Here is a 71,347-nt window from a genome sequence, read left to right as displayed (position 1 = left end):
TTGCAAGTTTTCTGTCCTTTTATGAATAAATGAATGACAAAAAGGAATAAAAAAACACAATAAAGAGAGAGTTTGGTCTTTATTTTACTCTGACAGTTGAAACTAAGATGTAAAGGAGAAAACAGGCTGAAAATCTCAACATTAACCACTGTTTTCTCGTGCGGAGTCTCGCCTTGAGCCACTGTCTGCTCCAGAGTCTCCTCCAGCGTCTGCTCTAGTGTCTACTTAAGGGCGTCTGCGGCGGCCTGCTCCTCTGACTGCTCCAGAGTCTGCTCCAGAGTCTGCTCCAGAGTCTGCTCCGGCGTCTGCCCCAGAGTCTGCCCCAGAGTCTGCCCCAGAGTCTGCCCCAGAGTCTGCGCCAGTGTCTACTTAAGGGCGTCTGCGGTGGCCTGCTCCGGCGTCTGCTCCAGAGTCTGCTCTACTGTCTGCTCCAGTGTCTGCTCTGGCGTCTGCTCTAGTGTCTGCTCCAGTGTCTACTTAAGGGCGTCTGCGGCGGCTTGCTCCTCTGACTGCTCCGACGTCTGCTCCAGAGTCTGCTCCAGAGTCTGCTCCAGAGTCTGCTCTAGTGTCTGCTCTAGTGTCTGCTCTAGTGTCTGCTCCAGTGTCTGCTCCAGAGTCTGGTCTACTGTCTGCTCCAGTGTCTGCTCTGGCGTCTGCTCTAGTGTCTGCTCCAGTGTCTAGTCTACTCTAGTGTCTACTTAAGGGTGTCTGCGGCAGCTTGCTCCTGTGCCTGCTCCTCTGCCTGCTCTTCCATCTGCTCTTCTGCCTGCTCTTCCATCTGCTCTTCTGCCTGCTCTTCCATCTGCTCTTCTGCCTGCTCTTCCATCTGCTCCTCTGCCTGCTCTTCCATCTGCTCTTCTGCCTGCTCTTCCATCTGCTCTTCTGCCTGCTCTTCCATCTGCTCTTCTGCCTGCTCTTCTGCCTTCTCCTCTACTTGCTCCTCTGCCTGCTCCTCCGCCTCCTCCTCCGCCTGCTCTTCCACCTCCTCCTCCTTCTGCTCCTCCACCTGCTCCTCCACCTCCTTCTGCTCCTCCTTCTGCTCCTCCTTCTGCTCCTCCGTGCCGTGGCTCTTCACGTGCGTCCTCAGACAGTGCTGCTGAGTGAAGCCCTTGTCGCAGCGCGAGCACCCGTAGGGCCGGTTCCCCGTGTGGGTGTTCATGTGGTCGTCCAGGCGGCTGCTCCGCTCGACTCCCAGGTGGAGGCTCACGTGGCAGCTCGTGGACGGCCGGGCCCCGTGGATCCGCTGGTGTCGTCTCAGCAGGACCTTCGATTGAAAGGCTTTGCTGCACATGTCACACAGAAACCTCTTCTCTGTGAGTTTGTGGATCCTCTCGTGGTTCCTCAGCCCTTTGACGTAGTAAAACCTCTTCCCGCAGTGCCGGCAGCTGTGCTTCTTGGGGCCGGAGTGGGTGAGTTGGTGCTTCTTGGGACCGGAGTGGGTGAGTTTGTGCTTCTTGGGACCGGAGTGGGTGAGTTGGTGCTTCTTGGGGCCGGAGTGGGTGAGTTTGTGGTTCTTGGGGCCGGAGTGGGTGAGTTTGTGCTGGAGGAAGCTGGCGTAGAACTTCTGTTTTTTGCCGCAGGGCTCCTCGTCCGTGTGTTTGCTGGGGTGGATCAGCAGCTGCGCCTTAAACCTGCAGGTGAGGAACATTACTGAGAGAGAAGATCTAAGGTGGATCTACACTGCGTTCCAAATTATTATGCAAATTGTATTTTTGTGTCAAAAAAAAGAAATACATGAGACTCATTTTCAAACAGTCTTGTTCCCTGATGAGGCCGTGTGACCCTGGATGGTCAGATGGATGGAGTAGTGGATGTTGGTGAATGACCACCATGTCCCAACAAGGCTGTGACGTCAGTAAGGAGGGGGCGGAGTCAGAGTCATGAGGAGAGAGCTGGTCAGTCCCTTTAGGATCCCTGAAGGTGTGAAAATGACCTCTTTCTGACTGACCACTGTCTTCTATGCTACAAAAAGAACAAGATCATCTTCATCATGATAACTAGGGCGGCAACGATTATTTTGTAATCGATTAATCTATCGATCATTTTTACGATTCATCGATTAATCGCTTCGCTGTGAATGGTGTAGTAAAATTGTATTTTTTCAATTTTTTCACCACATTATAGCTGTTTAAGGAAGTGCTGATGAAGTTAACTAAAGGGAAATGTTTTCTGAAGGCTCTATTTATGAAATTTACATTGTACAAAACACTACAGACCCTAAATATAAAATCAAAGTAGGTTTTCATCCAAAAAAACTACATTTTTTTTGGTCATTTTTGCTCCATTTTAGTCTGTGTGAGCCAGAAAACGATTAATCGATTACTAAAATAGTTGTCGACTCTTTCAATAATCGATTAGTCGTCGATTAATCGATTAGTTGTTTCAGCCCTAATGACGACGCCCCATGTCCTGCTGTAAAGAAAACCTCTGCATCACTGGCTGCTATGGGCATAAAAGGAGAGAAACTCATGATGTGGACCCCCTCCTCCCCTGACCTCAGCCCTATTGAGAACCTTTGGAGCCTCAACAAAAAACACTTCTATGAGTTTTCATCCAAACAGCAGCTCTGGGAGGTTATTCTCACATCCTGCAAACAAATCCAAGCAGAAACTGTCCTGTTACGGCCCGAGGCCACCAGCTCCTCCATTTTGGCCATATCTCTTTTGTGGTGTCATCTTGTGTGCTGAACCCTTTGTTTGTATTTAAAATTGACTGTGGAAGTCCTCGACAGTCATTGGTGGACTGTCTCTGAGCCTGGTTCCTGACTGGATGATGGTCCTCCTGTGATTGGTGCGCCGCCCCAGAGTCAGGCCAACCCTGGGCTCCCACCTGAACGGCCACACCCTTAAAGGACCTGCCAACCCACCATTCGGGGCTGCTGGGATTTGATGTGAACAGCAGCCACTTTGCTCTGTGTCTTTTGAATGTGTTGTAAAGACACTCATAGTCCTTGTGACTTAGTAAGAGACTGGTTTTGCTTTTTGTATTTTCGTTTGGTTATTAGTTTGAACTTTGTTTTGGAACCCCTTTTGAAACCTTTGTTCAATTTACCTTTGCATTCCTTTTTAAATAAATCATAACTTTAGTTTTACCATTTCACATCTTGGTTTTGTTACTTCCCCTTCACCCTAGCTGAGCTGGGTCGTAACATGTCCAAACACTCACAAGTTTAATGGATTTAAGAATTTTGAAGCTGCTATCACACAAGGGCTGCTTTGGTAAAATATAACTTGACCTGTTAAGATTTTTTGATTGAAATAGCTTTTGATATGACCTCCTAATGCTACAAATTCAACAAATCACCATTTTCAGTTAATTACAAGCTTTAAAATGTATTGAAACGATGAGTTGCATAATAATTTGGAACAGTAGATTTTGAGTTTTTTTTACTATATTTATTTTTTAAATTAATACTGTTTTCACTGGGTGATTTTTTCCACCACATTTAAATGATCCTCGACCAGTTAAAGACTTGAAAATGACGCTGAATCTCATTTGAGTCGACAATTTAGAAAATCTTAGAACAAAGTCATTTGCATAATAATTAGGAGCGCGGTGTAAAGACGGGCAGTCGTACCTGAAGGCCTGAGCGCAGACGCCGCACTGGTACGGCCCCCCCTCGGGCGCCGCCCTCGTCCACGCCGCGTCCTCGTCCCGGGCGTCGCTCTGGAACTGGCAGCTCGCGGCGTGTTTGTGGAACGTGACGAACGTGAGGAAGTATCGGCCGCACGTGTCGCACTGATGCAGCTTCGCGTGAGTTTCCAGGTGGGACTTGAGCTCCGCGGGCGCCGCCAGCCGCCGCCCGCACACGCCGCACCTGCACGCGGGGTCGTCCAGGTGACTCAGGGCGTGTTTGGTCAGGATCTTCACGGAGCGGAAGGAAACGCCACACAGTTTACAGGAGTCTCTGGTTCTCTCTGGAGCAGCGGGTTCTTCATCTCCGTGGTTCTGCTCTGGAGCTTCAGCCTGTCGGTCTTCACTCTCCCTGGAGGACGTGTTCTGCTCTGGAGCTTCAGCCTCTCGGTCTTCACTCTCCCTGGAGGACGTGTTCTGCTCTGGAGCTTCAGCCTGTCGGTCTTCACTCTCCCTGGAGGACGTGATCTGCTCTGGAGCTTCAGCCTGTCGGTCTTCACTCTCCCTGGAGGACGTGTTCTGCTCTGGAGCTTCAGCCTCTCGGTCTTCACTCTCCCTGGAGGACGTGTTCTGCTCTGGAGCTTCAGCCTGTCGGTCTTCACTCTCCCTGGAGGACGTGTTCTGCTCTGGAGCTTCAGCCTGTCGGTCTTCACTCTCCCTGGAGGACGTGTTCTGCTCTGGAGCTTCAGCCTCTCGGTCTTCACTCTCCCTGGAGGACGTGTTCTGCTCTGGAGCTTCAGCCTGTCGGTCTTCACTCTCCCTGGAGGACGTGTTCTGCTCTGGAGCTTCAGCCTGTCGGTCTTCACTCTCCCTGGAGGACGTGATCTGCTCTGGAGCTTCAGCCTGTCGGTCTTCACTCTCCCTGGAGGACGTGATCTGCTCTGGAGCTTCAGCCTGTCGGTCTTCACTCTCCCTGGAGGACGTGTTCTGCTCTGGAGCTTCAGCCTGTCGGTCTTCACTCTCCCTGGAGGACGTGTTCTGCTCTGGAGCTTCAGCCTGTCGGTCTTCACTCTCCCTGGAGGCCGTGATCTGCTCTCCCGTTTGTGATGGAGCGTCTTCATCTAGACTGAGGGAACAAACAGGGATCACACTAGAGCAGGGGTGGCCGACTAGTCAGAGACCAAGAGCTGAAATGTTCAACCTTGATCCCGTGAAGAGCCACAAAGGCACCGACCATGAGCGAGATCCAGGGGCGGTGCTTTATTGTGATTAAATAAAATGTGACCGTTATATTTAATCACAATAAACTATAACATTATGCCTGGCCTTTCTCTTTCAATAATTGTATTAGATGTATAGGTTTTACTCCTCACCATCATCGAAACAAAACTGACATTTTGTTCTGCTCTGACTGAGACAGAATTAGATATATATATTTTTTTAATGCTGGGGTGTGTTTGTATGTGGGGCCCTGCCCACTGAGCCCCCTCCTCTGACCCGCCCCTGGCCTGTGGCTCAGTGCAGCTTCATCCTGACTGGACTGTGCAGAGAACGCACTCTCGGCTGCATAAAGTTCATAAACTTTAACCAGGAGCCTCTGGACGACTGAGAGTCTGTTTTAAGTTGTATTTGTTACAGTTTCTGTCACATGTGGAAGAAAAGTCATGACTTTGTGTATTTCCACGTTACGATGTCGCGCTTCGCATCATATGCTTCATAAGAGCTCCGCTTCTTTCCATTTCCTAATTTTGATCTTTTTCTGTGAATATGAGGCCAAATTACATCAAATAAAGAGCAGCTGATCAGGAACCTGAAGAGCAGAAGCTGATCCTAGAGCCACGATCTGCCTGATGTTCAACCTACATCCCGCACAGGCTCCTTTTCACTCCGCCTCGAAAACGAGGGTGATCCGGGCTCTCATTCATGTAGAGATGGAAACAGGGTCTGTAGGAGCATGTTTGGCTTTTTGGTCAAGATTCATAAGACTGTTTTACAGTTTATGGGAAATATGTACCAATACTCTTGTAAAGAGCAGCATTGTATTATCCAGTCATGCAAAGAGCCGCACTCTGATTGGCCCAGAGCCGCGTGTTCACCACCCCTGGTCTACTTGATCATATCGAAACGACTGTTTGGAAGAGATGCAACTTTACAACATCCAGTTTATCTCTGAGAACTTCCACCATATCGCTGAGCTCTTCAGGCGGCTGAATGATCCTGGAGCTCTGTTGTCCCTGTAGAGTCTCCCAGGGCAAACAGGTCCGAGGTGACGGGCCAGACTAAGAGCAGCTCAGAAACCCTCGATGGAGAGAGCATCAATCAGGCCCCGCCCTGGAGCCTGGGGTCGGGCCTCTGAGCGCCTGGTGGTCGGGCCTCTGAGCGCCTGGTGGTCGGGCCTCTGCCCACGGGGCACGGTTAGGCTCAGCCTGAAGGGACTACGTAAGGGTCGGCTGCAGAGAGGACTGGGTGGCGGTCGAAGGCTGGTGGCCCCTGGTCCACATACGCGGGACACCAGTGGGGGGAGGAGCCTGAGCCTGTGTGGGAGGTCGAGAGGAACTGGACAGATACAGTCGGGCTTCACCTCCACACACAGCTCGGGTTCTGGAACCCAACTCCTGGAGAGAGGCCGGATGTGGCTCAGAGACTTTCGGTCGCCTCCCTCTGGAGGTGTTTCAGGCATGTCCTACTGGGAGGAGGCCCAGGAGGAACATGTCTCTGAGCTGGCCTGGTGTGGCCTCGGGGTGAGAACATCTGGAGGAAGTGTCTGGGGAGAGGGAAGTCTGGGCATCTCTGCTCAGGTGCTGCCACCACGACCCGCCCCCGGATAAAGCGGAGGAAAACGGATGGATCTGTTTGAGTGAATATCGTCCCGCTGTGGTTTCACTTTGACCGTCTTCAATAGTTTGTGTGAAGCGTTTTACCTTTCCGTCTGAGCGTTTGTCAGAGGGTCTCGCGTTTCTTCATCCTCCTTTAAAAAACAGAGACATTTTAACACACAGGGGCCTCACAAAGTCATTCACAGATTAAAAACACTCCCTCCCACCCCCAGGAACCTCTGCTGCAGATCACTGACTGAAACTAATGTGTTGCTTTAAAACAATTGACTTGTTGCACAATGTGGCTACGCTAGTTCCTCTGAGCTGAAGCTGTGGGCGCGAGTACTTCCTGTTTGTATTAATTTCCATAAAGATTAGCTTAGACCAGTGAGTTCCTGGTAGAAATATTTCCATAGAGGAGACGTTTATGTTTATAAGGATCAGTGAGTTTGTCTTGAAGCTAAAGGCTAATTTAAACTCTGTAACTCCCGCCTGAACCGAGAGGATCTTTTTCCTCACGTCATCACATTTTTTTTCCATAATTTTTTTGTTGGGTATTCAACTCATTTTTGTCATTTTTTTGTCACATTTGTTTTTATTTTTTTGTAAAATTTTTTTTATCAAATTTGTGTCTTTTTTAGTCACATTTTTGCCATTTTTTTGGTCACATTTTTGCCTCTTTTTCATCAATTTTTCGTCACTTTTTGTCAATGTTTTCTCACTTTTTTGTCCCATTTCCATCATTGTTTTCGTCTCAGTTTTGTTGCTATTTTCACAGCTTTTTCCCAGAAGCTTTTGGATTGGGGTAAAGCCAAACTGGAGAAAATGTGCATTACACAATTTGAAATAATGCCTTTTTATGTATATTTTTTGATAGCATGTTAGCCTTTAGCTTCAAAACAAACTATCAATCCTTTATGATCACAGGCGTCTCCCCTGAACTCGTTACATCATGATTTGAACACACAGTAAATGATCGTCTACCGGGAACTCACCGCCCACAACATAATCTTTAGAAAATATGATTATTATTCCAGGAAAAGAATATAGACAGGAAGTACTGGCGCTCACACCTTCAGGTCAGAGGAACTAGCATAGTCGTACCGTGCAACAAGCCAATTGTTCCGAACCGTCTCCCACAAAGGAAATGACCATTTGAAGTCTTTCCTGCTACACGTGGATACCAAACACATGAGTATTTGTGAATGAATGAGCGACTCAGACATGTTAGAGTCACTTCCTGGATAATCTCAGAGAATAAACCTGGTACAGAGAGAGTTTGGGCTGAGACGTTCAGGAGGAACCGAGCTGAACGTCTCCACCCTGACTCTCCCGCCTGTGACTGACCTGGACTTTTATGTAGAAGTTAAAGCTCGGTTTGTGGTGATCTCTGAAGGCTCTGTAAAGCTCCGCCTGTGACTGACCTGGACTTTTATGTAGAAGTTAAAGCTCGGTTTGTGGTGAGCTCTGAAGGCTCTGTAAAGCTCCGCCTGCGACATCCACGTAGCTCCGTCGGGGACTGATCTTCTCAGGCAGCGCTCCGTCCAAAAGGCCCGGAACTGGTTTCCCCCGAGCTCCGGGAAGGCGGCCCTCAGGCGCCGGAGGAAGGCCGGCTCGCTCAGGTCCTGCTGACACAGAAGCGTCTGGACCGAGTCTCTGAAGCTCGGAGCTGAAAGGACAGAGGAGGTCACAGAGGAGGTCACAGAGGAGGTCACAGGTCACAGAGGAGGTCACAGGTCACAGAGGAGGATGAACCCGTAAAAATGACAAAAATGACAAAAAAATGACAAAAAAGTTACAAAAAATGACAAAAAAGTTACAAAAAATGACAAAAAATGAAAAAAAATGAAAAAAAAGTTACAAAAAATGAAAAAAAATGGGAAAAAATGAAAAAAAATGAAAAAAAAGTTACAAAAAATGACAAAAATGACAAAAAAAGACCAAAAAAATGACAAAAAATTACACAAATTTGACAAAAATTGGACAAAAAAAGTTAAAAAAAATGACAAAAAAATGACAAAAAAAAGTTACAAAAAATGACAAAAAAAGTTACAAAAAAATGACAAAAAAAGTTACAAAAAATGACAAAAAAAGTTACAAAAAATGAAAAAAAAGTTACAAAAAATGAAAAAAAATGAAAAAAAATAAAAAAAAATGAAAAAAAAATTTCAAAAAAATGAAAAAAAATGAAAAAATAAGTTACAAAAAATGACAAAAATGACCAAAAAAATGACAAAAAAGTTACAAAAAATGACAAAAAAATGAAAAAAAATGACAAAAAAAAGTTACAAAAAATGAAAAAAAAATGACAAAAAATGACAAAAAAGTTACAAAAAATGACAAAAAAAATGACAAAAAATGACAAAAAAAAGTTACAAAAAATGACTAAAAATGACAAAAATGACAAAAAAATGACAAAAAAAGTTACAAAAAATTACAAAAAATGAAAAATAAGTTACAAAAAATGACAAAAATGACAAAAAAATACCAAAAAATGACAAAAAATTACACAAATTTGACAAAAATTGGACAAAAAATGTGACAAAAAAATGACCAAAAAAAAGACAAAAAAGTAACAAAAAATGGGATACAAAAATGACAAAAAAGTTACAAAAATGAGTTGAATACCCAACAAAAAAATGATGGGAAAAAAATCTGTTGACGTGAGGAAAACAATCCTCTCGGTTCAGGCGGGAGCTGAAAGGACAGAGGAGGTCACAGAGGAGGTCACAGAGGAGGTCACAGAGGAGGTCACAGAGGAGGTCACAGGTCACAGAGGAGGAGGAACCCGTACCTTTGTGTGACAGATCCCCGTCCGGGCGGTTCAGCAGACAGATCCGGAGTTTGACCACGCGCTTCGTCTTCACCCGCGGCGCTTGAAGCCGTCGTCTGGACCGGGCTGACGACGCTACGCTCTTATCGACACGAGCTTTTTCTACGCTTTCATTATCCCCGTTCTTCTCACTGTCCTCGTCTGCAACAGAGGTTATGCGTGTGATGTCACAGTAGGGCAGGGGTCGGCAGGTTTTCTTCATCGTTAAAAGAACAAAAGGGCCGGACCCTCCGAGTAAAGCATCACTTTCTGCATATGCCAGTGTTGTACATCATATACACTGGAAAGATGTCCATTTGAAATTAGATAAATTACTTAACCCCTTAACTCCCATCTGAAACGAGCACATTTTCTCCAGTTTGGCTTTACCCCAATTCAAAAGCTTCTGGGAAAAAGGTGTGAAAATAGCAACAAAACTGAGACGAAAACAATGATGGAAATGTGACAAAAAAGTGACAAAAAATTGATGAAAAATTTGACAATAAAAAAGACAAAAATGTGACAAAAAAATGACAAAAATGTGACAAAAATGTGACAAAAAAATGTGACAAAAAATGACAAAAATGTGACAAAAAAATGACAAAAATGTGACAAAAATGTGACAAAAAAATGACAAAAATGTGACAAAAAAATGACAAAAATGTGACAAAAAAATGACAAAAATGTGACAAAAAAATGACAAAAATGTGACAAAAATGTGACAAAAAAATGACAAAAAAATGACAAAAATGTGATAAAAATGTGACAAAAATGTGACAAAAATGTGATAAAAATGTGATAAAAATGTGATAAAAATGTGACAAAAATGTGACAAAAATGTGACCAAAAAATGACAAAAAAATGACAAAAAATGACAAAAATGACCAAAAAAACGACAAAAAAGTAACAAAAAATGAGTTGAATACCCAACAAAAAAAAGATGGGAAAAAAATCTGTTGACGTGAAAAAGATCCTCTCGGTTCAGGCTGGAGTTAAGAGGTTAAAATTGCTTGAATAAAGTTTTTTTTTATGTTAAATGAGAGTTGGTTTGAACTAATGAGTCGGTTTGAACTATTTTTTTTAACTAAAAAAGATGCTGATGTCAATGGAACAAATAAAAATCCCACTGGAAATCAGACAAATTAACTTTTACAGTAAAAAATATTACTTTTTCACTTGAAATTATACAAAATAACCTGAATTAAGAAAAAAATGTACTTGTTCCATTGGCCAGAATAGGTTTTATCTGCTCTAAGGCCAAATCTCCTCCAATTTTAGATTTAATCTCTAAATTCAAGTAGATTTAAGTCATTTCTTCCTTTGAGATGATTATTCTTTTAGGATTATGACTTTAACCTCTTAACTCCCGCCTGAACCGAGAGGATCTTTTTCCTCACGTCATCACATTTTTTCCATCATTTTTTTGTTGGGTATTCAACTCATTTTTGTAACTTTTTGGTCATTTTTTGTCACATTTTTGTTATTTTTTTTGTCAATTTTTTCTCATTTTTTGCTAAATTTTTTGTAATTTTTTCGTCACATTTTTGTCAATTTTTTGTCATTTTTTTGTTATTTTTTTATCGATTTGTTGTTATTTTTTCGTCAATTTTTTGTCATTTTTTTGTTATTTTTTTATCGATTTGTTGTTATTTTTTCGTCAATTTTTTGTCATTTTTTTGTCACATTTTTGTCAATTTTTTGTCATTTTTTCGTAATTTTTTCGTCAATTTTTTGTCATTTTTTCGTACTCTTTTTGTAATTTTTTTGTAATTTTTTGTCTTTTTTTGGTCAAATTTTTATCATAGTTTTGTATTTTTTTGTCATATTTTGTCACATTTTTTGGTATCATTTTAAAGAAGACACTGTCATGTTTCATTTGAGCCCCAATGTACTACTCTGTAACAATTACCACGGTAACCAAAGCTCCTCAGACTCAAATGTGAGGACATTTTTTAACCATTTTCACACTTCTTTTTTTTTTTTTTACCACATTTAACGGTGTTTCTTCCAGGAACATCACAGACAGAAATGTTTGATACTGGGAAACTCTTTAGACTCTGAGGGTTCAGGAAATGTATAACATGTCAGAACTTTCTCAGCTTAAGGCCTCACTGTGAGCCACGAAGTAAAAGAACGTCCACCCAGGTTCTATTCCCGTTTAGATGTAAAATGTTCTTACCGTCTGATCTGTATCGTCCTGGCAACCGCCGCCTCCTTTTACTGCGAGCGACTCGGACGCCAGCGAGTCGATCGTCTCCGTCACTTTCCTGCAGCTGCACTTTCACGGCCACGACGTCGACATCTGCCCCTGAGCTGAGGAATCAAAAACAACACGTTAGAAAAGACACGTGGAGTTTCAATGTTTCCTGATCCTCCAGACCTGTTGATGCCTTTGTGCTGAAATCTACGTCGTTTATCTTTACTTTCTTCTTCCTTCAGGACGCCGGGGCCTCCTCCAGAATCACCCAGGACTAGGACGAGACACACGTTACAGACCTCCAACTTAACGGAATAGGCCACCGTTTTTCCACACTGAGATATGTTCTTACCTGAGCTTTGACGAGTTCTTTAGGACCTGTCTGATCTTCCCCCGTGCCTTCAGTCACGTAAACACAGCGCAGACGGCGTTAGCATTTTGGCATCCGCACAGTAAAGTGAAGATTACTGCGCGGATTTCAAACTACTCCTTGGTATTATTACGCCTTACAATATAGTTCCCCCTTTTATCCGCTTAGAAAATCCACATTGTTTAATTGTGTGTAATTATACTTTGTAGTGGAACACTTCACGTAACCATATTTAAATAGGGAAAACGTGGAAGAGCTTGGTAGCTTCTATCTTGACCTGTTTTGGAGCTATAGAGGAGAGAGGGAGAGGCTAAATGCTAACGCCGTCTGCGCTGTGTTTACGTGACTGAAGATCAGACAGGTCCTAAAGAACTCGTCACAGCTCAGGTAAGAACATATCTCAGTGTGGAAAAACGGTGGCCTGTTCCTTTAAGAAGAATACATGTACTCGAGTAAATGTAACTGACCTCTGGTCCCGCGTGTTTATTCATTTACCGACCAAATAACCCAATAAATAACCTCAGAGCAAACAATCTCTCAATAATGGATGGTTTGCTACAGTGAGAAACTATAATTTTACCCTCTTACCCCTCGGCCTTTAACTGGGTACTTTTTCTCCAGTTCGGCTTTACCCAAATCTAAAAGCTTCTCCACTGCAGATAAAGAGTGTAAACCTCATTTGAAAGAAAACTTGACTGTAACTTTCTTGTCACTGTTTTATTGCTTCTTGGTCGCTTATTTCATTCATTTTCTTGACTTTTTTGTTTGTTTGTTTTTTGCCTTTTTTTTTTTCCCCGCCACATTTTTATCACTCTTTACTGTTTCTTTATCGCTTTATTTGTTGCGTTTTCGATGCTTTTTCCCAAGCAGCTTTTAGATTTGGGTAAAGTTAAACTTGAGAAAAGGTGCTCGGTTAAAGTGGGGGTTAAGAGGTTAAAATGACACACGTGTCGAAAGTGCGAGTAAGAAACTCCGCCCTTTTCCACGTATTGTTTTCATATAACGCTACCTTTAATAATATAATCTTCCCTGTACTTAAACAAAAGGCCCAGTGTGGAGAGACTCCGGACAGACCTATCCTGTGCAGACGGACCCTCGGCTGCAGGAGGACGGAGTGAAGTTTTCTGTCTTGCTCAAACTCCCGCTTCAGCGACAGAACCTCCTCCTCGTACCCGGACACGGTGCTCTCCACCACGGCCAGGATCTCCCGCACGGCCACGGTCATCCTGTCCGTGATGATCGCTCTGAGCATCTCCACTTTAGACATCGCGCTGAAGAACAACAACAAACACACGCCTGTAGTGTGTCACCGTGTTTACAGTCCGGGTGGATAACGGTGCGTCGGTGATTACGGTCCCCCGCCAACAGGTATTTTGTCAAAACCTGATCGGAGGAAGGTTCTGCGACGGCGTTTTAGGGCCATCTAGCGGCGGAAAAATGAAAAAAATAATAAAACATAAAGTAAAATAAAAAGATTTAGGTTTAACCTCTTAACTCCCGCCTGAACCGAGCACATTTTCTCCAGTTTGGCTTTACCCCAATCCAAAAGCTTCTGGAAAAAAGCTGTGAAAATAGCAACAAAACTGAGACGAAAACCATGATGGAAATGTGACAAAAAAGCGAGAAAACATTAATAAAAAGTGACGAAAAATGTATGAAAAAGTGGCAAAAATGTCACAAGAAATTGACAAAAAATGACTAAAAATGACAAAAAAAATGACAAAAAAATTGACAAAAATGTGACAAAAATGACAAAAAAATGACAAAAATGTGACAAAAATGTGACAAAATGTGACAAAAAAATGACAAAAAAATTGACAAAATGTGACAAAAAATGATAAAAATGTGACAAAAAATGACCCAAAAAAAAGACAAAAATGTGACAAAAATGTGACAAAAATGTGACAAAATGCGAAAAAAATATGATTAAAAAAATGTGACAAAAAAGAGTTAGCTGAATACCCAACAAAAGAATTATGGAAAAAAAATCTGATGACGTGAGGAAAAAGATCCTCTCGGTTCAGGTGGGAGTTAAGAGGTTAAAAAGTCTTTACAAGGGTATATATCATTCATAGTGCACTTCTTTCATTTTAGGAGGAGCGGAAATAATAGATATGTGGATCTTGTTATGTAAGGAAAGCAGCTGAAGTGTAAATATCTCGCCTTGTTCGTGTTTAAATGTGATTTATTTGACATGTTTATTATCATAAACATAAACATAAACATGACAGACTAGTTTGACTTAAAGCAGCTGATAAAACAGACACATCCGTTTGATTAACCCCTTAACTCCCGCCTGAACCGAGCACATTTTCTCCAGCTTTACCCCAATCTAAAAGCTTCTGGAAAAAAGGTGTGAAAATAGCAACAAAACTGAGACGAAAACAATGATGGAAATGTGACAAAAGTGAGAAAACATTGACAAAAAAGTTACAAAAAGTGACAAAAAATGGCCAAAAAAGTGATAAGAATTTGGAAAAAAAATGTAAATAATTTGACGAAAAAGTGTCAAAAAAGTGACGAAAAAATGGACAAAAAAAATCGAAAAAGTGATGAAAAAACGAAAAAGATCAATTTAGTTCTGCAGGTCTTAGCTTTCAAATGAGGCGTTACACTGGCCTACAGGATTTGGGTAAAGCTGAACTGGAGAAAATGCTCTCGGTTCAGGCGGGAGTTAAGAGGTTAAAACATATATTTAATGATCTTCTCATGAGTTTTGAGCCTGAACCGCAGAAAGCAGCGCCGCAACTACATTTCCCAGCAGGACTTGCGCGTTGAACCAGGAAGTGACTGTCAACAACAACATTCGAAAGACAGCGCGAACTCCGCGACCGCCTCAGGTACAGTAAAACTATTGTAAAAACACCGTTTTATGAGTTAATGAGGTTCATACTCACTACACGAAGCTAAATGTTGATGTAATGTTTAACTAATGTTTATCTAATGTTTATCTAATGTTGATGTAATGTTTAACTAATGTTTATCTGATGTTTAAGTTTGAGGCGGACACAGCGCGGTCCTGTTCACTGTGACCCCGCACTTTAACCACCTCTGGTCCAAACTCATATCGCAAAAGTATTGTATCGTGATATGAGGTGATGCAATATCCGTATCACAGGAAGCCACATTATACACTGCTCACAAAAACTTCTTTATTCTTTATTCATAGTGTAGGGCAATGTGTTGAGAACAAAATAACATAAGAATGATAAATGTAAATCAGATTCTCAGCCCCTGGAGGTCTGGATCCAAAATTATAGTCAAAATCAAAGTGACAAATCAGGTCACTGGTTGATCCAAATTCTGTAGAAATTCCTCCAAACGAGTCAGTATCATCCTCAGTCGTGTGTGTGGCCTCCACGTGCCTGAATGCACTCCCTACAACGCCTGGGCAGCTCCTGATGAGACCACGGATGTCCTCCTGAGGGATCTCCTCCCAGACCTGGATTAGAGCATCAGTCAGCTCCTGGACAGTCTGTGGTGCCACGTGGCGTTGATGGATGGACCGAGACATGATGTCCCAGATGTGTCTATTGGATTTAAGTCTGGGGAACGGGCAGGCCAGTCCATAACGTCAATACCTTCATCATGCAGGACCTGCTGACACACTCTTGCCACATGTGGCCTGGCATTATCAGGCATCAGAAGGAACCCAGGGCCCACAGCACCAGCATATGGTCTTACAATAGGTCTGAGGATCTCATCCCGGTCCCCAATGCCAGTCAGGGAACCTCTGGCTCGCACATGGCGGGCTGTGCGGCCTCCAATGAAATGCCTCCCCAGACCATCACTGACCCACCACCAAACCGGTCATGCTGGATGATGTTGCAGCAGCAGAACGTTCTCCAGGGCGTCTCCAGACTCTGTCACGTCTGTCACATTTGAGGACCAACATGCACATTTGTGGCCCTCTGGAGGTCATTGGGCTCGGGCAGTGCTTCTCCTGTTTCTCCGTGCACAAATGAGCAGATAGCCGTCCTGCTGCTGGGTTGTTGACCTCGGTCGCCCCCCCAGGTCTCCTGATGTACTGGCCTGTCTCCTGGTATCTCCTCCATGCTCTGGACACTGCGCTGGGAGACACAGCAAACCTTCTTGCCACAGCACGAATGGACGTGCCATTTTGGATGAGCATCACTCCCTGAGCAGCTTCTGTGGGCTGTAGATGCTCCTCATGATGCCTCTAGTGGTGAGAACACTGGACAAATGCAAAAGTGTTCCAAAAATACGGCACAAAGGATGAAGACAGGGAAATGGTCTGTGGTTCCTCTTTTGGACTGATCTTGCTAATTGCCGCTCATTTCCACCTGTGTCTGTTTCATTTCCACAACACCAAATGAAACTGATTCACAATAAGCGTGGCTTCCTCACTGGACAGTCTGATATCCCAGAGATCTGACTGACTTGGAGTTACATTGCGTTTTTTGAGTGTGCCCTAAGTTTTTGAGAGCAGTGTGTATGTGTTATATCCCAACGCCACTAAAGGCTTTATCGGACTGAGATCAAAACATTCGACAAACTCAGCCAAAAATAAACAATGAACAGAACTTATGAATGTGTGAAAGTTCAGTTTTAGTTAAAGGTGCGTTATGTAACTTTGTAGTGACCCGGTGGCTGTATGAGTGATCCGCATGACGCCTTTACTTCCATCACAGTGGCCTCGAGGACACTTCAGGATCAACTGTTTGGAAGGTTTTCGCTGCCGACGGAGCCTCTCACCAGAAAACCTACAAAACAAGTGATCCGGGAGCGTTGTAGAGACACTGTGATGGAAGTAAAGGCGCCGCTCTGACCACTCATACAGCCACTGGGTCACTACAAGGTTAAATACACATAAATATCAACTTTTTTCCCCCACGTAATAAGTTGGATCCCTGAGGCTGATCCGGAGGAGGACCCTGAGGCGGACCCGAAGGCTGACCCCGGAGGAGGACCTGGAGGAGGAGGACCCGAAGGCTGACCCTGAGACGGACCCGAAGGCTGACCCCGGAGGAGGACCTGGAGGAGGCGGACCCGAAGGCTGACCCTGAGGCGGACCCTGAGGCTGACCCCGAAGGAGGACCCGGAGGCTGACCCGGGGGCAGACCCCTGAGGCGGACCCTGAGGCGGACCCGGGGGCAGACCCTGAGGCGGACCCGGACGCAGACCCCTGAGGCGGACCCGGAGGAGGACTTGGAGACAGACCCGGAGGCTGACCCGGAGGCAGACCCCTGAGGTGGACCATGGTGGTTCTGCGGGAGCTCATGTGTCCAGGGCTGGAGATGGAGCTGGTCCGAAGCCTTCGAGCCGCAGACGTCTCCACAGGTGAACGCTCCTCCTCAGCTTTACCCAAATCTTAAAGCTTCCCAACTATAGGCCAGTGTAACTACAAACCGGATTAAACAGATCTTAACAAAATAAATCGATTATATTTACTATATTCTAAGCTGCTGGTTTATCCATGTTCCGCTGCTAAACATGTTGATTATTCTCACGATGTGGTTTTAGTGGAGGAGCTGGTGTCGTCCGACCTGGAGGCTTTGGCTCAGAAATGCTCCGTGTCGTATAAGGTACGAGAGGTCCTTGTTCAGGTACTTTACAGTGACGTCTGTGCTAAAGGTCCGCTCGTGTCCAGGCGCTGTTCTCCATCCGCAGAGTTCTCCTGGCTCAGCACACGGCCTTCCCCGTGTCCGGAGCCGACCTGTACGAGGAGCTGCTGAGCTGCACCGCCATCCTCTCCACCGGACACCCGCGGTACCGCCACATGCACTCACACCCCCTCACACTCCGTCACACCCCCTCACACGCCCTCACACCCCACCACACGCCCTCACACGCCCTCACACTCCCTCACACCAGGGCCGCACGACTAACCTCTTACCACCCGCCAAAACCAAATGCATTCTCTCCTCTTTGCCATTGTCGTCACTCTTTATTTCCCTTATGTGTTTTTGTCACTTTTTTATGGCACTTTTGTTCATTTTTGTGTTACTTTTTTGCTGGATTTTTGTCACTTTTTGTTGGATTTTTGTCATTTTTTTGCTGGTTTTTTGTCATTTTTTTGCTGGATTTTTGTCATTTTTTTGCTGGATTTTTGTCATTTTTTTGCTGGATTTTTGTCATTTTTTTGCTGGATTTTTGTCATTTTTTTTGCTGGATTTTTGTCTTTTTTTTGCTGTTTTTTTGTCACTTTTTTGCTGGATTTTTGTCTTTTTTTTGTTGGATTTTTGTCTTTTTTTTGCTGTTTTTTTGTCATTTTTTTGCTGGATTTTTGTCATTTTTTTTCTGGATAATTTTTTTTTTTGCTGGATTTTTGTCACTTTTTTGCTGGATTTTTGTTTGTTTATTTGCTGGATTTTTGTCATTTTTTGCTGGATTTTTGTAATTTTTTGCTGGATTTTTGACATTTTTTTGCAGATTTTTGTCACTTTTTGTTGGATTTTTGTCTTTTTTTTTGCTGGATTTTTGTCTTTTTTTTGCTGGATTTTTGTCATTTTTTTGCTGGATTTTTGTCACTTTTTTGCAGGATTTTCGTCTTTTTTGCTGGATTTTTGTCTTTTTTTTGCTGGATTTTGTCTTTTTTTTGCTGGATTTTTGTCACTTTTTGTTGGATTTTTGTCACTTTTTGTTGGATTTTTGTCATTTTTTTTGCTGGATTTTTGTCATTTTTTTGCTGGATTTTTGTCATTTTTTTGCTGGATTTTTGTCACTTTTTTGCTGGATTTTTGTCACTTTTTTGCTGGATTTTTGTCTTTTTTTGCTGTTTTTTTTGTCATTTTTTGCTGAATTTTTGCCATTTTTTTGCTGGATTTTTGTCTTTTTTTTGCTGTATTTTTGTCATTTTTTGCTGGATTTTTGTCATTTTTTTGCAGGATTTTTGTCATTTTTTTAACTGGATTTTTGTCTTTTTTTTAACTGGATTTTTGTCTTTTTTTGCTGGATTTTTGTCACTTTACATCCTCATTTTCTTCTCGTTTTTGTCGCCATTTTGAAGAAGCTTTTAGATTGGGAGAATTTGGAGAACAGGAGAAAACATGTTCAGGTGGGAGTTAAGAGGTTAACCTGTGTCGGATCCAAATGGAGGCTTTAGCCACTGCGATGACCTAACCTTTCCCCCGCCTCACGGTAATCTCACTCTCCTGTTACCGGCTGAAGGCCTGTGAGCGGGGCTGGGATAGACGGGTTTAGCCTGAGTGAGAAGAGTGCTCGTCCACAGCAGTGGTTCTCAACTGGTGGGTCGGGGGCGAATAGGCAGAAATCTGAGGACGTTTTGCAGTTGTTGTTTTTTTACAGGTCTTTAACAGATTTTTTTTCCATCATTTTTTTGTTGGGTATTCAACTCATTTTTGTCACTTTTTTGTAGTTTTATTGTCATTTTTTGGTCCATTTTTTGGTCCATTTTTTTGGTCAAATTTTTGTCACAATTTTTTTGTCACATTTTTGTAATTTTTTTGTCACTTTTTTGTCACTTTTTTGTCCAATTTTTATAATTTTTTCGTCAATTTCTTGTGATATTTTTGTGACATTTTTGCCACTTTTTCATACATTTTTCGTCACTTTTTTGTCAATGTTTTCTCACTTTTTTGTCACATTTTTGTAATTTTTTGGTCAAATTTTTGTCACATTTTTGTCACATTTTTGTAATTTTTTGGTCATTTTTTGGTCAATTTTTTATCACATTCTTGTCACATTTTTGTCATTTTTTGGTCAAATTTTTGTCAAATTTTTGTCAAATTTTTGTCATTTTTTGGTCATTTTTTTATCACATTTTTGTCACATTTTTGTCATTTCTTCGTCATTTTTTTGGTCAAATTTGTGTCATTTTTTCGTCAATTTCTTGTCACATTTTTGTGACATTTTTGCCACTTTTTCATAAATTTTTCGTCACTTTTTTGTCACATTTCCATCATTGTTTTCGTCTCAGTTCTGTCGCTAATTTCACACCTTTTTTCCAGAAGCTTTTGGATTGGGGTAAAGCCAAACCAGAGAAAATGTGCTCGGTTCAGGTGGGAGTTAAGGGGTTAACAGGGACAATACTGTGAATCCATTTAGAGGCGTTTCTTCTAAACCCTGACAGTGAGTTTTCAGTTCTAAGTGAAACGTTTGTGTCTCTGTGTCCTCAGTTTGGACGAGCTGCTGGACTCGGGGCTGTTCACCGGGGAGCTGACGGAGCTGGCAGGACCTCCAGGCACCGGGAAAACACAGGCCAGTCTCACCCCTGCCCAGCCCTACTTTAGATGTATTTGTTTAGTACGGCAGGTCCAGAGTTTTCGTGCGTGGGTTCAGATCCCTCACTCAGACCTTCACTGTGTTAGATGATGATGATGATAATGGCAGTTTGTCTCGTAGGTTTGCTTTGGCGTCGCGGTCCACATCGCCCACTTCCTGAAACAGGGCGTGATCTTCATAGACACCACCGGGGGCATCAGCGCAGCCCGACTTCAGCACATGCTGCAGACAGAGGGCGCTAACTCAGAGGAGCAGGTCAGGAACACTCTGTTACTAACATTAACCTCTTAACTCCCACCTGAACCAATCCCATTTTCTCCAGTTCGGCTTTACCAAAACAGCCACAAAAAAATGAGAAGAAAACAAGGATGTAAACGCAACAGAAAAGTGACAAAAATTCAACAAAAATGTGACAAAAATTCAACAAAAAAATGACAAAAATTCAACAAAAATATGACAAAAATTCAACAAAAAAATGACAAAAATTCACCAAAAAAATGACAAAAATTCACCAAAAAAATGACAAAAATTCAACAAAAAATGACAAAAATTCAACAAAAAATGACAAAAATTAAAAAAAAAATGACAAAAATTCAACAAAAAAATGACAAAAAAATGACAAAAATTCAACAAAAATTCAACAAAAAAATGTCAAAAATTCAACAAAAAAATGTCAAAAATTCAACAAAAATGTGACAAAAATTCAACAAAAAAATGACAAAAATTCAACAAAAATATGACAAAAATTCAACAAAAATCTGACAAAAATTCAACAAAAAAATGACAAAAATTCAAAAAAAAAATGTCAAAAAATTCAACAAAAAAATGACAAAAATTCAACAAAAAAATTACAAAAATTCAACAAAAAAATGTCAAAAAATTCAACAAAAAATGACAAAAATTCAACAAAAATCTGACAAAAATTCGACAAAAAATGTCAAAAATTCAACAAAAAAATGTCAAAAATTCAACAAAAATCTGACAAAAATTCAACAAAAAAATGACAAAAATTCTACAAAAAAATGACAAAAAATTCAACAAAAAAATGACAAAAATTCAACAAAAAAATTACAAAAAATCAGCAAAAAAGTGAGAAAAATTCAACAAAAAATGACAAAAATTCAACAAAAAAATTACAAAAATTCAACAAAAAAATGTCAAAAAATTCAACAAAAAATGACAAAAATTCAACAAAAATGTGACAAAAATTCAACAAAAAGTGACAAAAAATCAACAAAAAAATGACAAAAATTCAACAAAAAATGACAAAAAATCAACAAAAAAAATGACTAAAAATCAACAAAAAGTGACAAAAATTCAACAAAAATGTGACAAAAATTGAAAAAAACAAAAACATAAAAAAGGTGACACAACACAGCAACAACGCAAGGAAAAAGATCAGTTTTGTGGGTCTTAGCTTTCAAATGAGTGTGTTACACAGGCCTATATAATGGCCAAAGAGGACAGAATGCACTTGGTTCAGGCAGTAAGAGGTTAAACAATAACATTCTGCCACCTTCATGTGTGTGATCCGTGTCTGTTCTCGCTCCCAGGCGGCCGCTCTGCAGAGGATCCACGTGTTCCGCCTGTTCGACCTGCTCGCTCTGCTGGACTGCCTGTACGGCCTGCGCCGGAGCGGCCTGCAGCAGGTGTCGGTGGGCGGGGCCTGCGTGCGGGCCGTCATCGTGGACTCGGTGTCGGCGCTCGTGTCTCCGCTGCTCGGGACCAGGCACACGGAGGGTGGGTTTGGAACAAAGACTCACTGACCACATTATTAAGGGGACGGGGCCAAAACCAGGGCCTTTAACCTCCTAACCCCCACCTGAACCAAGAGGATCTTTTTCCTCACGTCATCACATTGTTTTTCCATAGTTTTTTTGTTGGGTATTCAACTCATTTTTGTCACATTTTTGTCATTTTTTTGTCACATTTTTGTCATTTTTTTGTCACATTTTTGTCATTTTTTTGTTTGTTTTTTTGTCAGTTTTTGTTATTTTTTGTCATTTTTTGGTCAAATCTTTGAAATTTTTTTGTCAAATTTGTGTCATTTGTTTGTCACAGTTTTGTCATTTTTTCGTAATTTTTTAATCAAATTTTTTGTCACCTTTTTGTCACATTTTTGTCATTTTTTTGTTATTTTTTGTTATTTTTTTTGTCATTTTTTGTCATTTTTTTGTTATTTTTTTGTTATTTTTTGTCAAATTTTTGTCATTTTTTTGGTCATTTTTTCGTAATTTTTTAATAAAAAAATTTGTCACATTTTTGTCAATTTTTTGTCATTTTTTTTGTCAATTTTTGTTATTTTTTGTCATTTTTTGGTCAAATTTTTGGTCAAATTTTTGTAATTTTTTTTATCATTTTTTTGTACATTTTTTATCAATTTTTTTTGTCACATTTGTCATTTTTTCGTATATTTTTTGTCAATTTCTTGTGACATTTTTGCCACTTTTTCATCAATTTTTCGTCCCTTTTTTGTCACATTTCCATCATTGTTTTCGTCTCTGTTTTGTTGCTATTTTCACAGCTTTTTTCCAGAAGCTTTTGGATTGAGGTAAAGCCAAACTGGAGAAAATGTGCTCGGTTCAGGCGGGAGGTACGGGGTTAAGGGGACGGGGCCAAAACCAAGGCCTTTTGTGTCATTAACATCACATTTGGTTAAAACTGCATTAAATCTAAATGTATTGGAAAACTATGACATCGCTCAACAGTTTTTACTGCGTAGGTTCATTGAAAATACCAACGTTTTGGACTAAAACATTTTCAGTTTGGGCTAAAATCTGAAGAAATGTGCTGTTTTTTTGTGGCATGTAGATATAATATAATATAGCATTTGGGCTTTAAAATGTAATTCCAAAGACTGTATTGGAGAACAGCCCTCACAGTCCCTCACAGTCATTACCCAAATCTAAAAACGTGACAAGAAAGCGATGAGAAAAAAAAAATGAAAAAAAAGAAAAAGTGGCAAAATAGCGGCAAAAAAGTGATGGGAAGAAAGTTGAAGGAAAAAGATGTTTAGGTCAGTTTTGTTGGTCTTAGCTTTCAAATGAGATGCTCTCCAGTTAACCTCTTAACTCCCGCCTGAACCAAGAGGATCTTTTTCCTCACGTCATCAGATTTGTTTTCTATTTTTTTTGTTTTGTTGGGTATTCAACTAATTTCTGTAACTTTTTTGTCCTTTTTTTGTCATTTTTTGTCATATTTTTGTAATTTTTTTGTCACATTTTTGTATTTTTTTCGTCAAAATTTATCACATTTTAATCATTTTTTTGTTATATTTTTGTCATTTTTTGGCAAATTTTTGTCACATTTTTGTAATTTTTTCATCAATTTTTCAATAATTTTTTTACATTTTTTGGCAAATTTTTATCACATTTTTGACAGTTTTTTGTCGCATTTCTGTCATTTTTCCGTCAATTAAAAAAAAAGAAAAAAGGCAAATTTTTATCACTTTTTTTTTGTCATTGTCACATTTTTGTCATTTTTTTGGTCAGTTTTTGTGACATTTTTTCCAATGTTTCATAAATTTTTCGTAACTTTTTGTCGATGTTTACTCGCTTTTTTGTCACATTTCCATCATTTTTTTCGTCTCAGTTTCGTTGCTTTTTTCCAGAAGCTTTTGGATTGGGGTAAAGCCAAACTGGAGAAAATGCTTGCTTCAAACGGGGTTTAATAACAATAAAAAAAAGACAGTATAAATGAAAATGATCCGTGTTTCTGCAGGAATGCCTCTGATGGCTCAACTGGCGGCCGTTCTCAAAGCCATGGTCAAAGACTTTAACCTGGCGGCGCTGGTGAGTTCACACACACACACACACACACACACACACACACACACACACACACACACACACACACACACACACACGTTTGTAATGCTATCTTCGTGAGGACACTCATAGACATAACGTTTTACCCAGACCCTGAATCCTAAACCCCTAAAACCACATCTTGACCCTCAAACTCTCTCTCTCCTCACTCTGTTGGTAAAAAACTCACACTGGTCCTCACAATTTCATAAGTACAAGTACACACACACACAGACACACACAGACACGCCCTCTTTGCAGGATTGGGTTAAATGACTCCGTGTGTGTGAAATTATCATCAGGTGACCAACCATGTGACCCGTGAGAGCGGCGGCGGCGGCGGCGGCGTGCGTCCTGCTCTGGGCGTGTCCTGGAGCCACGCCCCTCGCACACGTCTGCTGCTGGAGCACGCCCACACGAGCGCCGCCCACACGAGCGCCGCCCACACGAGCGCCGCCCACACGAGCGCCGCCCACACGAGCGCCGCCCCCCACACGGGCGCCCACCAGAGCAGCTGGAGGTCGGCCACGCTCATCAAGTCGTCCAGACAGGTACCACTGAAACGCTTCAGGTCATCATCTGTGGTTTCCTGTTTGGCCCCACTGGAGATCCTCAAGGGTCAATCCTCGGCCCTGTATCAGAGGTGGGAGACTCGAGTCACATGACTTGACTCGAGTCGCAATTTTCGGGACTTGAGACTTACTTGACCAAAGCTCCAAAAAGACTTGACTTTATTTTTTTTATTGACCTTTATTTAAGGCGAGACACTGCAGGTGACGAGGGAAAAAAATGTATATTAAGAGATATCAATGTGAAACTGTTGCTGTCGATCACTGGCATAAATGTGAGAAAAAAATACATCTGTCATTTTATCTTTTCATATAAGAACAAGGTGTTTTATGCCTGAAAATGCCCCAAATTTCCCATCTTTCGGCGACGAAATCTGAATAACAGATAGAGCTACATTCAAATGTATGGTTTCATTTTATTGATAAATGAGTTGCCAAGACTTTCTCAGAGCGGATTTTGGATGGTCTTGTTTAGTTTTAAAATAAGTTGTTTTTTAGTGGAAAAATGTGTAAAAATGTAATTTTCGCCTTATTTTTTGACATTCAAAACTCAATAAATGGGGCTTAAGGGGTTAAATAATAAAAAATCCCTCTGAAAAAATCTTCCAAACATTGTTCAATCCAAGGCTGGAAAATGTGAAGTCTTTAGGTCCGACTGACGTGGACATAGTGTCGCCACAATGACAGAAACATGTGTTTTGAGAAAAAGGCCCTTGAAATTGCATTCTCCCATATAAGTCTATGGGGGAACATTGAATCAGTGCAATATTTAAACATGTTATTGTGAAGATTTGGGATATTTTCTGTTTCCGGGTGAAAGCTTATATGTTCAGAGACCAATTTGGCCAAAAAACCTGAAAACTAAAAAAATGGAGTTTTGCCAGTAGTGTCTCCTCTTAACCAGGATCGTCCCACTGAGATTAAGATTCTCTTTTTCAGGGGAGAAACTTGTCCTGGAGACTTGGGACTTGCTGTTTGTGACTCGAGACTTAACTTGGACTTGAGGCCAATGACTCTCAATGACTCACTGTGACTTTATAGTTATTATTTATTTGAGTGAAACTGTTGAAAGATCAGGATTAATTTCGTAAAAGCGGCGCATCTTTGTTTACATTATGGTGATTATCCACATGTGTGTTCGGTTTCCCGGAGCGTCTGATCAACACAGCGCGAAAAGGCCGGAGGAAATACAACCTGTTTCTTTGGATGCATTAAAAGTTTTCTAAAGACAGTGAAGAGGAGGAGATTTACGGACAGGAAAACGTTTGAAACGATGGGCTGGACCGACAGCGCAGACGGAGCCTCCAGAACCACCATGTCAGAGCTGATTCATTAAAAATGGAAAAAAACAATTACAAAAATGGACTAAAAAATTACAAAAAATGTGACAAAAATGTGATAAAAAATTGACAAAAAATTACTAAAAATTGACTAAAAATTACAAAAAAAAATCAAAAAGTGTGACAAAAATGTGTTTAAAAATTGATGAAAAATGACACAAATGTAAAAAAAAATGACAAAAATGTGATAAAAATTTGACAAAAAATTACAAAAAAATTGACAAAAAATGAATGAAAAATTTACGAAAAAATTACTAAAAAAAAAATTAAAAAAATGAAAAGAAAAAAAAAGACAAATAATTACAAAAAATGTGACAAAAATGTGTTAAAAAAATGATGAAAAAATTACACAAATGCAACAAAAAAATTCAAAAATGTGATAAAAATTTGACAAAAAATTGACGAAAAAATGACAAATAAAGTTACAAAAATGAGTTGAATTCCCAACAAAAAAATGATGGAAACAAAATGTGATGACGTGAGGAATCTCGGGGCTTTTCGATGTTTTAATTCGTTCACACAAAGTTTACAGCATTTAGAGGTTATTTTACACATCCGCCACAGCCCAGTGACAGCGGGACTGAAGGCTACGCAGAATCTACTTTGAGCAGGGGTGAATCCGAGTATACAGGGGCTGGGGCATTACAGGGGAACCACTGACAGAAAAACTACCAGAAACTAACAAAAATACAAATATTATTTTATATTTATGTTTCAGTAATTCCAAAGCCTGTATTGGAGAACAGCCCTGGACCGAGCACATTTTCTACAGTTTTACCCTCACAGTCATTACCCAAACATAAAAACGTGACAAGAAAGCGACAAAATAATGACAAGAAAGCAATGAGAGAAAAAAAAGGAAAAAAAGGAAAAGTGGCAAAATAGCAGCAAAAAAGTGATGGGAAGAAAGTTGAAAAAACATGGTAACAAGGAAAGAGATTTTTAGGTCAGTTTTGTTGGTCTTAGCTTTCAAATGAGATGCTCTCCAGTTTAACCTCTTAACTCCCGCCTGAACCGAGAGGATCTTTTTCCTCACGTCATCAGATTTTTTTCCCATCATTTTTTTGTTGGGTATTCAACTAATTTTTTGTCAATTTTTTGTTATTTTTTTGTCAATTTCTTGTGACATTTTTACCACTTTTTCATCAATTTTTCGTCACTTTTTTGTCAATGTTTTCTCGCTTTTTGGTCAAATCTTTGTCAATTTTTTTTGTCACATTTTTGTTATTTTTTCGTCCATTTTTTTGTCAATTTTGACAGAAGAACCGCCAGAGACAAAAATAAAAATATTGTTTGATATTTATGTTTCAGACGGCAGGGAAAAGCAGCTCATGTTTAAAAGACTCTGTTTCATTTGTCTTTTTAAGTCGCCACCCCCCCCCCGGGCCCCCTTCCTCAAAATGCTGTCCCGGTAATTTTGTACATTGACTGTTTATTTAAAATATATGTAATTTGAATTTTGTGGCGATTAAATATTGATAAGACTTTAAATCCAAATCCTTTAGATTTTAAAAAGTTTGATTTTAGCCTAAAATTAAATTGCTATATCTTGAGAAAACACTTGTTATTTTCAAGATTAAACACATTGTGAAAAGTCGACACGCTGGGTTTGTGACTTGAGGTGACTTGGCGGCTAAAGCAAGACCTGACTTGACCCCATGACCGATTGACTTGGACCTTCACGACTTGGACTTGACTCGAGACTTGCATTTAGTGACTCACTCCCACCTCTGCCCTATATTGTTCTCATTGTACAGTTGGGGGGAAACAAAAGTATTTGGCCAAAATCCAATAGAAAGTCTATGGGAAACCGACCAAATACTTTTTTTCCACACTGTATTTGCTCCCATTGGATCCATCCTGAGAAAACATGGCGTCCTTTTCCTTCATGCCGACGATGGTCAGATTTATTTGCTCGACTCACAAGTTTCCCATTGAGTCCACTTTAGTTTTGAATATTAAACACACCCCTCTTTTCCTCTGTTGATGAAGATTTGGGGGATTTATAAACATAGTATTTCGGGGAATGTGCCTTTATCTTAACTTGCTTTGTTCTTGTCGTTGCTGCAGCCGTGTCTCAGGAAAGTGGACTTTGACTTGAGCTGGTGGAGCCGCTCCAGAGACTCGGCTTCAGCCAAAAGAAAACTGTCCCAAACCGAGGCCTGAAGGACGACTCTGAATGTGTGTTTATATCAGATATTTCTGTTAAATACGTGCCATTATCACTTTGTTGCGTAAACCTGTTTAATAAATGAGAATATTCTTTTACCTAAAACAACTTTGTTTTTTAAGAGGTTTATTTGTTCAGACCTTGTCATTTTTTCGTCCATTTTTTAATCAATTATTTTTTCATTTTTTCGTAATTTTTTGTCACATTTGTAATTTTTTTAGCAATTTTTTTGTCATTTTTTCGTAATTTTTTTAAATAAATTTTTTGTCATTTTTTCATCCATTTTATTAATCAGATTTTTGTCAGTTTTTGGTCAATTTTTTTTATCAAATTTGTCATTTTTTCATCCATTTTTTATCAATTTTTTAATAATTTTTTTGTCATTTTTTAGTCATTTTTTTATCAAATTTTTTGTCATTTTTCATCAATTTATCCATTTTTTTTTATCACATTTTTGTCATTTTTTTAATCAAATTTTTGTCCTTTTTTATCAATTTATCAATTTTTTTTAATCAAATTTGTCATTTTTTGGTCAATTTTTTATCTAATTTTTGTCATTTTTTCATCAATTTTTTTTTATCAATTTTGTCTTTTTCGTCAAATTTTTATCACATTTTTGTCAATTTTTTGTCAATTTCTTGTGACATTTTTGCATCAATGTTTTCTCACTTTTTCGTCTCATTTCCATCATTGTTTTCGTCTCAGTTTTGTTGCTATTTTCACACCTTTTTTCCAGAAGCTTTTGGATTGGGGTAAAGCCAAACTGGAGAAAATGTGCTCAGTTCAGGTGGGAGTTAAGGGGTTAATAAATGAGTATATTCTTTTACCTAAAACATCATTTTTTTTAAAGAGGTTTATTTGTTCAGATCTGGCCCCGCCCTCAAACACTGAAGAGACAAAACTGCAGTACAAGTTTTATTGGCGTCAGACAGAAAACATCATTTACAGCAGAATCTGAGCAGAAAAAGTAAATGATGGTTCACTCTGAGTTTAACACAAAGGAAAATAGAAACGACAAAACAAATCTCTTCATGATCAAATGGAACAAAAGGAGCTTAGATAAAGTTGATGCTCATGATCTCGCTGTAAATACATTTCACTGCAGTGAGTTAATTAAAGTGAGACATATCCTGCAAAATGGCTTAACCTCTGAACTCCCGCCTGAACCGAGAGGATCTTTTTCCTCACGTCACATTTTTTTTCCATCATTTTTTTGTCTACTTTTTGCAACTTTTTTGTCATTTTTTTTGGTCATTTTTGACACATTTTTGTCATTTTTTCGTCAAATTTGTATCACATTTTTGTCATTTTTGATCACTTTTTTGTCACATTTGTCATTTTTTATCCAATTTTTGTCCATTTTTTATAAATTTTTTGTCATTTTTTCGTAATTTTTTTTATCATATTTTATTTTTTTCGACAATTTTAGTCATTTTTTTTTAAAAAAAATTAATGAATTTTTTGTCTTTTTGTCAATTTTTTATCACATTTTTGTCATTTTTTTGTCACATTTTTTGATCACATTTGTCATTTTTTATAAATTTTTTGTCATTTTTTATAATTTTTTTTATCAAATGTCATTTTTTCGTAACTTTTTTTTAGTGTCAAATTTTTATCACATTTGTCCATTTTTTTTAAATCAAATTTTGCCATTTTTTCGACATTTTTTAATCAAATTTGAGTCATTTTTTTTGTAAAAAAATTTTATGAAATATTTGTCTTTTTGTCAAATATTTATCACATTTTTGATCAATTTTTTGTCTTTTGTCAATATTTTTTTTAATCAAATTTTTGTCATTTTTTTCACCATTTTTTATAAAATTTTGGTCATTTTTTTAATACTTTTTTTAATCACTTTTTGGTCCATTTTTTGTTATTTTTTAGTCAATTTTTTATCAATTTGTCAATTTTTTATCACATTTTCGTCAATTTTTTGTGACATTTTTGTGACATTTCCATCATTGTTTTCGTCTCAGCTTTTTCCCCAGAAGCTTTTGGATTGGGGTAAAGCCAAACTGGAGAACATGTGCTCGGTTCAGGTGGGGGTTAAGGGGTTAAACCATGTTATGTTATTCCAGACCTGGAGCCGGATTTCATGGCCAGTGTTTCTCTTTGCTCCTCATAGCCGGGGCTTGACTGATGCCGCCCCCTGGTGGCTCGGGCCGACTCCAGAAGGTTTGTTATAACACAGACTTTCGACTTACATATTAATACATAACGATATTGGCAAAAAATTAATACTGCAATCATTTTTGGGAATATTCGGACAAAGCAGTATTTTGGCAAAACTCAGAACTCAAACACTCCAAAGGAAAAAGAACAGTAATCGGACACAGTGGTCAAAGTTTTCTGAATCTGGATCGTGTCTTTCGAATCCAAACTGTCGTCCACATGTTTAACCCCTTAACTCCCGCCTGAACCGAGGACATTTTCTCCAGCTTTACCCCAATCCAAAAGCCTCTGGAAAAAAGGTGTGAAAATAGCAACAAAACTGAGACGAAAACAAGGATGGAAATGTGACAAAAGTGAGAAAACATTGATGAAAAATTGATGAAAAAGTGGCAAAAATGTGACAAAAAATGACAGAAAAATGACCAAAATTTGACCAAAAAAAAGTTACAAAAATGAGTTGAATACCCAACAAAAAAATGATGGAAAAAATCTGATAACGTGAAGAAAAAGATCCTCTCGGTTCAGGCGGGAGTTAAGAGGTTAATGTCATAATCCTAAAAGAATAATAATCTCAAAGGAAGAAATGACTTAAATCTACTTAAATTTAGAGATTAAATCTGTTTGAGGAGATTTGGCCTTAGAGCAGATAAAACCTATTCTGGCCAATGGAACAAGTACATTTTTTTCTTAATTCAGGTTATTTTGTATAATTTCAAGTGAAAAATTAATATTTTTTACAGTAAAAGTTAATTTGTCTGATTTCCAGTGGGATTTTTATATTATGTTCCATTGACATTAGCATCTTTTTAGTTAAAGAAAAACAGTTCAAACCGACTCATTAGTTCAAACCAGCTCTCATTTAACATAAAAAAAAACTTTATTCAAGCAATTTTAAGTCATTTATCTAATTTAAGATGGACATTTTTCCCGTGTATATGATGAACAACACTGGCTTATGTAGAAAATGATGCTTTACTTGCCGACCCCTGCTCTAAACTTTCTTTCTGCTGCTCGATTAGCCTGCAGCGCCCTCTAGCGGCGTGTGAAATTATATATTTGAATTTAAAACAGAAAAAAAAATCACATATTAGTCGCTCCGGAGAATAAGACGCCCCCGTCAAACTATGGAAAATAGTGCGACTTATCGTCCGGAAAATGCGTCAGTCTTCCATAGGGCGGCTCGATTATTGAAAAAATAATAATCACGATTATTTTTGTCATAATTGAAATCACGATTATTCAAACGATTATTTGTTGCCTTTAAAAAAAAGTCTATCTTTATTTTATTTACTTATTAATCAAAACACTATGATGATATTTTATGTTTTCTGGACAGTCATAAAAGTACAAATGATTTCAAGTTTGCCTTGATTAAAGAGAGGTCTCTGTTTCACACCTGCCCCCTGCTGGTCGGCCCTCACACCTGCCCCCTGCTGGTCGGCCCTCACACCTGCCCCCTGCTGCCCTCACACCTGCCCCCTGCTGGTCAGCCCTCACACCTGCCCCCTGCTGCCCTCACACCTGCCCCCTGCTGGCCGGCCCTCACACCTGCCCCCTGCTGGCCGGCCCTCACACCTGCCCCCTGCTGGCCGGCCCTCACACCTGCCCCCTGCTGGCCAGGCCTCACACCTGCGCAAGTAAACTGAGCGGCGCGGCCTGATGACATCATCACACAGCGCCGTTTGTTTTTGTGTCAGACAAAAGCATGAGCCGTGGCACGAGAAAAGCGAAGGGAAAATAATCCCAGCGCCGTGAAATAAGTCTGTTTAGCAAAAAATAAAAAATTGCACCAAAAAAAAAAAGTGAAAAAGTGAAGAAAAAAAATTGCAAAAATAAATAAAGAAAAAAATTGCTAAAAATAAAAAAATGTTTTTTTTTTTGAAAAAGTGAAAAAAAAGAAAAAAAATTGAAAAACAAAAAAATTGAAAAAATAAATTGAAAAAAACGACAAAAAAAATTAAAGACAAAAAAAATTGAATAAAATAATTGATTTTTTTTAAAAATTAACAAATTTTAAAAAATGAAAAAATTAAAAAGATTTCAAGAATAAATAAAAAAAGTGAAAAAATTTAAAAAAAAAAAATGAAAAAAATAAAAATAAATTACAATCGTTTTTTTTGCGATTATGCTATTTTTGTAATCGTTTACTGTTGTAATCGAAATCGTAATCGAATTTCGATTACGCCCAATTCTTCCAGACCATCACTTTAACCAGCGCCCCAGCCATATTTATTTATTTTCGCTAACGTTCTTTTTGCCTCAAGAACAAGCACAAGTTCTTGCACCTTTAGTATTTCATTCTTACAGAAGCATCATTTCACATTATTAAACCCTAAAGTCATGTTTTAAGCCTCATCTGCAGGATATGTGCACTTTAAAGTCAAGCTTTCACATGATTCTTAATAAAAAACAAAACCTTTTCTGCACAAACATGGTTCACCCCGATCCCCCCCCAGGTTAACCCCGATCCTTCCACAGTGACATCACACCCCCCCCCCCAGGTGAAGCAAAGCCCTCGTGTCTCTGCCTCGTGGTTTTATTGCTCAGCGTCAGCAGGCGGGCACCAGGCGCCTCCTGCGTATACACTCCCACACCCACCCGGGCGACACCCTCATGGCCCCGCCCCCCTCCGCGTCCTCCTCGTCCTCCTCGCCGCCGCTCATGGTGTGCGTGGCGGAGCCGGAGTCGTAATCCGCGACCAGGTCCCCGTCGTACGCCACGAAGTATCGCCGCAGCCGCTCGAAGTCCTGCACCGAGGACGGCAGGAAGAGCTTCACTCCGCTGAAGATGTCGAGCAGCGTCTGAGGGAGAGGAACGCCGTGAGGACCAGGCACGGAGCTGAACTTTAGGTTTCAGTCAGAGCCTTCACAGCAGCTCCTGGATCTACAGGTCTGGATCTAAAGGTCTGGATCTACAGGTCTGGATCTACAGGTCTGGATCTACAGGTCTGGATCTACAGCTCTGGATCTACAGGTCTGGATCTACAGGTCTGGATCTACAGGTCTGGATCTAAAGGTCTGGATCTAAAGGTCTGGATCTAAAGGTCTGGATCTAAAGGTCTGGATCTACAGGTCTGGATCTAAAGGTCTGGATCTAAAGCTCTGGATCTAAAGGTCTGGATCTAAAGGTCTGGATCTAAAGGTCTGGATCTAAAGGTCTGGATCTAAAGCTCTGGATCTAAAGGTCTGGATCTAAAGCTCTGGATCTAAAGGTGTGGATCTAAAGGTCTGGATCTAAAGGTGTGGATCTAAAGGTGTGGATCTAAAGGTGTGGATCTAAAGGTCCGGATCTAAAGGTCCGGATCTAAAGGTCCGGATCTAAAGGTCTGGATCTACAGGTCCGGATCTAAAGGTCTGGATCTAAAGCTCTGGATCTAAAGGTCTGGATCTAAAGCTCTGGATCTACAGGTCTGGATCTACAGGTCTGGATCTAAAGGTCTGGATCTAAAGGTCCGGATCTAAAGGTCTGGATCTAAAGCTCTGGATCTACAGGTCTGGATCTAAAGGTCCGGATCTAAAGGTCTGGATCTACAGGTGTGGATCTAAAGGTCCGGATCTAAAGGTCTGGATCTAAAGCTCTGGATCTAAAGGTCTGGATCTAAAGCTCTGGATCTAAAGGTCCGGATCTAAAGGTCTGGATCTAAAGCTCTGGATCTAAAGGTCCGGATCTAAAGGTCCGGATCTAAAGCTCTGGATCTAAAGGTCTGGATCTAAAGCTCTGGATCTAAAGGTCCGGATCTACAGGTCTGGATCTAAAGGTCCGGATCTAAAGCTCTGGATCTAAAGCTCTGGATCTACAGGTCTGGATCTAAAGGTCCGGATCTAAAGGTCTGGATCTACAGGTGTGGATCTAAAGGTCCGGATCTAAAGGTCTGGATCTAAAGCTCTGGATCTAAAGGTCTGGATCTAAAGCTCTGGATCTAAAGGTCCGGATCTAAAGGTCTGGATCTAAAGGTCCGGATCTAAAGCTCTGGATCTAAAGGTCCGGATCTAAAGGTCTGGATCTAAAGCTCTGGATCTAAAGGTCCGGATCTAAAGGTCCGGATCTAAAGGTCTGGATCTAAAGCTCTGGATCTAAAGGTCTGGATCTAAAGCTCTGGATCTAAAGGTCCGGATCTACAGGTCTGGATCTAAAGGTGTGGATCTAAAGGTCTGGATCTAAAGGTCTGGATCTAAAGGTCTGGATCTAAAGGTCTGGATCTAAAGGTCCGGATCTAAAGGTCCGGATCTAAAGGTCTGGATCTAAAGGTCCGGATCTAAAGGTCCGGATCTAAAGGTCTGGATCTAAAGGTCCGGATCTAAAGGTCCGGATCTAAAGGTCTGGATCTACAGGTCCGGATCTAAAGGTCTGGATCTAAAGGTCTGGATCTACAGGTCTGGATCTAAAGGTCTGGATCTAAAGGTCTGGATCTAAAGGTCCGGATCTACAGGTCTGGATCTAAAGGTCTGGATCTACAGGTCTGGATCTAAAGGTCCGGATCTAAAGGTCCGGATCTAAAGGTCCGGATCTAAAGGTCTGGATCTAAAGCTCTGGATCTAAAGCTCTGGATCTAAAGGTCTGGATCTAAAGCTCTGGATCTAAAGGCGTGGATCTAAAGGTCTGGATCTAAAGCTCTGGATCTAAAGCTCTGGATCTAAAGGTCCGGATCTAAAGGTCTGGATCTACAGCTCAGGATCTAAAGGCGTGGATCTAAAGGTCCGGATCTAAAGGTCCGGATCTAAAGGTCCGGATCTAAAGGTCCGGATCTAAAGGTCCGGATCTAAAGGTCCGGATCTAAAGCTCTGGATCTAAAGCTCTGGATCTAAAGCTCTGGATCTAAAGGTCCGGATCTAAAGGTCCGGATCTAAAGGTCCGGATCTAAAGGTCCGGATCTAAAGGTCCGGATCTAAAGGTCCGGATCTAAAGGTCCGGATCTAAAGGTCCGGATCCAAAGGTCCGGATCTAAAGGTGTGGATCTAAAGCTCTGGATCTAAAGCTCTGGATCTAAAGCTCTGGATCTAAAGCTCTGGATCTAAAGCTCTGGATCTAAAGCTCTGGATCTAAAGCTCTGGATCTAAAGGTCTGGAAAGAGTCTGTACCTTGTCTGTGTTTGTCTGCAGCAGCTGCGCAGTCGCCTTGTGGTTCTGTCCGTTTGTGTGCGCGCCTTCAGACTTCTTCACCTGAGGACGACACGAGGACATGAGGACGTCAGAGGGACAACAGGACTGAGGAGGTCAGAGGGACTGAGGACTGAGGAGGTCAGAGGGACTGCAGGACTGAGGAGAGGTCAGTGGTGGGACTGTGGGACTGAGGAGGTCAGTGGTGGGACTGTGGGACATGAGGAGAGGTCAGTGGTGGGACTGTGGGACACGTTACCTTCTTGGCACTGCCGGCCTCAGAGCCCGGGGTGCGGGGCTCCGTCTTCACCGCCTTAAAGTCCGGGGTGCGGGGCTCCGTCTTCACCGCCTTGGCCTTGGGCGTGCTGGGGCTGGCTCTGGGCGTGGCCTTGGGCGTGGCCTTAGGTGTGCTGGGGTTACCTGGAAAAGACCAAAAGTCTGAGCATGTTTCATTTAAGATCCGTGTCGGTGTGAGCACAATTCAAGGCTTTTTAACTACATTAACTTTTACTTAAGTTCAGCTCTGGTCTTTAAGCTCTGTAACTCGTGGGACTTACTCTTCCTCTTGGCTCCGGCTTTAGGAGGTGGAGGTGAATCTTCTCCTGACGAGTCTCTCTCCTCCTTCACCGCTGACGGCCCGGCGCTCACCTGGAAGTCGCAGTTCTCTTTGGAGATCCGGAACAGCTCCTGAGGAAGCAGAGAGGAAACACTTTGCTTCAGCGTGGACACATTTCTGTCACTTTTTTTGGTCATTTTTTTGTCACATTTTTGTCAAATTTTAGTCACTTTTTAGTAATTTTTTTGTCATTTATTTTTTTTCATTTTTTGTCACATTTTTGTAATTTGTTCTAATTTTTTCGTAATTTTTTTTTGTCACATTTTTACAATTTTTTGTAATTTTTTTCATTTTTTTTCATTTTTTTGTAAAAAAAAATATATATATTTTTTTTTGGGTCACATTTTTATCAAATTTTTGTCACTTTTTTGTAATTTTTTTGTCCATTTTTTGTCATTTTTTTAAATCAAATTTCTGTCATTTTTTTGTCAAATTGTCACATTTTTATTAATTTTTTGTCACATTTTTGTCATTTTTTGTCATTTTGTGTCAAATTTGTGTCACATTTTTGTCTTTTTTTTTTGTAATTTTTTTGTCACTTTTTTGTCACATTTTTTGTCACATTTTTATCAAATTTTTGTCACATTTTTGTCACATTTGTGTCACATTTTTGTCTTTTTTTTTTGTCTTTTTGTCACATTTTCATCCATTTCATCCATTTTTGTCATTTCGACTGGCCGAGGGGACTTCAGACTGACCCGGAGCTGGTGCAGGTTCGTCGCCGTCTGCCAGTCCTTGTCGTCTCGGACGCGGGTCATTCGCGGGAAGCGGATGGAGATGCCGTCGGCCGTGTGCATCTCAGACTTGGAGAACTCGGCGCCGGTGATCTCCCACACGGGGGCGCTCTGGAGACAGGACATGGCACAGAGGCGGGTCAGAGACGGGACAGAGACAGGACAGGGCACAGAGGCGGCCATTTTAGGGACAGGTTTGCCTGAGTCCTCCTAGGAACGCCCCCACCTCCTGGAGACGCCTCCGAGCTTTCGTCACCAGCCGAGTAACCAACCACTGCTCCTCAGCAGAACCCCCTCCCCACTGATGCCACAGACAGCGTGTGGAGGGGGCGTGTCTAAAGGCTCAGAGGTTCTTAAAGAGACAGAGGCCTATTTCAAGACATTCACTACAGCCATTTTGAGAGAGACATTTTATACAAGGCAGTTATTCTAATTTACTGCATTTACAGACCAACAGAAGGTTTGTCATCATTGTAGTGTGATATAGACTGGTGCTATGGGACTGAAACAAGCAGAACACCCCCTCTTTAAATAACTAAATAAATAAATAATGCTCCGCAGCTGCAGCTCACAGGGTCAGTGGATTATAGAAGCATTTCAGTGAGATTTGATCATATACAACATTATAAATTCACTCCTTCAGCATCCTGGACCAGCTGTTTTACAAACTTTAATAATGAATAATGTCAGCATTTTCTAAGACAGAATGTGTCAGTTTGAATACAATGACTTTTGGCGTAATTCACTGATTCACTTCATGTGTTTCCTGCCTCACCTTGGGGTCGCGGATGATGAAGTCTGGGTAATAGTTCTTCACGATCTTCAGCCAGGGCGGGATTTTGCCGGGCTCCTGGAGAGAGAGGGAGAGGTTTTTCAGGGATGGGTTTAGGGGGAGGGGTTTGGAGCGTCTGTGGGCGGGGTTGGGGGCGTGTCCTCAGTGAAACCGCACCTTACTGATCTTGACTACGTCCAGCTCCTTCTGCAGCCGGGCCAACATGGCGTCGTCGTAGCCGCCGGAGCACTTGGTCACGGTGCACCACTTCCCCGAGTCGGGGTCGAGACAGCCCATCAGGAAGCTGGACATGATGCCCCCTGGAGGCGGAGCACAGACACAGCAGCGTCAGCACACAGTCTCACGTAAGGGTGGGGTTCCTGAGAGTGACCGACCGTTGGAGCCTTTCCCGTAGAACGCTCCCAGCACCACCAGGTCGGCCGTGTCCGCCATGGCGCCCTCGTTCAGGTAGTCCTTCTTCACCTTCAGCCAGTGGCGCTTCCCGGGTTCGTACGAGCCCTGCGCCGACACACCGGGTTATTTAACTCACTCAGTCAGGTTTAAACCCAGGAGGATCAGACTGACCTTCAGGTCTTTGAGCACCAGCCCCTCCAGCCCCTCACGGATCACTCTGGTGATCATCTCCGCCAGGTCTGCAGCTCTCTGACACAGACGAGACACAGACGACAGGAGTTCAGAGGGAGATTAGAGCTTTAGTCCCTTAACCTCTTCACTCCCGCCTGAACCGAGAGGAGCTTTTTCCTCCCGACATCACATTTTATTTCCATCATTTTTTTGTTGGGTGTTCAACTCATTTTTGTAACTTTTTTGTAGTTTTTTGTCACATTTTTGTCATTTTTTTTATCAATTTTGGGTCATTTTTTGTCACATTTGTAATTTTTTTAATCAATTTTTTGTCACATTTTGGTCATTATTTGTCAATTTCTTGTCACATTTTTGCCACTTTTTCATCATTTTTTCATTACATTTTTGTCATTTTTTTGTCATTTTTTTGTCATTTTTTTGTCATTTTCTTGTCACATTTTGGTCATTTTTTTATCAATCTTTTTTTTATCAAATTTTTGTCACATTTTTGCCATTTTTTGTCAAATTTTTGTCACATTCTATCACATTTTTGTAATTTTTTTGTAATTTTTTTTGTAATTTTTTGGTCAAATTTTTATCACATTTTTTGTCATTTTTTAAATCAATTTGACATTTTTTAGTCACATTTTTAATCAATTTTTGGTCATTTTTTGTCACATATTTTGTTATTTTTTGTCACATTTTTGTCATTTTTTTAATCAAATTTTTGTCACATTTTTAATAATTTTTTTGTCATTTTTTTGTCACATTTTGGTCATTATTTGTCAATTTCTTATCACATTTTTGCCACTTTTTCATCATTTTTTATTACATTTTTGTCATTTTTTTTGTCATTTTCTTGTCACATTTTGTCATTTTTTCATCAATTTTTTCATCAAATTTTTGTCATTTTTTGTCACATTTTTAATCAATTTTTTGTCACATTTTTGCCACTTTTTCATCAATTCTCGTCCATTTTTTGTCAATGTTTTCTCACTTTTTTGTCACATTTCCATCATTGTTTTCGTCTCCGTTTTGTTTTGATTGATTTTCACAGCTTTTTTCCAGAAGCTTTTGGATTGGGGTAAAGCCAAACTGGAGAAAATGCGCTCGGTTCAGGTGGGAGTTAAGGGGTGAATCAGCCATAGTGAAAGAACTCACAGTGACGTGCTTCATCTCGGAGAACAGGATGCGGTTGGGCACCTCCACCATGTTGTCGTGGAGGAACTTCCTGCGCTCGCACAGAGGCCTGAGGACCAGCAGATACAGAGGGTTATTGAAGGTTCTAACAGGCGTTCATGAGAAACACTCGCTCTGACCTCTCCATGAGGCTCACGCCGTTGAAGTAGATGCAGTCGAAGACAAAGAGGCACACGTTGGCGTCCTGGAAGGCAGCTTTCTGTGGAACAACGGCAGGTCAGAGGTGAGATTCAAGAACATCAGGTTCAGAAACGTTCTGAGGCTAAAGAAAGAGTCAGTGACGTCCTGAACGAACCAAAGCTTTATCAAATTAAACATTAGACCGACATTAGACTGTGGTGAAAAGCTCCATTTAGGACACGCCCTCTTAATCTCTTAACCTTAACCTCTCTTATCCCGCCTGAACCGAGAGGATCTTTTTCCTCACGTCATCAGATTTTTTTTCCATCATTTTTTTGTTGGGTGTTCAACACATTTGTCATTTTTTTTGTCACATTTTGTCAAATTTTTGTATTTTTTTTGTCACATATTTGTCACATTTTTGTGATTTTTTCTTCAATTTTTTGTAACTGTCATTTTTTGTCATTTAATTTTGTCACATTTTTGTCATTTTTCTGTCATTTTTTTGTCACATTTTTGTCATTTTTTCTTCAATTTTATATCACATTTTTGTATTTTTTTGTAACAGTTTTGTTTCAATTTTTTGTCAATTTCTTGTGATATTTTTTTTGACATTTTTGCCTCTTTTTCTTCAATTTTTCGTCATTTTCTTGTCAATGTTTTCTCACTTTTTTGTCACATTTCCATCATTGTTTTGTTGGGTATTCAACTCATTTTTGTAACTTTTTTGTCATTTTTTGTCATTTTTTTGTCACATTTTGTCATTTTTTTGTCATTTTTTTGTAATTTTTTGTTATTTTTTGTCACATTTTTCGTCCATTTTTTTTATCAATTTTTTGTCACATTTTTGTTATTTTTCTTCAATTTTTTGTCACATTTTTGTATTTTTTTTGTAACATTTTTGTTTCAATTTTTTGTCAATTTCTTGTGATATTTTTTTTGACATTTTTGCCACTTTTTCTTCAATTTTTCGTCATTTTCTTGTCAATGTTTTCTCACTTTTTTGTCACATTTCCATCATTGTTTTCGTCTCAGTTTTGTCACTATTTTCACACCTTTTTTTCCAGAAGCTTTTGGATTGGGGCAAAGCCAAACTGGAGAAAAAGTGCTCGGTTCAGGTGGGAGTTAAGGGGTTAAAGCTGGAGTTAAGGGGTTGAGGTGGGAGTTAAGGGGTTGAAGCCTGACCTTATGAACTCCCAGCGTCCCGAACGGCAGGGGTTTGCTGGTCTTGGTGTCGATGAGCAGCACCTCGGCGTCCAGGATGATGCTGTGTCCTCCGGGGAAGGCTTTGGGGATGAACTCTTTGAAATGAGCCACCTGCAAACGGCCACAGATGAATCCACAGAACACAAGGGCCCAGAGGAAGTGCGTGTATGTGCAGGGCTGACCTTGTGCGGCAGGACGGGCTTCAGGCTGCGGCTGAAGTAGCTGAACGTGTCTCCGCTCTTGTGGACCTGGACTCTCTCGCCGTCGTACTTGATCTCCGAGTACATCCCGTTCGGACACTTCTTCATGGCGTACTCCACCGACTTACACGCCTCGGCCTGCGACGGGACGGGGGAGTTTCAGAGAGCGTGTTCACAAACTAAACATCCATAAAGCCCTAAAGTCGTCATGTGACTGAGATCCACTCATTTAGACAAACTCAAAACAAAACATCCATAAAGCCCTACAGTCGTCGTCTGACTGAGATCCACTCATTTATACAAACTCAAAACAAAAACATCCATAAAGCCCTACAGTCGTCGTCTGACTGAGATCCATTCATTTATACAAACTCAAAACAAAAACATCCATAAAGCCCTACAGTCGTCGTCTGACTGAGATCCACTCATTTATACAAACTCAAAACAAAAACAAGTTTTCCCGATTTAGGTCCATTCACACGAGTTTAACCTCTTAACTCCCGCCTGAACCGGGAGGATCTTTTTCCTCACGTCATCAGATTTGTTTTCCATCATTTTTTTGTTGGATATTCAACTCATTTTTGTAACTTTATTTATCACATTTTTGTCAATTTTTTTTGTCAAATTTTTATCACATTTTTGTCATTTTTTTGTCACATTTTGTATATTTTTTGTCGCATTTTTGGTAATTTTTTGACACATTTTTGTAATTTTTTCGTCAATTTTTATCAAATTTTTTTGTCACATTTTTGTCATTTTTTCGTCAATTTTTTAATCAAATTTTGGTCATTTTTTTGTCATATTTTGTAACATTTTTCTCATTTTTTGGGTCATTTTTGTGAAATTTTTGCCGCTTTTTTGTCAATGTTTTCGTCACTATTTTGTCAGAAGCTTATGGATTGGGGTAAAGCCAAACTGGAGAAAAAGGTGCTCGGTTCAGGTGGGAGTTAAGGGGTTAACATGAATGAAGGAAACAGCTTTGATTTCCTTTTTGTCCGAGAGAGGAAGCGGTCGGTCATTTAAAGCTCAAGCTACAGGTCAGCGCTAACGTTAGACACTTTTCACCGTTTCTGTTCACATTGATGAAAACGACGTAATAAACGGCTCATTCTGTGGTGTTTAGTTCAAAGACCCGTCTCTGTTCTCAGACCCCGACACATCGCCTTCACTAAAGACTGTCTCCTCACCAACATGGGCTGCACGGGCGTCATGAGCGACGCCTCCACCGTCAGCAGCTTCCTGGGCCCCGAGCCGTTCGTCGCCTCCTGCTGGTTCCTCAGGACGCGCTCGATCACGTCCCCCAGGTTCCTGGAGGCTTTGAAGGCATCGTTGGCGTTTGGATCCACAGCGTCCAGACTGTCGGTGCAAAGGTTTTAATTAACCGTGTTATTAACAAGGCGAGACTCTGCAGTGAAGACTCGCAGCTCTGGAAAGGTTAACCTCTTAACTCCCGCCTGAACCGAGAGGAGCTTTTTCCTCACGTCAGATTTTTTTTCCATCATTTTTTTGTTGGGTATTCAACTGATTCTTGTAACTTTTTTGTCATTTTTCCTTCAAATTTTTGTAATTTTTTTTGTCAATTTTTTGTCAATTTTTAGTATTTTTTTGTCATATTTCTATCACGTTTTTGTCATTTTTGGTCATTTTTTGTCACATTTTTATAATTTTTTCTTAAAAATGTAACAAAAAAATTACAAAAATTTGATCACATTTTTGTATTTTTTTTTTCACATTTTTTTAGGTCAAATTTTTATCATTTAATAATTTTTTCGTCAATTTTTTAATCAAATTTTTGTTGCATTTTTGTCATTTTTTTGGGGAATTTTTTGTCAATTTCAATGTCATCATTTTGTGTTGTGAAGCACTTTGTGGCCTTTGCCTGTGAAAGGTGCTATATAAATAAAGATTACTTACTTACAATTTCTTGTGACATTTTTGCCACTTTTAATCAATGTTTTCTCACTTTTTTGTCACATTTCCATCATTGTTTTCGTCTCAGTTCTGTCTCTATTTTCACAGCTCTTTTTCCAGAGGCTTTTGGATTGGGGTAAAGCTGGAGAGAATGTGCTCGGTTCAGGTGGGAGTTAAGGGGTTAAATGAAGAGGAGATGAACTGTCCACACTCACACGTGTTTGGCTCCTGCGTTCATCTTCAGGTCGTGTTTGATCAGGCGAATGATGCACTTCAGGTCATTACTGGTGCATCTGTGACAAAGGAAACACCTGAACGTCTGTTTTCACACACACGGATGTTAAAGCCGCCTGTAGAGTTACTTTTTGGCGATGGACTCCAGCTCGGTCTGCTGCTCGTCCTCCTTGGTGAGCTGGGCGAGGCGCGTCAGCGAGGCGTCCACCTCCTGCAGCGTCAGGAGGCTCTTAGTGCAGGGAGGGAAGGACTTGCTGTCCTCGAAGAACATCCGCACGGTCTCCGACACGTCGCCCTGAGCACAGGCAGAGGTCAGAGGTCAGAGAGGAGTTTGTTCAGTCTCACCCTGCTCCAAACCCTGCTCCAAACCCTGCTCCAAACCCTGCTCCAAACCCTGCTCCAAACCCTTCCCCAAACCCTGCTCCAAACCCTGCTCCAAACCCTGCTCCAAACCCTGCTCCAAACCCTGCTCCAAACCCTGCTCCAAACCCTGCTCCAAACCCTTCTCCAAACCCTGCTCCAAACCCTTCCCCAAACCCTGCTCCAAACCCTTCTCCAAACCCTGCTCCAAACCCTGCTCTAAACCCTGCTCCAAACCCTGCTCCAAACCCTGCCCCAAACCCTGCTCCAAACCCTTCCCCAAACCCTTCCCCAAACCCTGCTCCAAACCCTTCTCTAAACCCTTTCCCAAACCCTGCTCCAAACCCTGCTCCAAACCCTGCTCCAAACCCTGCTCCAAACCCTGCTCCAAACCCTGCTCCAAACCCTTCCCCAAACCGTTCCCCAAACCCTTCTCCAAACCCTTCACCAAACCCTTCCCCAAACCCTTCTCCAAACCCTGCTCCAAACCCTGCTCCAAACCCTTCCCCAAACCGTTCCCCAAACCCTTCTCCAAACCCTTCTCCAAACCCTTCCCCAAACCCTTCTCCAAACCCTTCCCCAAACCCTGCTCCAAACCCTGCTCCAAACCCTGCTCCAAACCCTGCTCCAAACCCTGCTCCAAACCCTTCTCCAAACCCTTCACCAAACCCTTCCCCAAACCCTTCTCCAAACCCTGCTCCAAACCCTGCTCCAAACCCTTCCCCAAACCGTTCCCCAAACCCTTCTCCAAACCCTTCCCCAAACCCTTCTCCAAACCCTTCCCCAAACCCTGCTCCAAACCCTGCTCCAAACCCTGCTCCAAACCCTGCTCCAAACCCTGCTCCAAACCCTTCCCCAAACCGTTCCCCAAACCCTTCTCCAAACCCTTCCCCAAACCCTTCTCCAAACCCTTCTCCAAACCCTGCTCCAAACCCTTCTCCAAACCCTTCCCCAAACCCTGCTCCAAACCCTGCTCCAAACCCTGCTCCAAACCCTTCCCCAAACCCTTCCCCAAACCCTTCTCCAAACCCTTCACCAAACCCTTCCCCAAACCCTTCCCCAAACCCTTCCCCAAACCCTTCTCCAAACCCTTCACCAAACCCTTCCCCAAACCCTTCTCCAAACCCTGCTCCAAACCCTTCACCAAACCCTTCCCCAAACCCTTCTCCAAACCCTTCACCAAACCCTTCCCCAAACCCTTCTCCAAACCCTGCTCCAAACCCTGCTCCAAACCCTGCTCCAAACCCTGCTCCAAACCCTTCCCCAAACCCTTCTCCAAACCCTTCCCCAAACCGTTCCCCAAACCCTTCTCCAAACCCTGCTCCAAACCCTTCTCCAAACCCTGCTCCAAACCCTGCTCCAAACCCTGCTCCAAACCCTGCTCCAAACCCTGCTCCAAACCCTGCTCCAAACCCTGCTCCAAACCCTGCTCCAAACCCTGCTCCAAACCCTGCTCCAAACCCTTCTCCAAACCCTGCTCCAAACCCTGCTCCAAACCCTGCTCCAAACCCTGCTCCAAACCCTTCTCCAAACCCTGCTCCAAACCCTGCTCCAAACCCTGCTCCAAACCCTGCTCCAAACCCTGCTCCAAACTCTTCTCCAAACTCTTCTCCAAACTCTTCCCCAAACCCTGCTCCAAACCCTTCCCCAAACGCTTCTCCAAACGCTTCTCCAAACCCTGCTCCAAACCCTGCTCCAAACCCTTCTCTAAACCCTGCTCCAAACCCTTCTCTAAACCCTGCTCCAAACCCTTCTCCAAACCCTTCCCCAAACCCTTCTCCAAACCCTGCTCCAAACCCTTCTCTAAACCCTGCTCCAAACCCTTCTCCAAACCCTGCTCCAAACCCTGCTCCAAACCCTGCTCCAAACCCTTCCCCAAACCCTTCTCCAAACCCTTCCCCAAACCCTTCACCAAACCCTGCTCCAAACCCTGCTCCAAACCCTGCTCCAAACCCTGCTCCAAACCCTGCTCCAAACCCTGCTCCAAACCCTGCTCCAAACCCTGCTCCAAACCCTGCTCCAAACCCTGCTCCAAACCCTTCTCCAAACCCTGCTCCAACCCCTGCTCCAAACCCTGCTCCAAACTCTTCTCCAAACTCTTCTCCAAACTCTTCCCCAAACCCTGCTCCAAACCCTTCCCCAAACGCTTCTCCAAACGCTTCCCCAAACCCTGCTCCAAACCCTGCTCCAAACCCTGCTCCAAACCCTTCCCCAAACCCTGCTCCAAACCCTTCCCCAAACCCTGCTCCAAACCCTGCTCCAAACCCTTCTCCAAACCCTGCTCCAAACCCTGCTCCAAACCCTGCTCCAAACCCTTCTCCAAACCCTGCTCCAAACCCTGCTCCAAACCCTTCCCCAAACCCTGCTCCAAACCCTGCTCCAAACCCTTCTCCAAACCCTGCTCCAAACCCTTCTCCAAACCCTGCTCCAAACCCTTCCCCAAACCCTGCTCCAAACCCTGCTCCAAACCCTTCCCCAAACCCTTCTCCAAACCCTGCTCCAAACCCTGCTCCAAACCCTTCCCCAAACCCTGCTCCAAACCCTGCTCCAAACCCTTCCCCAAACCCTGCTCCAAACCCTGCTCCAAACCCTTCTCCAAACCCTGCTCCAAACCCTTCTCCAAACCCTGCTCCAAACCCTGCTCCAAACCCTGCTCCAAACCCTTCCCCAAACCCTGCTCCAAACCCTGCTCCAAACCCTTCTCCAAACCCTGCCCCAAACCCTTCTCCAAACCCTTCTCCAAACCCTTCTCCAAACCCTTCTCCAAACCCTTCTCCAAACCCTGCTCCAAACCCTGCTCCAAACCCTTCTCCAAACCCTGCTCCAAACCCTGCTCCAAACCCTGCTCCAAACCCTGCTCCAAACCCTTCTCCAAACCCTGCTCCAAACCCTTCTCCAAACCCTTCTCCAAACCCTGCTCCAAACTCTGCTCCAAACCCTTCTCCAAACCCTGCTCTAAACCCTTCTCCAAACTCTGCTCCAAACCCTTCCCCAAACCCTTCTCCAAACCCTTCCCCAAACCCTTCTCCAAACCCTTCTCCAAACCCTGCTCCAAACTCTGCTCCAAACCCTTCTCCAAACCCTTCTCCAAACCCTGCTCCAAACCCTGCTCCAAACCCTGCTCCAAACCCTTCTCCAAACCCTTCCCCAAACCCTGCTCCAAACCCTGCTCCAAACCCTGCTCCAAACCCTGCTCCAAACCCTGCTCCAAACCCTTCTCCAAACCCTGCTCCAAACTCTGCTCCAAACCCTTCCCCAAACCCTTCCCCAAACCCTTCCCCAAACCCTTCTCCAAACCCTGCTCCAAACCCTGCTCCAAACCCTGCTCCAAACCCTGCTCCAAACCCTTCTCCAAACCCTTCCCCAAACCCTGCTCCAAACCCTTCTCCAAACCCTGCTCCAAACCCTGCTCCAAACCCTTCTCCAAACCCTTCTCCAAACCCTGCTCCAAACCCTTCTCCAAACCCTTCTCCAAACCCTGCTCCAAACCCTTCTCCAAACCCTGCTCCAAACCCTGCTCCAAACCCTGCTCCAAACCCTTCTCCAAACCCTGCTCCAAACCCTGCTCCAAACCCTGCTCCAAACCCTTCTCCAAACCCTTCTCCAAACCCTGCTCCAAACCCTTCTCCAAACCCTTCTCCAAACCCTGCTCCAAACCCTTCTCCAAACCCTGCTCCAAACCCTTCTCCAAACCCTGCTCCAAACCCTGCTCCAAACCCTGCTCCAAACCCTTCTCCAAACGCTTCTCCAAACCCTTCCCCAAACCCTTCTCCAAACCCTTCTCCAAACCCTTCCCCAAACCCTTCCCCAAACCCTTCTCCAAACCCTTCTCCAAACCCTTCCCCAAACCCTGCTCCAAACCCTTCCCCAAACCCTTCCCCAAACCTTGCTCCAAACACTTCTCCAAACCCTTCTCCAAACGCTGCTCCAAACCCTTCTCCAAACCCTGCTCCAAACCCTTCTCCAAACCCTTCCCCAAACCCTGCTCCAAACCCTGCTCCAAACCCTTCCCCAAACCCTTCCCCAAACCCTTCTCCAAACCCTTCCCCAAACCCTTCTCCAAACCCTTCTCCAAACCCTTCCCCAAACCCTTCTCCAAACCCTTCCCCAAACCCTGCTCCAAACCCTGCTCCAAACCCTGCTCCAAACCCTTCTCCAAACCCTTCCCCAAACCCTGCTCCAAACCCTGCCCCAAACCCTTCTCCAAACCCTTCTCTAAACCCTTAGTTCCAGCTCCTGTAGCCTGGTTTTAGAAGAGCATCTACAGGGCTTTACCTGCTCCAGGTCCCGCACCATGTCCTCCTGGTTACTCCTGAAGATGCGGCTGAAGAGCTTCACGATCTGTTTGTCGTTGAGGTTATAGACGCTCTTCACCACGCCAGGGAGGAGGAGCTTCACCGTCAGGAACAGGTCTCCATGGAACTTATCTGCAAACGGGGACAGAGGGGGATATACGGTCTGCAAACGGGGACAGAGGGGGATATACGGTCTGCAAACGGGGACAGAGGGGGATAAACGGTCTGCAAACGGGGACAGAGGGGGATAAACGGTCTGCAAACGGGGACAGAGGGGGATAAACGGTCTGCAAACGGGGACAGAGGGGGATAAACGGTCTGTAAACGGGGACAGAGGGGGATAAACGGTCTGCTAACGGGGACAGAGGGGGATAAACGGTCTGCAAACGAGGACAGAGGGGGATAAACGGTCTGTAAACGAGGACAGAGGGGGATAAACGGTCTGTAAACGGGGACAGAGGGGGATAAACGGTCTGTAAACGGGGACAGAGGGGGATAAACGGGCTGTAAACGAGGACAGAGGGGGATAAACGGTCTGTAAACGGGGACAGAGGGGGATAAACGGGCTGTAAACGAGGACAGAGGGGGATAAACGGTCTGTAAACGGGGACAGAGGGGGATAAACGGGCTGTAAACGGGGACAGAGGGGGATAAATGGTCTGCAAACGGGGACAGAGGGGGATAAACGGTCTGTAAACGGGGACAGAGGGGGATAAACGGTCTGTAAACGGGGACAGAGGGGGATAAACGGTCTGTAAACGGGGACAGAGGGGGATAAACGGTCTGTAAACGGGGACAGAGGGGGATAAACGGTCTGTCACATTTTTGATTTTTTTGTCAAATTTTAGTGATTTTTTTTTATCAATTTTTGTGATTTTTTTGTCAATTTTGTGTCAATTTTTTGTCACATTTATGTCATTTTTTCATCGATTTTTAATCAAATTTTTGTAATTTTTTTGTCAAATTTTTGTCATTTTTTCGTCCATTTTTTATCAATTTTTTGTGATTTTTTTGTCAAATTTTTTATCAAATTTTTGTCACATTTATGTCATTTTTTCATCAATTTTTAATCAAATTTTTGTAATTTTTTTGTCACATTTTTGTCATTTTTTCGTCCATTTTGTATCAATTTTTTGTGATTTTTTTGTCAAATTTTTTATCAAATTTTTGTCACATTTATGTCATTTTTTTATCAATTTTTAATCCAATTTTTGTAATTTTTGTTGTCAAATTTTTGTCATTTTTTCATCAATTTTTTATCAATTTTTTGTGATTTTTTTGTCAAATTTTTAATCACATTTTTGTCACATTTATGTCATTTTTTCATCAATTTTTAATCAAATTTTTGTAATTTTTTTGTCAAATTTTTGTCATTTTTTCGTCCATTTTTTATCAATTTTTTGTGATTTTTTTGTCAAATTCGTATCAAATTTTTGTCACATTTATGTAATTTTTTCATCAATTTTTAATCAAATTTGTCATTTTTTCGTCACATTTTTGTCATTTTTTCATCCATTTTTCATCCATTTTTTGTCAATTTTTTGTCAATTTTTTGTAATTTTTTTGTCAGATTTTTGTCATTTTTTTGTCCATTTTTTATCACATTTTTGTCACATTTTTGTCATTTTTTCATCCATTTTAATCAATTTGCAATCAAATTTTTGTAATTTTTTTGTCACATTTTTGTAATTTTTTCGTCCATTTTTTATCAAATTTTTGTCATTTTTTGGTCACATTTTTTATCATTTTTCTTCAATTTTTTGTAATTTTTTGTCACATTTTTTATCAAATTTTTGTTAACGGGGCTAAGCGGGGCTAAACGGGGTTAAACGGGGCTAAACGGGGCCTAAACGGGGCTAAACGGGGCTAAGCGGGGCTAAACGGGGCTAAACGGGGGCCAAGCGGGGCTAAGCGGGGCTAAACGGGGCTAAACGGAGGTAAACGGGGCTAAGTGGGGCTAAACGGGGCTAAGCGGGGTTAAACGGGGCTAAACGGGGCTAAACGGGGCTAAACGGGGGCCAAGCGGGGCTAAGCGGGGCTAAACGGGGCTAAACGGAGGTAAACGGGGCTAAGTGGGGCTAAACGGGGCTAAGCGGGGTTAAACGGGGCTAAGCGGGGTTAAACGGGGCTAAACGGGGCTAAACGGGGGCTAAACGGGTTCTAAACGGGTTCTAAACGGGGTTAAACAGGGCTAAACGGGGCTAAACGGGGCTAAGCGGGGGCTAAACGGGGGCTAAACGGGGCCTAAACGGGGCGCACTGACCTCCCCCCGTGCCCTTCTTGAGGAAGCGCTCGATGATCTGGGTCTTGGTGTTGTAGCTGGAGTTCTCCGCCACCAGGGCGCACAGTTTCCGGAACTCCCGGAGGAGGCAGTCCTTGTGGGCGGGGTCACAGAGCTGCCGGGACAGAGCGCTGCCCTGGGACGAGGGGCCGGCGCTGGAGGGGCCCGGGCTGCTGCTGCTGCTGCCGCCGGAGGAGGGGCCCGCTTTGGCCGCTGGGAAAAGAGGAACGAGGTCAGTGGTTAATAAGAAGGAAACGTTCACCTTGTTTTCTTTCAGTTTTTCCCCCCCAGAAAAGAAGACGTGTATTACTTTCCGGTTCCTGCTTTTACAAGGCATTTTCTTCAACATTCTTACTTTTCTCACAGCAGTTTGGTTTGTAATTAGTTAATTTACTCGTGTACGTTTCCTTAAGTAAAGTAGGCGACACATTTAAGCCCTTAACTCCCACCGGAACCGAGCACATTTTCTCCAGTTTGGCTTTAAGGACAAAAATGTGATAAAAATTTGACAAGAAATTGACAAAAATGTGACAAAAAATTCACAAAAAAGTGGCAAAAATGTCACAAACATGTCACAAAAAATTGACGAAAAAATGACACAATATTGACAAAAAATGACAAAAAATGACAAAAAATGTCACAAAAAAATTGACAAAAAAATGGACAAAAATGTCACAAAAAAATAGACAAAACATGACAAAAAATGGACAAAAATGTGACAAAAATGTGGCAAAAAATGATGAAAAAATGGGGGAAAAAATGACAAAAAATGACCAAAAAAATGACAAAAAATGACAAAAAAATTACAAAAAATGGACAAAAATGTCACAAAAAATTGACAAAAATGTGACAAAAATGTGGCAAAAAAATGTGGCAAAAATGGGGGGAAAAATGACAAAAAATTACTAAAAATGACCAAAAAATGACAAAAAAAATGACAAAAAAGTGACAAAAAAGTGACCAAAAAATGACAAAAAAGTGACGAAAAATGACAAAAAAGCAAAAAAAAAGTCCCAAAATGAGTTGCATACTCCCCCCCCCCCCCAAAAAAAGATGGGAAAAAATCTGATGACGTGAGGAAAAAGATCCATTTAGATGAGTTTTGTAGATCTTAGCTTTCAAATGAGGCGTTACACTGACCAACAGGATTTGGGTAAAGCTGAACTGGAGAAAATGCTCTCGGTTCAGGCGGGAGTTAAGAGGTTAAGAGCCGTTATATTAGAATTGTGCTGATGCCATTTATTTTTAATTTTTATTTTCATTCAATATAATTTTTATTTTTATGTCTCTGTCCATCATAGACAGAAAAGTCCATGTCCTAAAGCTCCCAATGCCTGAGCTTTATTCATTTAAAGCATGGGCAGGCACTGTATGACTGTATGAACTGTATGAATTACAAAAATGATCATTAACATCAGTCACCGGGTCCATGATCTCTCTGTACACATGTATAATATTACAGGAGTTACCAGTGAAGCCGGAGAACTTGCGCGGGGCGTTCACGGACGGGTCTGCAGGAGGAGACAGGAGCTTCGCGCTGGTGTTCAGCTTGGCCTGGACCTTCTTCTTTGGACTGGCGTTGATTTTGGTCAGTAAGTCTGGAAACAAAGGAGACATTGGGGAAAAGGCCCGTGGTTCTTCAGCATGAACATATGAACAAAGGAGGAGGAGCAGGGGATGAAGCTTTACATTTGTTACAGCATAAACGTGTTAGAACATGGAGGTATAACCGTGTTAGAACATGGAGGTATAACCGTGTTAGAACATGGAGGTATAACCGTGTTAGAACATGGAGGTATAACCGTGTTAGAACATGGAGGTATAAATGGTATGTTTTTTTGTCATTTAATGGTCACATTTTTGTAATTTTTTTTATCACATTTTTGTATTTTTTTTTTAATCACATTTTAGTCTTTTTTTGGTCACATTTTTGTCATTTTTTTACCACATTTTTGTTAAAAAAAATTCATCACATTTTTTGTCATATTTTTGTCATTTAATGGTCACATTTTTGTATTTTTTTTGTCAATGTTTTATCAATTTTTTGTCCCAATTTAGTCACATTTTTGTCATTTTTTTGTCACATTTCTATCATTGTTTTCGTCTCAGTATTGCTGCCATTTTTTTCATTTTTTTTTTCATTTTTTGTCACATTTTTGTATTTTTTTTGGTCAAATTTTAGTATTTTTTTTGTCAAATTTGTATCAAATTTTTGTAATTTTTTATCAAATTTTGTCACAATTTTGTCATTTTTTTGTCACATTTTGTAATTTTTTCTTCAATTTTTGTCAATTTCTTGTAACATTTTTGTGACATTTTTGCCTCTTTTTCATCAATTTTTCGTCACTTTTTTGCCAATGTTTTCTCACTTTTTTGTCACGTTTCCAACATTGTTTTCGTCTCAGTATTGTTGCTATTTTCACAAGAACATGGAGGTATAAATGGTATGGTTTTTTGTCATTTAATGGTCACATTTTTGTAAAAATTTTTCTCCAAATTTTTAGCACATTTTTGTCATTTTTTTGTTCATTTTTTATCAAATTTTTGTCCCAATTTAGTCACATTTGTCATTTTTTCTTCAATTTTTTGTTTATTTCTTGTAACATTTTTGTGATATTTTTGCCACTTTTTCATCAATTTTTTGTCACTTTTTGCCAATGTTTTTTCATTTTTTTGTCAATTTTTAGTCTTTTTTTTGTCATATTTTTTGTCATTTTTTGTTACATTTTTTGCATTTTTGTGGTCAATTTTTTGTATTTTTTTTGGTCAAATTTTTATCACATTTTTTGTAATTTTTTATCAAATTTTGTCACAATTTTGTCATTTTTTCTTCAATTTTTTGTCAATTTCTTGTGACATTTTTGTGACATTTTTGCCACTTTTTCATCAATTTTCGTCACTTTTTTTGTCACATTTCATTGTTTTCGTCTCAGTATTGTTGCCATTTTCACAAGAACATGGAGGTATAACCGTGTTAGAACATGGAGGTGTAAATGGTGTGGTTTTTTGTCATTTAATGGTCAAATTTTTTCATTTTTTGTCATATTTTTGTAATTTTTTTGTCACATTTTTTTGTGATTTTTTTGTCACATTTTTGTCCATTTTTTGTCAAATTTTTGTCATTTTTTTGTCATTTTTTTGTCATTTAATGGTCACATTTTTTTATTTTTTTGGTCAAATTTTTATCAAAATTTTGTCACAATTTTGTCTTTTTTTTGTCATTTTTTGTCGTAATTTTTGTCGTAATTTTTGTCACAATTCTGTCATTTTTTTGGCACATTTTTGTCATTTTTTCTTCAATTTTTTGTCAATTTCTTGTGACATTTTTGCCACTTTTTCATACATTTTTTGTCACTTATTTGTCACATTTCCATCATTGTTTTTGTCTCAGTATTGTTGCCATTTTCACAAGAACATGGAGGTATAAATGGTGTTAGAACATGGCGGTGTTAGAACATGGCGGTGTTAGAACATGGCGGTGTTAGAACATGGCGGTGTTAGAACATGGCGGTGTTAGAACATGGCGGTGTTAGAACATGGCGGTGTTAGAACATGGAGGTGTTAGAACATGGAGGTGTTAGAACATGGAGGTATGTGTGTTAGAACATGGAGGTATAAATGGTGTGGTTTTTTGTCATTTAATGGTCACATTTTAGTCATTTTTTCCCCATTTTTTTGTCTTTTTTTGTCACATTTTTGTCATTTTTTTCCCATTTTTTTGTCTTTTTTTGTCACATTTTTGTCATTTTTTCTTAAATTTTTTGTCACTTTTTTGTCACATTTCCATCATTGTTTTCGTCTCAGTATTGTTGCCATTTTCACAAGAACATGGAGGTATAAATGGTATGGTTTTTTGTCATTTAATGGTCACATTTTTTTTCATTTTTTGTCATATTTTTGTAAAAAATTTTGTCACATTTTTTTTCACTTTTGTCTTTTTTTGTCGTATTTTTTGTCACATTTTTGTCAATTTTTTATCAAATTTTTGTCACAATTTTGTCATTTTTTCTTCAATTTTTTGTCAATTTCTTGTGACATTTTTGTGACATTTTTGCCACTTTTTCATCAATTTTCGTCACTTTTTTTGTCACATTTCATTGTTTTCGTCTCAGTATTGTTGCCATTTTCACAAGAACATGGAGGTATAACCGTGTTAGAACATGGAGGTGTAAATGGTGTGGTTTTTTGTCATTTAATGGTCAAATTTTTTCATTTTTTGTAATTTTTTTGTCACATTTTTTTGTCACATTTTTTTGTCATTTTTTTGTCACATTTTTGTCCATTTTTTGTCAAATTTTTGTCATTTTTTTGTCATTTAATGGTCACATTTTTTTATTTTTTGGTCAAATTTTTATCAAAATTTTGTCACAATTTTGTCTTTTTTTGTCATTTTTTGTCGTAATTTTTGTCGTAATTTTTGTCACAATTCTGTCATTTTTTTGGCACATTTTTGCCACTTTTTCATACATTTTTTGTCACTTATTTGTCACATTTCCATCATTGTTTTTGTCTCAGTATTGTTGCCATTTTCACAAGAACATGGAGGTATAAATGGTGTTAGAACATGGCGGTGTTAGAACATGGCGGTGTTAGAACATGGCGGTGTTAGAACATGGCGGTGTTAGAACATGGCGGTGTTAGAACATGGAGGTGTTAGAACATGGAGGTGTTAGAACATGGAGGTATAACCGTGTTAGAACATGGAGGTATAACCGTATTAGAACATGGAGGTGTTAGAACATGGCGGTGTTAGAACATGGCGGTGTTAGAACATGGCGGTGTTAGAACATGGAGGTGTTAGAACATGGAGGTGTTAGAACATGGAGGTATAACCGTGTTAGAACATGGAGGTATAACCGTGTTAGAACATGGAGGTATAACCGTATTAGAACATGGAGGTGTTAGAACATGGAGGTGTTAGAACATGGAGGTGTTAGAACATGGAGGTGTTAGAACATGGAGGTGTTAGAACATGGAGGTGTTAGAACATGGCGGTGTTAGAACATGGCGGTGTTAGAACATGGAGGTGTTAGAGCATGGAGGTGTTAGAACATGGAGGTATAATGTGGACGGGCACTGAGCACTGACCGGCGACGCACTTGTTGACGATCTCCTTGTCCTCGTCCTGCAGCTCCTCCCAGCCCTCCAGCTCCGTGATGTCCTCGATCTTCTTGGTGGTGGCCCGCGCCCGCTCCAGCTTCTCGAAGATGCACTTGACGTGGTACCACTCCTTCATCTCGCCCGCCGACTCGCTGAAGGGGTTGGGCACCACCTTCCCGATGCGCACCACCCCCTTGGCGATCTTGTCCTTGCACTTCTTGCAGCCCGCCGTGCCGCGCTTGGCGTACTCCACCAGGAAGCGCTGCTCGGACATGACGGCGTCGCTGGAGAGGCTGCGGGGCGACGGGGCGAGGCGATTCCGGGGCGATAAAAACGAGACGGGCGGCGGAGGAGGAGGAGGAGCTAACGCATGGAAGGGGGCGGGGACTGAGTGAAGGTGTGAAGGGAACGCGGTGGATTTGTTGGAGGCACGATTCAAACTCTGGAGCGCGCCATGAGGACGAAGGCTCAAAGATCTGACCGTCTGGAAGATGAGGCGACTCAGCATTCAGCACGAAAACCTAAAACAAAAGAAAACAAATCACTATCTTACACTATATTGATCTAAAACAGGAAATACCCAGTGTGAGGAAGCCGGCCAAGAGGGGTGAAAATGGGCAGGCAGACTTAAAGGAACAGGCCAGCGTTTTTCCACACTGAGATATGTTCTTACCTGAGCTGTGACGAGTTCTTTAGGACCTGTCTGATCTTCAGTCACGTAAACACAGCGCAGACGGCGTTAGCATTTAGCCTCTCCCTCTCTCCTCTATAGCTCCAAAACAGGTCAAGATAGAAGCTACCAAGCTCTTCCACGTTTTCCCTATTTAAATATGGTTACGTGAAGTGTTCCACTACAAAGTATAATTACACACAATTAAACAATGTGGATTTTTCTAAGCGGATAAAAGGGGGACTATATTGTCACATTTTTGTCATTTCTTCGTCAATTTTTTGTCAATTTCTTGTGACATTTTTGCCACTTTTTCATCCATTTTTCGTCACTTTTTTGTCAATATTTTGTAATTTTTTGGTCACATTTTTATCACATTTTTTCGTTTTTTTTCTTCAATTTTTTATCAAATTTTTAATCACTTTTTGTCACATTTTTGTCATTTTTTCTAATTTTTTCTAATTTTTTTGTAAAAATTCTTAGTTTTTTTGTCAATTTTGTATCAATTTTTTCGGCCATTTTTGTCATTTTTTTTGTCAATTTCTTGTGACATTTTTGCCACTTTTTCATAAATTTTTCGTCAATTTTTTATCCATTTTTTTGGTCATTTTTTTGGTCAATTTTTATCACATATTTGAAATTTTTGGGTGTAATAATACCAGGAGTAATTTGGCATCCGCACAGTAAAGTGAAGATTACTGTGCGGATTTCGAACTACTCCTGGTATTATTACACCTCACAATATAGTCCCCCTTTTATCCGCTTAGAAAATCCACATTGTTTAATTGTGTGTAATTATACTTTGTAGTGGAACACTTCACGTAACCATATTTAAATGGGGAAAACGTGGAAGAGCTTGGTAGCTTCTATCTTGACCTGTTTTGGAGCTATAGAGGAGAGAGGGAGAGGCTAAATGCTAACGCCGTCTGCGCTGTGTTTACGTGACTGAAGATCAGACAGGTCCTAAAGAACTCGTCACAGCTCAGGTAAGAACATATCTCAGTATGGCAAAACGGTGGCCTATTCCTTTAAAGAGACAGAGGCCTATTTCAAGACATTCACTGCAGCCATTTTGAGAGAGACATTTTATACAAGGCAGTTATTCTAATTTACTGCATTTACAGACCAACAGAAGGTTTGCTCATCATTGTAGTGTGATATAGACTGGTGCTGTGGGACTGAAAAAAGCAGAATACCCCCTTTTTAATATAGAAGACTCACATGTGTCACTCATGCATGTCATGTTTTGATAGATTTTGATGAAGTTCTTTCTCATATTTCCTCATGATTTTACTCATTTGCTTCTGCAGTATTATCCGTAGTCTCTGGTTTGGGTGATGGAGTGTTTTCAAAGTCTTGTTTAGACATTATTTAACAAAAACATAGGCAAATTCAAAGTTACTGTGCGGAAATGGTTGAGTGAAATATGTAACAAGTGGATTTGTCCATTGTGAGATCGATCCAGTTCAGCTTCACCCAAATCCTGTAGGCCAGTGTGACGCCTCATTTGAAAGACCTACAAAACTAAATTGATCTTTTTCCTCACATCAGATTTTTTTCCCTCACTTTTTTTGTTGGGCAGTCGACTCATTTTGGTCAAATTTTCGTGACTTTTTTTGTCACTTTTTCGTTAAATTGTTCGCATTTTTTTGTCGAATTCGTGTCACTTTTTCATCAATTTTTTGTCAAATTTTGTCCATTTTTTGTTATTTTTTCACAATTTTTTGTCACTTTTTCGTCAAATTATTCGCATTTTTTTGGTCAAATTCTTATCACTTTTTCGTCCATTTTTTCTACATTTTTCGTCAAATTTTTCTCACTTTTTTTGTACATTTTTTGTCACTTTTTCGTCAATGTTTTCTCACTTTTTTGTCAAATTTTAGTCCATTTTTGTCATTTTTTCTCAATTTTTTGTCACTTTTTCGTCAAATTATTTGCATTTTTTTGTCGAATTCGTGTCACTTTTTCATCAATTTTTTCTCAATTTTTCATCAATTTTTTCTACATTTTTTGTCAAATTTTTCTCACTTTTTTTGTACTTTTTTTGTCACTTTTTCGTCAACGTTTTCTCACTTTTTTGTCACATTTCCATCCTTGTTTTCGTCTCACTTTTGTTGCTATTTTCACACCTTTTTTCCAGAAGCTTTTGGATTGAAAATGCTCTCAGTTCAGGCGGGAGTTAAGAGGTTAACATAGAAGACTCACATGTGTCATGCATGTCATGTTTTGATAGATTTTGATGAAGTTCTTTCTCATATTTCCTCATGATTTTACTCATTTGCTTCTGCAGTGTTATCCTTAGTCTCTCGTTCGGGTGGTGAGGAGTGTTTTTGAAGTCTTGTTTAGACATTATTTAACAAAAACATGAGCAAATTCAAAGCTACTGTGCGGAAATGGTTGAGTAAAATATGTAACAAGTGCATTTGTCCATTGTGAGATCAATAAAGGATGATCTTATCTTACATTCAAGGCCGTAAACTCTCACATCATGTCCTACATTAGTTATGCTGGAGCTACACCCATATTTGTTTAATAGCAGGTGACGTCACGAGGCGGTGCTGCTGTTTCCCTGGGCTTGACTGAACATGTCCAAACAGCTGAACTCCTACAGTGGCCTCAGTGCTGGCTCTAAACCATAGACTGACTGTATGTATAAAACACTACATGTATGAGTGATTTCTTTCATAAAACCTTGTAATATGTGTTTTATTTAGCCCTGCAGGGACATCAGTGCAGACTCTCAGGAACAAAAGTGAACATTAAAAGGATTTAGTGTCAGGAATAAAACAACTACAGTGAGTCTGAAAACGTCCTGTTTGCAAATCAGTTAAAAAACCTCGAAAAACACACGATCCATGACGGTGACTTTCTAACTTTTCACACAAAACTCCACTTAAACACCGAATCTGGGCTAAAACACGTCTAAAAAGAGGATAAAACGGACTAAAGCTGTTCTAAATAATGACTAAGTTTGATTAAAGTTCATATAAATCACGTCTAAACCAGGTTTGAGTGAGAAAAAGTCCAAACGGATGAACAAAAGTGACGTTAAAGCATAAATGAGTAGTAGAAGCTAACAGGCTAACGGCTAACAGACTTGTAGCTTTGATATTTCTTTATGATTTGTGTTAAAAGAACTCACTCTGATCCGCGCAGACCGAAGATCCGGATCCTGAACCAGCTCCACCTGGAAACAAAACCCTCAGATTAAACACAGTTGATCGTTTAAAGTGGACAGATCCAAGTGGAAGCTAAACCATGCCCATTGTGTCCATAAACAAAGTCCGTTCTTCTTCACGCGCCGCAGATGCAGGTCAGCGCAGTGCTGCCCCCGGCGGCCCACACAGGGATCGACTTCTCTGTGAAGCACAACACTGGAAACATGACCATCTTTAATGAGATAAGTGACTTAAAATTGCTTGAATTAAAGTTCTTTTATGTTGAATTTGAGTTGGTTTGAACTAATCCCAAGATACAAAAGCGCCAATGGAACAAGAATAAAACCCACTTGAAATCAGACAAAACTGAGACGAAAACAAGGATGAAAATGTGACAAAAAAATGACAAAAAATTGATAAAAAATGGGCCAAAAAAATGACAAAAATGTGATTAAAAAAAAATACAAAAAATTGATAAAAATTTGACCAAAAAAATACACAAAATGACAAAAAAAAACGAAAAAGTTACAAAAATGAGTTGAATACCCAACAAAAAAATGATGGAAAAAAAATCTGATGACATGAGGAAAAAGATCCTCTCGGTTCAGGCGGGAGTTAAGAGGTTAATAATGTTGTGAATATGGAGCTAAAATGTAATGACTGATACTGGGATGTTTCCTTTGATATTTGGAAAGTAACTGTCTAACTATCTAAATACTCTCAAATGAAGGTGTAACTTTACTAGACTTTACTGCAGGGGTCGGCAACGTCAGGCCCGGAGGCCAAATCCGGCCCTCCAGCAGAGAACCTCTGGTCCTCAAGGTGATTTTGAGAAATATTATGACACAAATCAGAGAGTACTTTAACAGTTTTAAGGTTAAATGGGAGAAATACTGTCAATACACCCAATTAGGTCATATCATGTACAACTCTGGCATTTGTAGAAAGTGCACTGGAAAAAAATTACACAAAATTAAACAATGTGGATTTTCTAAGCGGATAAAAGGGGGAACTATATTGTAAGGCGTAATAATACCAGGAGTAGTTCAAAATCTGCGCAGTAATCTTCACTTTACTGCGCAGATGCCAAACTACTCCTGGTATTATTACGCCTTACAACATAGTTCCCCCTTTTATCCGCTTAGAAAATCCACATTGTTTAATTATGTGTAATTATACTTTGTAGTGGAACACTTCACGTAACCATATTTAAATAGGGAAAACGTGGAAGAGCTTGACCTGTTTTGGAGCTATAGAGGAGAGAGGGAGAGGCTAAATGCTAACGCCGTCTGCGCTGTGTTTACGTGACTGAAGATCAGACAGGTCCTAAAGAACTCGTCACAGCTCAGGTAAGAACATATCTCAGTGTGGAAAAACGGTGGCCTATTCCTTTAAGAAAACTTGCCTACCCCTGCTTTACAGTTACTCAAAATGAGTATTCTAAATACATGTATTTATTTACTCCCCAACAATATATATAAGCAGCAGAAATAAAATAAAATGAAAAGAAAGTTAAAGAAAATAAATAAATACAAATCAATTTAAATTAAATTTAATGTAAATAAAAATAAAATAAATAAGTTAACATTAAATTATAATTATAATGAATTAATTACAATAAATTAAAATACAAAATAAAATAAAAAATTGAAAAAATAATATAATGAAATAATATAAATTACATTAAAAACGATTAATTCAAATATAATTAAAAAAATATATTCAAATTAGAATTACATTTAAAATAAATTAATCTAAATAATTTAAAAGTTCTGAGTGTAATCTGAATCTAAACCCTCATACCAGTCATTATTTGCGTGCGTGCTGTTTGTGCAAAGAGGAGCTTGTTATGCTAATTTTTTGACGATATGATTGAACCTAAACATGAATAAACCCGGATAAACACTGACAGCACCGCGGGTCTGTCATGTTCCTGCGTCTCCATCGTCCTGCCGTTTGTAAACATGTGAAAGTGTCTCGTCATCTCCGCAAACTGCGCAGCCGGCGGAGACGTTACGCTGCGTGCGCGCGCTTCGTGGCGTAGCTGTTTGGTGAATAGCAGCAGGACGTCAGGAGGAAGCAGCAGCGGCAGCAGCAGTTCCACACTCCTCCTGTTGTGACGGACATTAGACACTGGACAAATGGACCTGTCGTCGGGCTAACACGGGGCAGCAGACCGCAGAATGGCCCGGCCTGTCCACGGAGCCTCGTACTTTCAGCTGCCGCTCCTGTAGCTCCTCTCTGGGCCGCTGTTGTCGCTCCTCTCCGGGCTCCTGTTAGCTAGCATTAGCACTAGCAGCAGCGGCTCCTCCTCCAGCGGTTAGCGGCTCCTCCAGCTGTTAGCGGCCCGCTCCCTGGGCTCTGCCCCGGTCCACACGTTCCTCCCACCGCCCCCTCCTCTGCCCGGACACGATGGTGAGGAAAACACGCGCTTTATAATGTCTTAATTCACGGTAAGAGCTGTAGATGATGAGGTGAAGCGGAGGCTAAGAGCTAGTGATGCTAGCGCAGGTTCAGCTCACAGCGGGGCGCGCGCTTCAGGAAGTACACGGAGAGGATTTACTACTGCATTTATATACATTATCCTGAAATACATCAAAGTAAATCACTTTTGAACACGGGGTTGGCTCTTATAACCTTTAATGCTTCGGCCTGCTCGTTTTGAGGTGTCATTACTGTGCAATAATGTGATGATGTCAATTGATAATATACATTACTCAAATAAACTATTTACTACTACTACTATGACTGCTATTACTACTACTAATTAGTTATTTAACCTCTTAACCCCCACCTGAACCGAGCACAGTTTCTCCTGTTTGACTTTACCCAAAATAATTGTCACTTTAGATGAGTTTTGTAGGTCTTAGCTTTCAAATGATATAATTGAATTGAACATTTTATTTCAAGCCATAAACAAAACTATACAAACAGTGTTGAAGAACAAACACAGAGACAAGAGTTCAGGCCGTATCTGCCCGAGATCTTTACCTTCACATACGACACACTTCCCTTTACGACAGAATAAAATAAATAACATTTTAGCCCCGCCCCCCCCCCCCCCCCCCCCCCCTTCATGTGTTCTAACTCATTTAAATATTGTGGTTGCTAAACTAGCTTAGTTTAAGTTAGTTAATGAGAGCACGTGTTATACCATGGTCTGGGTGAATACTGGACTCTGATTGGCTGGTGCATTATTTTGGTATAGATACAGACGGCATCTCGTCATAGAAGGGGGCGTGGCTTCGCAGAGGGAGAAAACAGAATCTTTAGAGAAACACAATTTTCACTCTTTTTTGCCATTTTCTGGTGGAATATCAACTTATTTATCACAGACAAATAAAGTCAAGTCTAAATCGGGCCCATATGGATATTTTCTCACAGCAGATTGTTCAGTAGAAGTGAAAAAACGGCAGTTGTAGCTAGCGCGAGCTAACCGTTAGCATTAGCCCGATGCTAACATGTAGCATCAAGTTAGCATTCTCTGTTATTCATGTATTTATGGGCTGTTGAACCACTTTGCACCTCCTCATGTCTTTGTATCATTATTTTGTAGAAACTATATTCATACTTCAGCATTTGTTACAGTAGTTTTTGAATAATTAGAGAAAATATACATTTTTTCAAAATTGTTTTCCCCCTTAACTGTTTTTAAAATTGACCATATATGGGCGATTCCAGAGATGCCGTCTGTATCTATAACCGCACACGTAGTCCGGTAGTTAAATCACTGGGATGTCACTCCGCTGTGGCGTCGCCATAGCAACGCATGACACAGCTGAATCAGATAAAGGCGTAATTAGTGACTGACAGGAACGTATGAGATGGATTTAGTGTTTGCTAAATGTTTGTAGAGGAGAGTGAGCAGCTAGGTTAGCTACTGTTAATAACATATGAGCTTTACATTTCTATTGGAAACGGTTAAGGCTATTCATCATTTTCAGACGTACATAAAATGATCCTCATTGAAGCATCTTTGTCTGGATTAGTAAAGTCAAACATAAAAGTTTGAGTTGGGGGGGCCCAGGTGTGAGCGACTCCACCGCAGCTGTTTCCATAAACAGTTGAGCTGGTTGAGCTAGCTAGCTTTAGCTTCAGGTTAAACAGTGTAATGGACAACACCTCCCACCCACTGCACGGGACTGTAGAAGAGCTGAGCAGCTCTCTCAGTGGCAGACTGAGACACCCTCAGTGCAGGACGGAGCGCTACCGCAAAGCCTTCATCCCCACTGCTGTCAGACTGTGCAATAAGACTGTGAAGTAACATGTGCAATAATCTCTGGATCAGCTGCACTTTATTTCCTGCACCAGCATCACTTATTGGCTCCTGCACTAGGACTGTAACTTTACACCCCGATATTTTACTAATATGACCTGTTCTAGTTTTTATCCTATTTTTATTGTTGCTGCTCACCTATTGTTGTATTTCTGCTGCTTGTTGTACATGGAGACCTCGTTTTTATTCTATTTTACTGGTTGCACATTTTCCTGTCTGTTTTTGCACAACTCTGAGTGATTTCTTGAACGCCGACTGTAACAAGTGAATTTCTCCATTGTGAGATCAATAAAGGTTTATCTTATCTTATCGTAAAAGGTAAATAACTCCTGCCCACGAGTGCCGCATATCGGTGTTTCCTTCCAGGGAAAAGTGTTTCCGGGTTAGTCCTGTTGTGTTGTGATTCTGTGCTGATGTTGTGTCGTTGAGCCTGACTGAGATCCTCGTAATAGCTGCGGAGAATGACTCGCTCTGAGACCAGCCTTCAGTGACCGGCTAATAACCCACACAAAATAGTCCCGTAGTTATAAAGGACGTGTTATAAAGGACGTTTTATAAAGGACGTGTTATAAAGGACGTTCTTTTGGAATTGCTGGTATTGCTGAGTTTTCCATTGTTTAAGTTTGCGTCAGAGGCATCAGGTCGACATAAATAACATTGTTTATTGTGATATTTTCTTGCCTCAGTTTATCGAACTTCATATATTCTGTTATCGTGACGGGCGTGATTTAAAATGTGTCTCACAAAGGCTTGAATATAAGAAATAAAGCTGGCGTTCCTGCGCTCAGTCCAATCCTCCAAGAGGTCATTTGAATATTTGTGTGAAGTCTGAGAGTGATTTGTGTCAGTCTGATGTTTGCATAGAGGGTCATGTCAGGCAGAGTGTTTGTCAAAGCTCAGTCTGTAAATACAAACCTCAGAAAAAAGCAGAAGCTGTTATTATGTCCACACTTTGTCGTATTGTTGCAATCTTATACTGGTGTTTGTTCTGTACTTCAGTAATTCAAAGTAGAAAGTTTAACTCTGCTGTGCCCAGATCTATGATTGGTCCGATATGAAAATGTTCTGCCGATACTTTTCCGATATCTGACTTGCTGCTGTGGCCGATGTGAAGAACTTTATTGTCATGATACTGTTGTAAAAGCTGTAAATTGTGTAGATCAGGTGTTGGGTTCGTCCTGAGCCGCTGTGGCCGACCTGACCTCCGTGTTTCTGGAGGAGAACCTGCTCATGACGTTACACGGTGAAAGAAACAGACTCTTGATGAAGCTCCGGCTCATCAGACCAGACCGGATTCCTCCTGTTCTGTTTCCTGTTTCCTCTTTGACGACACCTGTGGATTTAGTTGTTCCTGTGTACTGGGGCAGCTTCGACCTGTGTGGAGTTTGCAGGTTCTCCCCGTGTCTGTGTTGTTTTCCCCACCAATAAAAACATACAGGTGTTTCTGGAGAGGCTCTGGCTCTGCTCCTACAGGTCACTCACGTGGCCGTCACACCTTCTGCTGACGTTTATTTGGACTTTGTGTTTGCCTGGATAATAAGTTTATTGTTCGCTAATGTTCATGCATTGTACTTTCAATACCTTTAAAAACCTTGAGTGCTTTGGAAGGCGCCATACGAATATTATTATTATTATTATTATTATTATTATTATTATTATATTTTATTTTATTTTATTTTTATTAATATTATTATTTTTATTTTTATATTTTTTTATTATAATTTATTATTTTTATTATTATTAATTTTTATTGTTATTATTTATTATTTTTATTATTATTTTTTATTATTATTATTGTTTTATTATTTTTTATTATTATTTTTATTATTATTTTTATTATTTTTTTATTATTATTTTTATTTTATTTTATATTATTTTTGTATTATTATTATTTTTATTATTATTTTTATTATTATTTTTTATTATTATTATTTTTATTATTATTATTATTAGTTATTATTTTTATTTTTATTTATTATTATTTTTTTATTATTATTATTATTATTATTAAATGCAGAGAACGAATTTCCCTTTGGGGATTAATCAGATATAACTTATATAATACAAATGCTGATATAAAGGGTCCGATGCGATACTTACTGTGATAAACGTCATAACAGACTACTATAGAGCTCCACAGTCCCGCCTCCTCTTGCTTTGAGACCGTGTTGATTTGGAATAAAGTCTTTAACTCCGTAACTGCGTCAGCTCGGGCTGAATCCAGCTCTGTGGTTCTAAAGCGACCGCAGAGTCAGACGCAGGTGAAAAAAGCACGTCTGAGATCCATCTAGTTTTATCCAGATCTAACACTGAGAGTAAGAAAAACGTCAGAAAAACGTTCCCAACGATCCAATTAAACGAACCACCATCATTTTTATTCACATTAGCAGGATCCAGATTGTTTAACCTCTTAACTCCCACCTGAACCGAGCACATTTTCTCCAGTTTGGCTTTACCCCAATCCAAAAGCTTCTGGAAAAAAGGTGAGAAAATAGCGACAAAACTGAGACGAAAACAATGATGATGTGACAAAAATGAATGAAATTGATGGAAAAGTGGCAAAAATGTCACAATAAATTGACAAAATTTGACGAAAAAATGACAAAAATTTGACCAAAAAAAAAAATGACAAAAATTTGATTAAAAATTTGACAAAAAAAAAAAAAAAAATGACAATAATATGAATAAAATCTGATAGAAAAAATGACAGAAAAATACAAAAAAGTTAGAAAAATGAGTTGAATCCCCAACAAAAAAATGATGGAAAAAAATCTGATGACGTGAGGAAAAAGATCCTCTCGGTTCAGGCGGGAGTTAAGAGGTTAATAGTGAAATAATATAGAACTTTTGTCTGCAAAGTAACAGAATGTTTCCGAACACAGATGTGCTGTGATATATCGCAGAACCATCTTTCGTCCCAGCACTTTTTATACAAACAGTGAGGCTTTTTAAAATCAATATCCAGGCTCAGATACAGTAACAGCAGCTCCGTCTGCTCTGAATTAAACTGATTAAAGCTCGTTTCTCTCGGAGACACGTTTTCCTGAGTCTGTGCTGCAGTTTCTTTATTTTACAGAGTTCTCTGCAGCACAATTAAATAACCTGTTTCCCGGCCAGAGCAGTGGCTTTTTCTGCACTGCTGCTTCTGTTCAAGGACGAGACGACGTCACAGCGCAGACTGATCCAATATTTACTTACATCGGATTTGGATCATAATAATAATAATAATAATAATAATAATGATAATGATAATGATAATGATAATGATAATGATAATGATAATAGCGGCACGGTGAGGCTGCGTTTCAGTTTCATGCAGCTAAAATCTGGATCAGTCTTCATGAGGATGTGAGACAGGCCTCAGCTCTGACAATGTTCAAATCCAGGCTGAAAACAGTTCTTTTTGCCCGTGAATATGACTGAAAGTATTTTATCTACACTCCTGCCTTTTACTGTAATTGATTAATTTTATGTTGACGTCCAGAGGAGAAGGAGCGACAAAACAGAGGTAACTTTGTGTGAACGAGCAAGAAAAAATAGTTCTTAAGACAGAGCGAATCAAAACAAGACTTAACCCCTTAACTCCCACCTGAGCCGAGCACGTTTTCTCCAGTTTGGCTTTACCCCAATCCAAAAGCTTCTGGGAAAAAGTTGAGAAAACAGCAACAAAACTGAGTGACAAATGTGACAAAAAAACGAGAAAAGTTTGACAAAAAAGTGTACAATTACAAAAAAATAAAAAAAATTGACAAAAAATTAGACGAAAAAATGACCAAAAAAATGACAAAAATGTGATAGAAAATTGACAAAAAGTTGACAAAAAATGTGACAAAAAATGACGACAAAAAAATGAGTTAGAAAAATGAGTTGAATCCCCAACAAAGAAATGATGGGAACAAAATCTGATGACGTGAGGAAAAAGATCCTCTCGGTTCAGGCGGGAGTTAAGAGGTTGAAAATAGTTTTCAAGACAGAGCGAATCTAAACAAGACTTAAAAATGCGTAAAACTGAAAGTATTTTATCTACACTCTCGCCTCTTGCTGTAATTGATTAAGTCTATGTTGATGTTTTTATTGATTGTATTTGTTTTCCTATGTTTATGCAACTGTGAAGCACTTTGAATTGCCTTGTGTATGAATTGTGCTCTACAAATAAACTTGCCTTGCCTAATAATGATAATAATGATAATGATAATGTTGATTGTGCCGATATTTTGTCCGTCCCGACCAGAGCCCACCGCCTGTTCAACATGACAGGACCAAGTGTTATTCCCGGCTGTGTCTGACGGTGTGTTTTTATTTAAGGTGTACCTGTTGAACCCCATCGAGAACCTGCGGGGCTACGTCACTAACCGGCCTCCCCTGGTCATCTTCATGGTCAGCGTGAGCGCCCTGGCCATCGCCTTCCTCACCATCGGCTACTTCTTCAAGATCAAAGAGATCAAGTCTCCGGAGCTCACCGAGGTAACGCACGAGGTTACTTTACTGTGGTCCTTTAACCTCGCCTTCCTTTACTGTGGTCCTTTAACCTCGCCTTCCTTTACTGTGGTCCTTTAACCTCGCCTTCCTTTACTGTGGTCCTTTAACCTCGCCTTCCTTTACTGTGGTCCTTTAACCTCGCCTTCCTTTACTGTGGTCCTTTAACTTCGCCTTCCTTTACTGTGTGTCCTTTAACCTCGCCTTCCTTTTCTGTGGTCCTTTAACCTCGCCTTCCTTTACTGTGGTCCTTTAACCTCGCCTTCCTTTACTGTGGTCCTTTAACCTCGCCTTCCTTTACTGTGGTCCTTTAACCTCGCCTTCCTTTACTGTGGTCCTTTAACCTCGCCTTCCTTTACTGCGGTCCTTTAACCTCGCCTTCCTTTACTGTGGTCCTTTAACTTCGCCTTCCTTTACTGTGGTCCTTTAACCTCGCCTTCCTTTTCTGTGGTCCTTTAACCTCGCCTTCCTTTACTGTGGTCCTTTAACCTCGCCTTCCTTTACTGTGGTCCTTTAACCTCGCCTTCCTTTACTGTGGTCCTTTAACCTCGCCTTCCTTTACTGTGGTCCTTTAACCTCGCCTTCCTTTACTGCGGTCCTTTAACCTCGCCTTCCTTTACTGTGGTCCTTTAACCTCGCCTTCCTTTACTGTCATCCTCGAGTCTGCACACGTCACACTCCTATAATCATTCCGACACTGCTGTGGCTCTGACGCTACATGAGCCGCTTTAATCTTTAAATATATTTAGAACAAAGTCCATGTTTTTATTGAATGAAACGTCACGCGGCAAAACTGTGGATCATTTCACACCCGTGCAGAGATCGAAGAGCTCGTGAACCTTCAGGAGGCAGCAGTGGATTGTGGGATTGTTCTGAGCTCCTTATGGGCTGAGGTTCCTCTGTTAAAGGAGGTGTTAACCTCTTAACTCCCACCTGAACATGTTTCCTCCTGTTCTCCAAATTCTCCAAATCTAAAAGCTTCTTCAAAATAACGACAAAAAACAAGAAGAAAAAGAGGATGTAAATTGACAAAAAAAAACAAAAATCCAGCAAAAAAAGGACAAAAATCCAGCAAAATGTGACAAAAATCCAGCAAAAAGTAACAAAAATCCAGCAAAAAGTAACAAAAATCCAGCAAAAAAAGGACAAAAATCGAGCAAAAAAAGGACAAAAATCCAGCAAAAAAAGGACAAAAATCCAGCAAAAAAAGGACCAAAATCCAGCAAAAAAAGGACCAAAATCCAGCAAAAAAGTGACTAAAATCCAGCAAAAAAAGGACCAAAATCCACCAAAAAAGGACCAAAATCCAGCAAAAAAGTGACTAAAATCCAGCAAAAAAGTGACTAAAATCCAGCAAAAAAGTGACTAAAATCCAGCAAAAAAAGGACCAAAATCCAGCAAAAAAGGACCAAAATCCAGCAAAAAAGTGACTAAAATCCAGCAAAAAAAGGACCAAAATCCACCAAAAAAGGACCAAAATCCAGCAAAAAAGTGACTAAAATCCAGCAAAAAAGTGACTAAAATCCAGCAAAAAAATGATAAAAATCCAGCAAAAAAGTGACTAAAATCCAGCAAAAAAATGATAAAAATCCAGCAAAAAAGTGACTAAAATCCAGCAAAAAAAGGACCAAAATCCAGCAAAAAAAGGACCAAAATCCAGCAAAAAAAGGACCAAAATCCAGCAAAAAAAGTGACTAAAATCCAGCAAAAAAAGGACCAAAATCCAGCAAAAAAAGGACCAAAATCCAGCAAAAAAAGTGACTAAAATCCAGCAAAAAAAGGACCAAAATCCAGCAAAAAAAGGACCAAAATCCGGCAAAAAAAGGACCAAAATCCAGCAAAAAAAGGACCAAAATCCAGCAAAAAAAGGACCAAAATCCAGCAAAAAAAGTGACTAAAATCCAGCAAAAAAAGGACCAAAATCCGGCAAAAAAGGACCAAAATCCGGCAAAAAAGTGACAAAAATCCAGCAAAAAAGGGAAAAAATCCAGCAAAAAAAGGACCAAAATCCAGCAAAAAAGTGACTAAAATCCAACAAAAAAGTGACAAAAATCCAACAAAAAAGTGACAATAATCCAACAAAAAAGTGACAATAATCCAACAAAAAAGTGACAAAAATCCAACAAAAAAGTGACAAAAATCCAACAAAAAAGTGACAAAAATCCAACAAAAAAGTGACAATAATCCAACAAAAAAGTGACAATAATCCAACAAAAAAGTGACAATAATCCAACAAAAAAGTGACAATAATCCAACAAAAAAGTGACAAAAATCCAACAAAAAAGTGACCAAAGTGCCATTAAAAGTGACAAAAACACATAAGGGAAATAAAAAGTGGCAATGGCAAAGAGGAGAGAATGCATTTGGTTTTGGCGGGTGGTAAGAGGTCTAAGGAAACAAGCGGCTCCTTTAACTCCCTCCTAACTGACACATTTAGAAGCTCCTTGATGCTCGTCCAGGTCACCGATGCTGCTTGTTCTTCTCAGGACTGGAACACGTTCCTGCTGCGCTTCAACGAGGTGGACCTGTGCGTGTCGGAGAACGAGACCATAAAGCACGGCCTGAACGAGTCCACCACGCCCGACAGCCCGGTGGTGACGAGCGGACACACCCAGGCGCCGCTGCTGCTGGACGACACCGGGCCCATCAACATCTCTGTGCCCATCACCCTCACCCTGGACCCTCAGAGGCCCTTCGGAGGCTACTCCCGCAACATCACCCACCTGTACGCCACCGTGCTGGGCCAGCAGGTGGGGCTATCGGGTCAGTATTCACCCACCTGTACGCCACCGTGCTGGGCCAGCAGGTGGGGCTGTCGGGTCAGTATTCACCCACCTGTACGCCACCGTGCTGGGCCAGCAGGTGGGGCTATCGGGTCAGTATTCACCCACCTGTACGCCACCGTGCTGGGCCAGCAGGTGGGGCTGTCGGGTCAGTATTCAGCCACCTGTACGCCACCGTGCTGGGCCAGCAGGTGGGGCTATCGGGTCAGTATTCAGCCACCTGTACGCCACCGTGCTGGGCCAGCAGGTGGGGCTATCGGGTCAGTATTCAGCCACCTGTACGCCACCGTGCTGGGCCAGCAGGTGGGGCTATCGGGTCAGTATTCACCCACCTGTACGCCACCGCGCTGGGCCAGTATTCACCCACCTGTACGCCACCGCGCTGGGCCAGCAGGTGGGGCTATCGGGTCAGTATTCAGCCACCTGTACGCCACCGTGCTGGGCCAGTATTCACCCACCTGTACGCCACCGCCCTGGGCCAGCAGGTGGGGCTATCGGGTCAGTATTCACCCACCTGAGGTTTCCTGCTGTCGGGAGGTTTTCTGCAGTCGGGAGGTTTTGGTTTCCTGCAGTCGGGAGGTTTCCTGCAGTCGGGAGGTTTTGGTTTCCTGCAGTCGGGAGGTTTTGGTTTCCTGCAGTCGGGAGGTTTCCTGCTGTCGGGAGGTTTTGGTTTCCTGCAGTCGGGAGGTTTTGGTTTTCTGCAGTCGGGAGGTTCTGGTTTCCTGCAGTCGGGAGGTTTTGGTTTCCTGCAGTCGGGAGGTTTTGGTTTTCTGCAGTCGGGAGGTTTTGGTTTTCTGCAGTCGGGAGGTTTTCCTGCAGTCGGGAGGTTTTTCTGCAGTCGGGAGGTTTCCTGCAGTCGGGAGGGTTTGGTTTCCTGCAGTCGGGAGGGTTTGGTTTCCTGCAGTCGGGAGGGTTTGGTTTCCTGCAGTCTGGAGGCTCTGGTTTCCTGCAGTCGGGAGGTTTCCTGCAGTCGGGAGGTTTCCTGCAGTCGGGAGGTTTTGGTTTTCTGCAGTCGGGAGGTTTTGGTTTCCTGCAGTCGGGAGGTTTTTCTGCAGTCGGGAGGTTTTGGTTTCCTGCAGTCGGGAGGTTTTGGTTTCCTGCAGTCGGGAGGTTTTCTGCAGTCGGGAGGTTTCCTGCAGTCGGGAGGTTTTCTGCAGTCGGGAGGTTTGGTTTTCTGCAGTCGGGAGGTTTTCTGCAGTCGGGAGGTTTTCTGCAGTCGGGAGGTTCCTCGTCGCTCTTAATAA

The 71,347-nt window shown here is 41.0% G+C and overlaps 3 protein-coding genes across 6 annotated transcripts in view; 2 read left to right on the top strand and 1 right to left on the bottom strand.

Annotated features, from left to right (window-relative positions):
- Positions 1-16,979: 16,979 nt before the first annotated feature.
- Positions 16,980-27,854, top strand: rad51d (RAD51 paralog D; the record flags this gene model as incomplete). The annotated part of the gene is made up of 9 exons (XM_079566757.1): positions 16,980-17,069; positions 17,253-17,314; positions 17,380-17,498; positions 19,868-19,949; positions 20,094-20,228; positions 21,527-21,713; positions 23,694-23,764; positions 24,082-24,330; positions 27,759-27,854. Exons 1-9 carry the CDS (start codon positions 16,988-16,990, stop codon positions 27,852-27,854), a joined length of 1,083 nt encoding a protein of 360 aa, XP_079422883.1. The 5' UTR covers positions 16,980-16,987.
- A 4,725-nt stretch (positions 27,855-32,579) lies between these two features.
- Positions 32,580-55,250, bottom strand: lig3 (ligase III, DNA, ATP-dependent; the record flags this gene model as incomplete). 3 transcript variants are annotated; one of them, XM_079566873.1, is made up of 20 exons in its annotated part: positions 54,729-55,250; positions 51,101-51,238; positions 49,623-49,844; positions 47,340-47,491; positions 42,833-42,999; positions 42,686-42,763; positions 41,747-41,915; positions 40,542-40,697; positions 40,339-40,470; positions 39,153-39,232; positions 38,995-39,082; positions 37,834-37,911; positions 37,644-37,767; positions 37,426-37,568; positions 37,252-37,326; positions 36,441-36,587; positions 35,684-35,813; positions 35,386-35,546; positions 35,109-35,189; positions 32,580-32,831 (listed from the first exon to the last, which is right to left on the bottom strand). In XM_079566873.1, the coding sequence occupies exons 1-20, from the start codon at positions 55,246-55,248 to the stop codon at positions 32,580-32,582; spliced, it is 3,093 nt and encodes a 1,030-aa protein (XP_079422999.1). In that variant the 5' UTR covers positions 55,249-55,250. The 3 variants fall into 3 exon arrangements, with proteins under 3 accessions (XP_079422999.1, XP_079423000.1, XP_079422998.1); XM_079566874.1 differs by having other exon boundaries at positions 35,386-35,497; positions 35,680-35,813; positions 49,623-49,853; positions 51,110-51,238; XM_079566872.1 differs by having other exon boundaries at positions 49,623-49,853; positions 51,110-51,238.
- A 5,368-nt stretch (positions 55,251-60,618) lies between these two features.
- Positions 60,619-71,347, top strand: part of tmem248 (transmembrane protein 248) — an 18,899-nt gene continuing 8,170 nt past the window's right edge. The window contains exons 1-3 of one of the 2 annotated variants that reach the window (XM_079565689.1): positions 60,619-60,983; positions 67,150-67,308; positions 69,807-70,083. In XM_079565689.1, the coding sequence (XP_079421815.1) occupies positions 60,981-60,983; positions 67,150-67,308; positions 69,807-70,083 (439 nt within the window). In that variant the 5' untranslated portion in view covers positions 60,619-60,980. The remainder of the gene's footprint in view (positions 60,984-67,149; positions 67,309-69,806; positions 70,084-71,347) is intronic. The other variant, XM_079565690.1, reaches the window with a different exon arrangement.

Source organism: Gobius niger (genome assembly GCF_951799975.1).
Source record: "Gobius niger genome assembly, chromosome: 11".
Classification (NCBI taxonomy): domain Eukaryota; kingdom Metazoa; phylum Chordata; class Actinopteri; order Gobiiformes; family Gobiidae; genus Gobius; species Gobius niger.
Note: the sequence above shows the minus strand (reverse complement) of the source record. Positions and strands in the feature narration are given on the sequence as shown.